The 72089-nt window shown below is 39.3% G+C and overlaps 2 protein-coding genes and 2 pseudogenes across 7 annotated transcripts in view; 3 read left to right on the forward strand and 1 right to left on the reverse strand.

Moving 5' to 3' along the window:
- The first annotated feature begins 3058 nt into the window (after positions 1-3058).
- Positions 3059-26631, forward strand: PPP1R2 (protein phosphatase 1 regulatory inhibitor subunit 2). Of its 3 annotated transcripts, none has more exons than XM_027108287.1 (6): positions 3059-3486; positions 13671-13778; positions 15504-15581; positions 16124-16221; positions 21832-21999; positions 24162-26631. In XM_027108287.1, the coding sequence occupies exons 1-6, from the start codon at positions 3365-3367 to the stop codon at positions 24206-24208; spliced, it is 621 nt and encodes a 206-aa protein (XP_026964088.1). In that variant the 5' UTR covers positions 3059-3364; the 3' UTR covers positions 24209-26631. The 3 variants fall into 3 exon arrangements, with proteins under 3 accessions (XP_026964088.1, XP_026964083.1, XP_026964094.1); XM_027108282.1 differs by having other exon boundaries at positions 3119-3486; positions 16124-16224; XM_027108293.1 differs by having other exon boundaries at positions 3119-3486; positions 16124-16224; positions 26445-26631.
- Positions 16711-16827, forward strand: LOC113623997 (uncharacterized; annotated as a pseudogene).
- Positions 26632-51806: 25175 nt separating the features above from the next.
- ACAP2 (ArfGAP with coiled-coil, ankyrin repeat and PH domains 2) overlaps positions 51807-72089 on the forward strand; it is a 162717-nt gene continuing 142434 nt past the window's right edge. For 2 of the 4 annotated variants that reach the window (XM_027108310.1, XM_027108324.1), the window contains exon 1: positions 51807-52143. In XM_027108310.1, coding sequence (XP_026964111.1) covers positions 52091-52143 — 53 coding nt within the window. In that variant the 5' untranslated portion in view covers positions 51807-52090. The remainder of the gene's footprint in view (positions 52144-72089) is intronic. The other 2 variants (XM_027108302.1, XM_027108315.1) reach the window with 2 other exon arrangements.
- Positions 55028-55584, reverse strand: LOC113621495 (60S ribosomal protein L21 pseudogene; annotated as a pseudogene).

Here is a 72089-nt window from a genome sequence, read left to right on the forward strand (position 1 = left end):
ACTGAGAACCCTCTCTCTTCCCCGGGGCTGGTCAGGGCCTTCAGGGTGTGACGTCAGATCCACTGGGCAGTGGAAGACCTGTGGCTAGGAACAGAGGTGGGGCCAGGACAGGGAGGTGCCAAGGGGGGCTGTGGATGCCTCTGCCTGGGGAGATCCCTGGGGAACACATGCAGCTCTGACAAGTTTGTTGCCCTCCTGCCCTTCCTGCTCACTGTCCCCTGCATTGTCTCCATTCAGCAATCATTCCCTTGCTGAGGCCCTGTTCCATGCCAGGAACTCAGCTATAGGCTGGGGACCAGGCAATAAAAGCAGAATAGTTTCCAGGAACCCTACAGTCGTTCCTGAGGAGCAGAGTTCTAAGGCAATAAACCGATCGTTGTTCTTCAAGGTACAGAGCCTGTATTAAGGGAGATGAGAGGACTTTGCTGGTGGTGCAGTGGTTAAGAATCTGCCTGGGGCCTTCCCTGGTGGTGCAGTGGTTAAGAATCTGCCTGCTGGGCTTCCCTGGTGGCGCAGTGGTTGAGAGTCCGCCTGCCGATGCAGGGGACGCAGGTTCGTGCCCCGGTCCAGGAAGATCCCACATGCCACGGAGTGGCTAGGCCCGTGAGCCATGGCCACTGAGCCTGCGCGTCCGGAGCCTGTGCTCCGCAACGGGAGAGGCCACAGCAGTGAGAGGCCCGCGTACCACAAAAAAAAAAAAAAGAATCCGCCTGCTGATGCAGGGGACACAGGTTCAAGCCCTGGTCCGGGAAGATCCCACATGCTGCGGAGCAACTATGCCGGTGCACCACAACTACTGAGCCTGCACTCTAGAGCCCGCGAGACACAGCTACTGAAGCCCGAGCGCCTAGAGCCCAAGGTCCGCAACCAGAGAAGCCACCGCAATGAGAAGCCTGCGCGCGGCAACGAAGACTAGCCCCCGCTAGCCGCAACTAGAGAAAGCCCGCATGTAGCAATGAAGACCCAACGCAGGCAAAAATAAATAAATAAATAATTTAAAAATAATTTTTTTAAAGGGAGATGAGATTTGGGGCCCAGGACTAGGAGACTTGAATGAGATCACTGCCATTGGGGTATGATAAAGTACCTCCACCTTCGCTCCTCTCATCCCTTACACAGGTGGCCAGATGTTGCTGGGAACTGGGAGTCAGATCAATTTAAGGAAGAACTTTCTAACTCAGAGCTGTCCAAAGATAAAATGAGTGGTGTTGAGGGGTGGCGAGCGCCCAGCCACTGGGATTGTTGGAGAAGAGGCTGGATAGCTACCTGGTGGGATTAACAAGGTCCCTTCCAGACCTAGTAGTCCATGAATCCACAGGGGTCTGGTCCGCTGGCAGTGGCAATTCTGGATGAACTAGTCTGCTCTGCTCTGACCTGTCATGAAGATAATGAGGAGGCCTGATCAAGGAAAGGGTGATGGGAAAGAGCCTGGTGATGAGGGAGTTGGGGACTAAGGGGAGGAGCGGGAGGGGAGGGGTATATACAGCTGCCATAACAAAGTACCACAAACTGGGTGGTTTTAAACAACAGAAATTTAATCTCACAGTCTGGAGACTAAAAGTCCAAAATCAAAATGTCAGCAGGGTTGGTTCCTTCTGAGATGTCGAAAGGAGAGTCTTCTCCAAGCTTCTGCCAGCTTTGGGTAGCCCCAGGTGGTCCTTAGCTTGTAGATGCATCACTCCAGTCCCCTGTCTTCACATGGCCTTCTGCTTATAAGGACACCAGTTATATTGGGTTAGAGGCCTACCCTACTCCAGTACAACCTCATATTAATTTGACAAATTAGATCTGCAATGACTCTATTTCCAAATAAGTTTACATTCTAAGGTATTGGAAGTTAGGACTTCAATATAACTTAGGGGGACATAATTCAACCCGTAACAGGAGGCAACTTGCTTAATTCCTGAGCCCTCCACTTTTCCCACCAGTACAACGCCAGTGGTGGCACTGCATGGAGAGAGGCTGGGTGTCTGGAGTGGACACCACCCCCTCTGTTGACCTGAGCTTGACTTTAGATACAGCCTAGCCCCCAGAGTGTTCCCAGGACTTCAAACTCCTGCCCTTCCCTAGAACCCACTTCTCCTCACAACAGTCACAGCACCCACCACTGGGAAACACGTGTATCCTGGCACCTTAGAGCCTCAAGGTCTCTTCTCTCTCATCAAGGTTCTCCCGGCTATCTTTCATTCGCACCCAGGCAGAGATAACATGCGGAGAGTGTGTGCTGGAGGGTTTTGTTTTTTTTCTCTTTTGGGACTCATCTTACAAAGACCTAGACAGTCCCCTAGGCTTTTGGCCTGTTTCACCCAGTGTTGGACAGCTGGTTACACTAAGTGTGTCCCCAAGATCTGGGGGGAGAAAGATTATAAGCTACAATTCTAGGAACTTCTGCCAGTGATACCTTCCATGAGATTACCAACACAGAGGCAGAATGTGGTAAAATGGGGAAACATCAGACTAGAAGCAGAAGTCTGAACTTCTATGACCACACACTACGGATGGGCCGTGTGACAGTGGTGGTCCCGTCACTTCTCCTCTCCTTCAGCTTTTCCAATGGTAAAAATAAGTTAGACTATTTTAATGCTGATGTTCTATGATTTCATAAAAGTCAGTATTCTATGATCTCACAATAGGTCTCTAAGGACCATTCCAATGCTGATATTTCATGATTTTATAATGGATAGTTAAGCTTTTTATGCTGGTTAAATGGAAGGAAAGAGGAGACATACTTCATTTCTCTGAAAGTCAGTTAATATCTTTGGCGAATGATGTCACCTTTGAGCTTCAATTTTCAGATCTATAAAATACAGAAATAACAATATGAACCTCATGAAATGGTGGGAGCGAGGGTGCTTGGAGAGATGTACAGCTCGGTACAGACTCCAGCCGGAAACCTCTCGGAACGTTTCCTCACCCAGAGGCCCAGCCAAGGCAGGAGAGAGCTCACCGAGAGGGACGGGAAGGGGCGGGGCGAAGAGGTGGACATGGTTCCCGCCCCGCCCCCGCCCCTCCCCAGATATCGCGAGAGGGCGGGCCCGCTTGGGTTAGGCGTCGGCGTCGCTCCGGCGTTAGGCCGGCTTCTCTCCGCGAGCCGCGGATGAAGTGTGGGTAGCCTAGGGTGCTGTAAGGGCCGCCCGGCGCGCTAAGGACCGCTAGCCACGCGGCGTCGGCTGGACGCCAGAGCGTCCGAGTCGTTGTGTCGTGACAACGACTCTGGTGGCTGTCTCAGCGACAGCAGGTGCGGCCGCTTCAGCCCCAGGCGGGCTTGGCGGCTGACTGGCGAGTCTCTGCTCACGCCCAGCCCTTTCCTTCCTGTACCCGGCGCCAAGCAGCGACGCTGAGCCGACCGCCGGAGCGACGGGCAATGGCGGCCTCGACGGCCTCGCACCGGCCCATCAAGGGGATCCTGAAGAACAAGAGCGCTGCGACTTCGTCTGTGGTGGCATCGGCCGAACAGCCCGGCAGGAGTGTCGACGAAGAGCTGAGGTAAGAGCCGCGAGGGACGGCCATCGTCGCCCGGGTCGGCCTGGCCAACCCCTTCTTCCCCGCCTGGGCGGCCTCGCCCTCCCCACCCCCCGGCACTGTTGCCGACCCCCAGCCCGACCCCGGACACCGAGCGCGGCGGGCGGGCGGGCGGGGCGGCTGCGTAGATGCGGCCCTTGTGCCGCTCGGGTCTCCCTCCGCCGGCCAGGCTGAGGGGTGGAGTGATTATAAAGAAGACAGGAGCTATGACGTTTGTTATGTGGGTTTTAAGTATATACGCATATATAATAATTTGAAAACATACACCATGATCTTTGAGCTTCTGGAAATTGGGAATATTAAAGAATCAAATTGAAGTTAAAGCTTCACCTGTTAAGCATTTATTATTTCTTCACTTCGTATCGGAGTGTCTTAAATTCAATGAGTAAAGTGTATTTTCTTGGCTTGGGAGCCCTTTAAGATCTACTCGCAAGCTAATAAGAGACTCCTCCGAAAAAGAGAGAATTTCTCCATTTTTCTAATTGCCCTTCTGCCATAGTCGTTCCTTTTTAGGTGAACATTACCACAAGAATCATGCCACATTCACTCTCTTGGGTCCTGGTTTGTCATTATCTCTGCATTAAAAGAAACCGAAAATTTCCCAGTCTGATCTATATTTAATGGAAAGCTACTTATTGCTAATTATTTTTGCATCTGCAACGAGAGTTTGAGCGCTTTCTAGTCTTTGTTCCTCTTGAAAGACATATGTAAGCTCAGAACAGTTCAGAAAGTACCAACTTAAAATGATCCCGTGATAATTTAGTTGCTTTTGCATACTCACAAATACATATGTGAAAAGATGTTGACCCATAGCATTGTGTGTGATAGTAAATAATTGGGAACAACCCAAGGTCCCTTAAGAAGGACTGGTGAAATATTAATTATGGTACATTAGTATAATGGGAAAACAGACCAGCCTTTAAAAAGAATGAAATAGATGTTAATGTGCAGAGAAAGATATCCAAGGTGCAGTCCTCAATGGGGAAAAAAAAAGCTGCAAAACCGTATATATAGTGTAAAATACAACACTGGGTTAGAAGTCCTCGGGGGCTTGGGTGTTCTAAGATACTAAACACATAAGGACTCTACATTCTGGAAGTAAGGCCTAAGAAAAGTTGTTGAAATCTGTGAAGTCATAAAGCTAAAATGAGGATGTTCCCGAAAACTTTGAATATTGGAACTAGGGCACACCTGTTCAAAAGGATCATTTTAGGGCTATAAAAGGAACTACAGTTTGGTGATGGTAAATTTATGGGGATTTGTGTTACCTAGAGGAAAACATTAAGTAGGATCACAGCTCAGAATCATGGCCTTTGGGGGTTGGAAAGGACCTTAATTTGTCTAGCACCTCTCCTACTCCCACTCTCTTTTGGATGCTTGACTCTCTTACGTTCTCCAACATGCAATTTTCAAACCTCTATTTGGGGTAAGCCGCTTCATATGGGAAGGGGGGGGTGTTGTAATGGGATTAAGAAAATAATCTTACCAGAGCATAGCTATAACAGAAAGACCAAGATAGTCTTAATAACAAAACAAACTATGGAAGGCTTTTATATGATTTCAGGGTGTTCAGCAGCAAGAATGTGGTTCTCACTAGCATTTAAGTTATTTACCTATTCTCCAGTGTGAGCTTCTTTTTGTTTGGCTACCAAGTAGCTTATTACTTTCTTCTGTCTTTTGCTGCTGCTTCTGTTTATTCTCAACTTTGGTCTGCTGTAATTTCTGGTGGCCCCACTCTGTGTGTTGGCCTCTTTATGTAATTGACGGGGGTTTACCTCCAGGTCCTTCTGCCTGGAAAGCCACTATACTAGACTGTCTCACCTACATAGGGCTGCTCCTTCTCTAGGAGCTGCTAACAGGGCAGATTGACTTAAAGGGGGCCTTTTGCAAGGCAGTTGACTTTGACTTATGTAAATTAGGAGGTTATAGTCCTGTCTTCAAAGGCAGTTACCAAGCCCTAATTCATTGAGGTTTATGATGTTTAGCTCTAAGTAGTAAAAGGGGATGGGTTTTTTCATGGTAAGTGTTATTTGACTGGAAGGGAAATAAACTAATTCTATTCGTAATACAGTACACATTATTATTTATGGCACAGCTCATGCAAACAATATTAGTGACTTTATGAGAGCCTCTTTGAACAGAAACAATGAAAGTATAGGTGAACACATTTGAAACAAACTTTTTATAATGTTTAAGTACAACCAGTATTTTCCCTTTCATGTATAAAGGACCGAAATAGCTCTTTCAAGTACAATGCACTTAAAATTCAGAAACTAAAAAGTACGGTGTAATGGTCTAACTTCAAATGTTGGAGCCAGAGTATTAGTAAAATAATCTCATATTAATGTGAAAATGACCGGGGATTTAAGTCAGTTCTCACTGTTCTCAGTAGTGACACTCTATAAAGTCACCACAAACACTGAGTTAGTTAATACTGAACTGTTACTCCTAGGGGGAATACAGACTTAGGTTCCTGTAAGCCTCTGGTCACAACATTTTCATCAACCAATCAGTCCATAACCTTTTAAAATTTCTGTTTCTGTTTAAAGACACCTAATTTTATACATATTGTTGATTCATCAACATTGAACACATGGCCAATAGCACTATATATAACTCATGCCTGAATGAAGTTTATCTAACACATACTTTCTCCATAAGACACATAACAATCATCTTGGGCTTAGGAGCACTGGACAGCACTTAAGCACAATCTTTGGGAGCCATTTTGAATGGCTAATTCACCAGAAAAGCAAAAAACATGGTACTAAATAGATAAAAAGGACACATTTACAGTAAGAGAGCTGAAGCAAGGTTTAGTCTCAGCTGGGAACATGTGCATCAGACAACTCAAATTTTTCCCTGCTTTATGCATGTCAGAGAGACAGAAATCTCAGGTATTGATTTTGGAGTTACAGATAAATTTTGGCAAGTAGTCAGATTTGCAAATACAGAATCCACGAATAACTTTCATTGGTGCCATTATCATGTGAAGTACAGTGGTAGTTTCCCTTTTCTGCACAAACCACTCCCTACCCCAACGCCATCAGGTTGTGAGAGGGTATAATTTAACAGAACATTTTATTTAACATAAAGAGATGTTACTAAGGGATTTTTTTTTAAGTCATGAGTTGTGCTATTCCACTGGTCTCTAAACTTTTTGATTGTGCATCATTTTAGTAGGAAAAACTTGAAATATGTTTCAAATATGTTTGTTTATGATTTATATACATATACTACTACCATTAGATAATATCTCAAGATTCAATATATACTTAAAGTGAGGTTTATATACTGCCGTATTTCAAGTAGTCTTTAGGATTTTTTTATATACAGTTCTTGTCCAACCTTTTTGTTTTTTTAATGTCCCAGTGGTGTTATCTTCTTATTCTCTGTACTTTGCATTGGTACTGTTATCTTCAGTGGTTTCTTCAGGTACCATTTGTCAGGTACCACTTTTTGAGGGTTAGTTCAATTAAAACTGGATATAGTCTGTAAATCCACATAATTAGGCATAGATAATATCAGTATATTGCAGCACCCTGCTCAACTAATTAGAACACCACTGTCATCACTGTGATTGTGGAATTCCCATTCTTTCTGGATGCTTTGAATATAGTGAACAACCTGTGAAGGTCAGACATAACAGATCTAGTGAGTAAGTACGTGTGTTTCATCAAAAACAAGACACCATTGATTCTAAGATGTACCATGATTTTAGGTAGCACCAAGAAAGAAAAAAATACTGCCAATTTTAAGATGCCATCCATTTTAAGACATATTCTGTTTTCAGAAATATTGAAGTGAGAAAAATGTTCACTTGGAATTGTTGAAAATATTGTGTTACTAAAGCCTATCTTATTAGAAGTGTTAAAGGTTAGTGATTAATATGGGGCCAGATTGCCTGGGTTCAGATCCTCTTTGCTACTTATTAGCTCTGTGACTTACAGTGCGTTATTCATTATATCCCTGCCTAGTTTAATTATTAAATGAGTTACTAAATGTAAAGTGTTTAACCCCGTACCTCACGCTCAAATGTTGGTCTTATTCTATTAGAAATACAGAAATCTAATTTTCCCCACTTTTGGGGTTGTTGTACACAGTATGCTTTGGATTCACTGTGTTCAATTCAAATTCTGTAGTAGTCTTAGGTAATGTAGGCAAATTCTGCTTGGAAAAATTGTGCTTAAATTAATTTCCTTTAATATAATTTTATATAAGCATGCTTCAGCTTTGTCTTTTTCTGCCTATAAAGGGATATGGAATACGGTCAAAGGCCCACTGAGTAAAGTTTTCCAAAAGTGACCTTTTATTTACTAATTGCTTTTATTTTTAAGTCTTAGTTTAATTGTTCAAGCTTCAAAGGCTTGTACTTTGTCAACCTACAGAAGTTGAATCTTCATTTAAGAAAGAACCATTTCTTGAAATGTGGGGTTAAAGTTTAACACATTGAAGCAAAATCCTGCTTCCCACTCCAAACTCAGCTAAAACTGTAAAAACGAGAAGGTCACAAGCAACAAGAAGTATGAGTAGGTCTTTGAGATGGCATCATATGAGCTAGCAAAGTGAAAGTGAGAATTGGTGACTTTTTCTGGTGCAGATTTAGGCTGCCGGAAAACCAATCACCCAAGAGGGAGGAGGGAGCTGAAACTAGCAGGTGCTTTCACCCTCACAGCAGATCTTCAGTGTAAGTGGTACTGTGCCTATTTTTTGTAAGTGGAGATGATGGCCCAAAGAAGGTCACACGAACAGTTTGTGGTAGTATTGGGAATAAACCAAGTCCACTCCTTGGGTTTTGTTACTCAACTGATGTTAATTCTACCAGAATTTAAGAGATGCTAATTTCCATATCCAGTGTCCTCTGCAGACAGTTTCTTCGACTTCATTACTTTCCTCCTAAGAATTTCCAGCATTCTTTGGAGTCTGTTGTTTTATGCCCTTACTGAAAGTTCATGGTTTTGCAAGATAATATCTCCTCTGGATCTTGACAGTTGTAAGGTTCTTTTCCTCTTAGTATTGTGGTGAAGATGTGGAGTGAAGCTTTGGATATATAAAACTTTAATTCTGTTTATAGTAGATAGTAAACTAAATGGCAAGCGAATGGGAAAAATTTAGGTTATATGTAATGTGGTTCTATATAATATAGCTTAAATCTTATATATATCTTGGAGTTATATATAATGTGGTTTAAACCTTCTCATAAATTTGAATGAGTTCTTTACATTTATGTAGATACAAAGAACTCACTCAATGAGAATGTTTCCAGTAAATAGGCAAAGGATGTAAACAATTCACACAAGGAAAGTAAAATAAGCATTTTTTCATATGATTTATTAGGTAATGAGCAGAGAAACATAAAACAGCATTTAAATATCAATTTATACCTCTCAGGTGGCAAAAACACACACAGATACCCAATCCTGGCAAAGTTTTGGCAGTTATTTGGGGACATTACAAATAGTCCTCTTTTTAAAAAAAAAAAAAGCTATATGGCAACATGGAGTGAACTACAAAGCTCTTGATAAATTTAACCCAGATATGCTTGTCCTAGCAAATTATCCTGAAAAGTCATTGAATACAATATGCACAAATGTTCATTTCTGCTTTACTTTAAGTAGGAAGACACTGGATTCAATCTAAATATCTAATATTAGGTAAATAGTTTGTTATTGAATATTATGCATGTAATATTAAAAAGGTAAAGACTAGAAAATACAAGCAGCTTATGATAAAATACATATACTGATATAGAAGCTATTTTTATATATACTATATGTATACTGTTTTGTCTATATTTTTATATATACTAATAGCTTGGGTATTTTTTCGTATATGTTAGAGTGGAAAGAATATACAGAAATCAAAATTGTTAGTGGGTTAAGGTACTAGGATTGTGATTTTTAAATTTTATCCTTAATTTCAAGAAAACATCATTTCTTCTTATATCCTACAATTCAGTTCTTTTTCTTCTATCATTGTCTCACAGAACAGATTTGCAGGGTGTTTGGGGGTACCTCTGTAACTTCAGAGGGCCATCTTCATTCTTCTAATGATGATAAATTGTCATTTTAATTCAATATTGTTAGCATCACTTAGGAAGTAGCTTGTTTTACTTTGAGATTAGGACACACCTAACAAAGTCATTTTGTATGTGTTTATTTATTTATTTTTTTTTTTTTGTGCGGTGAGCGGGCCTCTCACTGTTGTGGCCTCTCCCGCTGTGGAGCACAGGCTCCGGATGCGCAGGCCCAGCGGCCATGGCTCACGGGCCTAGCCGCTCCGCGGCATGTGGGATCTTCCCGGACCGGGGCACGAACCCGTGTCCCCTGCATCGGCAGGCAGACTCTCAACCACTGCGCCACCAGGGAAGCCCCTGTATGTGTTTATTTTTTAAATATTTTATTGTAATTTAATACACATACAGAAAAGTGTATTAGATGTAATTTTAAAGCTTAAGGAATAATTATAAAGCAAACACCCCTGTCAAGAAGAAGAATGTTTCCATCACCTCAGAAATGTCTCCTGTCTGGGACTTCCCTGGTGGCCCAGTGGGTGGGACTCCACGCTCCCAATGCAGGGGGCCCGGGTTCGATCCCTGGTTGGGAACTAGATCCCTCATGCATGACGCAACTAAGATCCGGTGCAGCCAAAATAAATAATAAATAAATAAATATTTTAAAAAAAAACAAAGAAAAGAAATGTCTCCTGTCCTTTCCAATCACAGTCTCCTCCCCTGTAATATAATCACTATCCTGACTTTTACGGTAATTCCCTAAGTATACATCCCTATACATTTTAGTTTTTGCGTGCTCTTGAACTTTATATAAATAGATATGTGCTAGTTATCTTTTACAATATCTTTAATAGGGAATCTTAATTGGACTGTATTAATACAGGTTTTATGAAACGTTTACCTGTGCTTTTGTGTTTCTGACTCGGACTTAACTCTGGCTTATCATTTCAGAGGCCTTGTCTATCAGGAGGGAACATTGAGTTACCATATAATGGGTCTCCCTTTGTCTATTAATTGAATTGCTTTCTTTACAAAATTAATCTAATTCTCTTAAAATTTGTATATGTCTTTAATTATCCTTCTGATCAGAAGCTTCTTGCTCATTTCTGCTGTCTAAAATCTTTAAAGTGTATCTCTCTTCACTGTGAGTTTCCTTATGTAGAATATGACCATGAGAAGACCTAAATCATTTGCTTTCTAAATTTACAGAAATTTGTAGATAATAGAGCTATTTAGCAAAATACAAATCTGAAACTGTAGATTTAGTCAAATAGAAAACTGACTGCTTTTTAGAAAAACTCATTCTGTAGCAGATCATAAATATTTCAAAATCATTTAAATTTTGCCTCATGTGGGACAGTGGGAGAAGGCATTCATACATAAGCAATTTAAACATTTTTTTCAGAATGCCTTATCGCAAGCCATTCTCACAGTGCTAAGTGAGATATGGTTTCCAGACTTGTAACAAAACTTTAGATTTAAAAATTCCATTTTTTATAATTTCCATGTAGAGTAAATACAGCCCAAGAGAGAATGTTTGTTGGACTTGCCTATAGTAACAGGACTAATGAAGGGTAGGTGGAACTTGAACCTTAAACATCTATCTCACAGTTGTATGTTACTGTTGTTGTTTTTTGCCACAAGACCAACTATTACTCTGATGGTCAGAAACTAGGCATCTAAAGAAATCAATACTATTTTAAAGCAACATCTATATACACAGTCTAGTTCAATCAAGTGTTATATACATACACACACTAGCAACATTTAAGTTTGATTAGTTGAAAATTCAGGTGAGTACCTTGCTGAATGAATAAAAAAGCAGTTTTTTGAAGAAGAAATGTTACTTCTGTGCTTTAAAAATAAATGACCCATTAATTTTTAGCTTCTTATAAACTTAAGATTTTGATTTTTTCATAGTGAAGAAACTTCTGTTTGGTGGGGGGCGGGAATGGGAGTTGTAGTGGCAGTCACCTGTGGAGTATATCTAGGCCAACATTTGCCTCTTGATAAAACTAAGCATAAGTAGGCTTAAAAGGAAGTTGTAGTTAATAGCATTTAGTCTGCAATTGAATATTATTCAGCCTTAAAAAGGAAGAAAATTTTGACACATGCCACAACATGGATGGAACCATACAGACATTAAGTGAGATAAGCCATCCACAAAGGACAAATACAGTATCAGTCCACTTATAAGAGGTACCTCGAGTGGTCTTAGAGACAGAAAATGGAATGGTTGTTGTGGCGGGGGTGAGGGGTAGTGTTCAGTGGGTACAGAGTTTCAGCTGGGGAAGATGAAAAAGTTCTAGAGATGGATGATGGTGATGGTTACACAATAATGTGAATGTACTTAATGTCACAGAACTATTCACTTAAAAATGGTTAAAATGGGGCTTCCCTGGTGGCGCAGTGGTTGAGAGTCCGCCTGCCGATGCAGGGGACACGGGTTCGTGCCCCAGTCCGGGAAGATCCCACATGCCGCGGAACAGCCGGACCCGTGAGCCATGGCTGCTGAGCCTGCGCGTCCGGAGCCTGTGCTCCGCAACGGGAGAGGCAACAACAGTGAGAGGCCCGCGAATAGCAAAAAAAAAAAAAAATGGTTAAAATGGTGAATTTTATGTTATGTATATTCTACCACAATAAAAATATGAAGGAAAAAAGTGATTAGCCTTAAATGAGGACACTGTGGGCCCTTTATGGTAGAAAGCAGAAGAGCATAAAGTCAGGCTCAACTGCCACGAGTGGGCACATGTAATTTTTAAGGTGACTCAAAACATGGAGAAGAGAATATAATATTAAAATTTTAAAACTGTCTTTCTTCAAGAGCAGTTCAAGATCCAGGTATTGGTAGATTTAGGAAAATTGAAAATATCTGCAGTAAAACCTCACCAATGTTGAGCAAATATGGAAAGGATGATTTGAATCTGTGTAAAATCTACATTGATTTTTTTTAAGGTAGTTTTATTTTTAAGTATATAACCAAGTCACAAATTGTATATGTAACAGATTGTTGGCTGGCACAGAGGTTGTTGATGTCCTTTTTAATGAGTAGATAAGGATTTGTAATTAAGGCATTTAATTATTGAGCACCTTAGTAGTTGTACAAATATTTTGTTGAATGTACACTAATGGATGTTCATAAAGCATTTACAAAGCATTTCTAGTTTTCTTAAGTAGATTTATTCCAGGTGATCTGAAACCATTTATCAGCAAATCGTTATATTTCTAAATTTTAAAAAAAACAACTGAGGTATAATTTTATGTGCAATCTAAATCTTTATTAATGGTATCTGAATTTAATGAGGTTTTCTCTGTAGTTTTATGTTATGATTATTTTGATTGTTATAGATACTGCTAAAAAAAATTAGGCCAAGGAAAATATTCTTGTTGTGTTTTTTATCAAACTATTAAAAATATATCGTAGATCCAAAATCCTTAACTACTGAGATCAGGCAATGTGTAAATTCCAGCTTTTGCTGTTACTCTATAGGCCAGATGAAGATTAAACATGTCATAATGTAATCGTTTTTTGAATGTCTGGTGAAGAATCTGTTTACCCCTCCATATCCACAGGTTCTGCATCCTCAAATTCAACCAATCATGGATCAAACATATTCTGGAAAAAAAATTTCCAGAAAGTTTCAGAAACCAAACTTGAATTTGCCATGTGCCAGCAACTATTTGCATTGTATTATATTGTATTTACAACTATTTGCATAGCATTTACATTGTATTAGGCATTATAAGTAATCTAGTAATGGTCTAAAGTATACAGGAGGATGTGCAGAGATTATATACAAATATTACGCCATGTTATAGAAGAGATTTGAGCATCCTTGGATTTTGGTATCTGTGTCAGTCCTGGAACCAATCCCCTGAGGATACCAAGGGACAACTGTAATGTGTTTTTAATATGTGGGCACTAAGTATTCTGTAAAATATTTACTGACACTTTATTGTAGTTACTTATGGCTTTTACCCAAGTCAGTTTCTGTTCCAAGAAAGTAGATGTAAAAATAGAAGTTAGCAGTCAAATAGAAATTGCAATGTGGGATTTGGATGTTCGTGAATTTTAGATGTGTACATTTTGTATCTTTCACTACATTGAGGAAAATTTTTTTTCTTATTATTGTAGTAAAAAGTCCCAGAAGTGGGATGAAATGAACATCCTGGCGACATATCATCCAGCAGACAAAGACTATGGTTTAATGAAAATAGATGAACCTAGCACTCCTTACCATAGGTAATGTTTTGTACACAGCATTCCTTTTTTGACTTGTTTCCATTTTGCATTTGACATGAGCTTCTGGATAACAGATGATTTGAATCTTTGTCTGTTTTTTTATATTTGTTACTGGAACACTAATTAATAACTCAACTGCATATTTTTGTGTAATAGTAAAAGTAATATGGAACTTTATGGAATCCATTTTTTACATTATAATTATAGTAGTAAATGTTTATTCATTGCACCTCAGTGGTCCCTAGCTGCTAATGATATATACAAAGTGACTTTTGCCTTCCTTAAAGTCATCTATTTGTAAAGGAAGATGAGAGCTGGGCTTGTTTGCTTCCTAAGTAGGTGTCAGGGGCTTATTCATTCTCTTTGCAGAAAGGGATAACTTCACAGATGGTAACTCTTCTTTAATCCATGCAAAGACAAGTGGACATTACTACTGTTTCATGTCCTTATTTTTGAACTTACATGATATTGTAGTTCATATAATTGCATTGTAATTGTTAGTTTTGAGTCTTCCAGACTCAAATGACTCATTATCATTTTTTTAATGAGTTGTAAAATGATAGTGTATGGCTGTAGTTAGTATGAAGACAAAAATAAGGCACCAATAAACATAATGAAATTCTAAATAAGTTAGAAATACCTAATTCAGATCATGCCTAGATTGTATTGAAGAAAATAAAGATTTTCAGGACTGAAATATTTTGTATTTGTCACTGAAGTAAAACAATATAAATCCAGAAGTTACTATTAAAATAGAGTTAAAGAAATTCTGTTTTAAATCAATGGATGAAACTTTGGAAGATAAGTTGAGATAACTTGATAATAGCAAAAACAGTAAAAACAAGAATTAACATGATTGTGACAAGGGGAGAAAAATAATGAAATAGGAGGTACAGATACTGAAACTCAGTACTAATAAAGCTTGAGGGAAGAAGTAGACATATCATTTATGAAAGTGATCCTTATTTTTCTCCTAATTACAGGTATATACTTTAAAACGTAAACTAAAACTTCTGTTGTACCAGAAGCCAAAGTCAATGCTTTCTTCCTTTTCAATAAAGGTAGTAGACATCCCTTATCTGTGTTGGTTGGAGATAACTATCCTAAAAAAATTAAGATCAAACATTCAAAAATAAATAGCTGTAGCCATTATTTTAAAACTGTTTATATTTAAATAATAAAGATAACCATTTTTCGCAATTATGTGGGGAGCAAATATTTCATTAGAGAGTAGATTGCGTAAGCTAAATAGCTTTTAAACGTCCTGAATTAGGTCTTAGGATCTAATTTTGTTATTTTACCTAACCTGTGTTTGCATAGATCATTTGTGTCTTATCTTCAGGTTGATGTACAAATACATATTCTAAAGCTGGATAGGGTTCTTTTGCATTATTTTTTCCCTGCCACTGGATGGACTAACTGAAGTTTTTTTTTTTTCCCCCTCCAGATGATTCGCGTTTTCAGTATTTATTTTTATAGTTGCAGTGGGGTTTTTTTTGCATGTTTTTTCTTTTTTTTAAATTATTTGAAGGCTTTTCTTGATTGGTGCTATACTTTTAAATATTTGCATCAAATAGAAACAGTGTAAAATTAAACTTCAAAGATGACAACAGAGCCATAAATACACTGATACTTTTAGTCAATAGAATTATGTTTCTCTACCTTGTTTTCCTGCTTGAAAAATTATAGTTCAGGTATTAATTTATAATGTGCTTATCATCCTAGTATGGTAGGTGATGATGAAGATGCACTGAGTGATTCAGAAACCACTGAAGTCCTGACCCCAGATATCTTAGCTAGGAAGTAAGTATTGATGACTATAAAGCATTTTTCTCATGCTGTTTTTAATTCTGCAGAGTTAAAGGCATTTTACTTTACTTGTACAAGTGTAAATAAAAAGCATGTGCTAAATAAATAAGTTTATCTGGTTTTTTCATAGCAACTTACATAGTCTTATTTCTAGGTTAAAATCAAGGTATGTAGATTGAGAACCAGAAGCTGGTACACAGATTCCCTGTGTCAGTTCCCTGAATGGAGGTTTTTCTGTTTTTGCTTTTTAATATCCTGTCACCTGGGTTTTAAAGATAGAAGTGAGAAAGGCAAAATAAGTTGAATTCCTGAAAAAAAGCTCTATTTGCTGTTCATGGGTTTGTCAACTTCCACTCTTCTTGTTTATTGGTTTCTATATACAGTCCCACTCTCTTGCTTTTTATGTTCCTCATCAGGTTATAGCTAGCATATTAATGATCTTTAGATGTTTTTATGAGACTAAAAAGTAGAGTGAGACACTCAACTAATATAAGACTATCACAGTATTGATTTCTTTTTAAATGATTGTTGTATAGATTAACTGCTGCTGCTGAAAGCTCAGAGCCAAAGTGTCGAGTTCGTGAACAAGAAAGCAGTGAAGATGAGGATAGTGACCTCTCACCTGAAGAACGAGGTAGTTTCTTTCTTTTACTGCTTTTAGCATTGCTAATAATTTTTGCTAAGATAAATACATTATATAGAAGACTGTCAAATGGTTTTCCTTTTTAGGAAGTGGATGGTGGGAGATTAAGGAGCAACATTTTTATAATTCAGATTCTACTTGTGTGGGTTTACTGTATGACAGCTCCACACCCCCCCCATTTCAAGAAAATATTACTGTCTGTAAAGGGATTAACATGTGTTCCTTTCTTTGTACTTTTTGTTCCTTTCTTTGTACCAAGCATCTATACCAGGTAGATGCTCAGTAAATATTTATTAAATTAATACATTTAGGGTCATTGAGTGTTTGGATGATCTTAAAGTGGATAGCAGTAAGAGCTAATTTCTCAATTGCTTGTGCTTTTTCTGTATTAAGGCAGTGGTGAAGCTTACCAAATGAATCAAGATGGTCAGACTTGGAATAAAGATTTTTGTTAGGTCCCATTGAACAGAAAGAACAGAAGTGTCACAGGAAAGGAGATAAAGATAGCCCTCTCAACAAGGATGAAAGAGGCTCTTTTAGCCCACACAGTACATACACAGTTAAGGCATTGCTACCTATTCATTGTTCCTGTTTTTACAAGTAATAGTTCTTATCTGTGGAGGTAAGGAAAGATGGAAAATATTTCACTTTGTTGCTTTTTGTAATTTTGAAGGATGTGAATGTATAATCACAGGAACTGAAAATTGCTTATATAGTTTATTTTCAATTATTTTTTAATAATTTATTTATTTTTAATTTAATTTATTTATCTGACTGCGTTGGGTCTTCATTGCTGCACGTGGGCTTTCTCTAGTTGCGGCGAGTGGGGGCTACTCTTCGTTGCGATGCGCGGGCTTCTCATTATAGTGGCTTCTCATTGCGGAGCACGGGCTCTAGGCACGCGGGCTTCAGCAGTTGTGGCTCACGGGCTCAGTAGTTGTGGCTCACGGGCTCGAGAGCGCAGGCTCAGTAGTTGTGGTGCACGGGCTTAGTTGCTTCGCGGCATGTGGGATCTTCCCAGACCAGAGATTGAACCCGTGTCCCCTGCATTGGCAGGCGGATTCTTAACCACTGCACTACCAGGGAAGTCCCTTCAATTATTTTTAAAAGGGAAGACCAAGCCTATGTATGTAGGAAAAAAGATGCAAGAAAAACACACACCCTCACAAAAAAGAAAAAAGAAATCGAGTAGTTTGTTTACTTGAAGGCTTGAAATGCAGAAACTACCTGTACTGTAAAGAAGTTTAGAAACTTTAGAACTACGATTCTGAATATTTGCTAGTTAACTGTCAGGATCTTTGTCGTGTGTAGCTGTAAAGGTACAATTTGCTATTCCCTCCTATCATCTTTAGAATGTAGTGTATTGAACAAAACTATGATAGTTTGAGTACTATACAAGAAAGAAATATAACATATAGCATAATCTCAAATTGTATTATATTATCTATCCTCAGTGACTTCCTGATTTATTTTCCCAAAATATACCCCAAAGGCCTTTGAAACGGTTTCAGATAGAAATTGTTCCTAGAGTTTGTTGATTCCTTATTCTCTGAAAACGTGATCTATTGAGAACAGGGAATTTTTTATTAACCTCTATGGTCAGTTTCATTAAGGGATTTTCCCTCAAATTGTAGTTCCAGGAGTTAGCCAGCAGGGGGAACCATTTCACTAGTTACAGTTTCACAAGTTCAAGTTCCCAGTAGTAAGAGTTACTGATACAGGTGTTTATTGCTTTTAAATAAATTACATGTCTGAACATCCTTGTTTATTAAAGAAATTCTTAGAAAATTTTATTTTGGGGACTTCCCTGGTGGCGCAGTGGTTGAGAGTCCGCCTGCCGGTGCAGGGGACACGGGTTTGTGCCCTGGTCCGGGAAGATCCCACATGCCGCGGAGCGGCTAGGCCCGTGAGCCATGGTTGCTGAGCCTGCGAGTCCGGAGCCTGTGCTCCGCAACAGGAGATGCCGCAACAGGAGAGGCCACAACAGTGAGAGGCCCGCATACCGCAAAAAAAAAAAAAAAGGGGAAAAGAAAAAGAAAATTTTATCGTGTAACTAGTAACATAACAATTAAAATATTGGCTGTGGTGTCAGATAGATCTAAGTTTGTACTCTAGGTATGTCACTTACCTAATTTGCCTAATTTCTCTGACCCTCAGTTTCCTCATTTCTAAATGGGGGGGCTATAAAAATATTTGGAGTCATTTTTGAGTATTAAATGAGATAAAGAATTTAAGACACTTAGCACTGATTCTGGCATATTGTAAGTACTCAGTAAATATTAACTTTTAATAACTTAAAATAATCGGTATATTCTCCATTATATTATTTTTTAAAATAGCCAAAGAAAGTATAAAAAGGATAATTTACTTGTCAAGTTCACATGGATAGTTGATTATTATTAGAGCTGGGCCTGAAACCTGAAAATTTTTGTACTCTTTGGCATTATGTTGCTCTGCCATACAAAGATTATAAGTAAAATTAATATTCAAAGAAGGTTGAGACCACTTATGTTAGCTTTCTACAAAATAAATACATAAATTATATAATAAATTTTGAGTATTGCAAAACTAAAATATATAACAAGCAAAACTGAGTTTAATATCTCTTAGAATTAAAAAGAAATCATCTTCTTAGACTATTAGTATAATTGACAAAAGAAAAATACCATAAGATCAACTCTTAGGAATAAGAAACTACAAATTAAAACAGCGTCATGGTGCCTTTCTTTCCTTTCAGATCAACAAAAATTAAAAAGAATGACAATATCCCTTTTGGTGTGAATGTGGAGAAATAAGTTATTCATATACAATTGGTGGGTGTGAAAAATGGTTTGGCTTTTCTGGACGGTGATATGGCAACATATGAGCCAAAAGCTTTAAAAGAAAATGACACCCTTTGCTCTAGCAATTCAGTTTCCCAGGCTTTATTTCAATGTTTCTCAAACATTTTTTACCAAGTGCCACTCAGTATACATGTAAACATAAAATTATAAAAATTAAAATTTCACAAAACATTACTTAACCTTTACTATATGTGATATGTTCTATCCAGTTTATTCTGTTTTGTTTCATTTTTTTAAAATGCTGGTTATAACTTACTAAAGGATTATAAGGCACAGTTTAAAAAAACACTAACTAGGGCTTCCCTGGTGGCGCAGTGGTTGAGAGTCTGCCTGCCAATGCAGGGAACACGGGTTCGTGCCTGGGTCTGGGAAGATCCCACATGCCGCGGAGCGGCTGGCCCCGTGAACCATGGCCGCTGAGCCTGCGCGTCCGGAGCCTGTGCTCCGCAACAGGAGAGGCCACAACAGTGAGAGGCCCACGTACCGCAAAAAAAACACAAAAAAAACGAAAAAAAAACACTAACTAATGTTGAGAAAATAATAGAACAGATGCACAAGTATGTAAGTTGAACCTTGAACAACATGGGTTTGAACTGTGCAGGTCCACTTATACTAAATACCTACTACACTACTACACAGTCTGCGGTTGGTTGAATCCACAGATGCGGAACTGTGAACATGAAGGGCGAACTGTAAAGTTATATGTGGATTTCAACTGTGAGGAGAGTAGGCACTCCTAATCCCCACGTTGTTCAAGGGTCAACTGTATATTACATCATAAAAAACAATGAAAATACAAAGGGGGAAATCAGAAACCTTTGACCAAGTTAGGGGATTAAATTATAACTCACTACTTTATAACCTTTTAAAAATTATGTAGATCTGCTATGTACGTGGCAGAATTTTACTCTATCTTCATATACTTTATTGTCTAAACTCTGGATTATTTTAAGAGTGAAAGGGTCACTAATACAGCTCCATCAGACAATAGGCATAAACTGAGACTTCCTGGGACGTTGTCATTCTAACTATACAGTAAGTGAGAAAACAGCATATACATACAACAAGGTATGATTCATTTTTATAAAAAATACATTTTTAGAAAAAAGTCGAGTTATAAAATATGATAATTTCTGAGTGTGGAGACTGAGTGATTTTTAAGTTTCTAGCTTTTTTTTAAACTTTGTAAGTTCTTTTAAGTTGCATGAAAAAGAACATGTGTTACTTTGTACTGAGAAAAAGTCTTACCTTTTTAGTAAATGTATCTGGTATTGGAGGCAATTAGAATCATTTTTTGTTGTTTTTTAATCTTGGCCTTTACATCATATGAAACTCATCACTAAAAATTTAGTCATGAGGATTTGGTCTTTTATTGATTTTTTAAAAAATTTTTACTTTCTTCTACAATATGGTACTCAAAGAGTAAAACAAATCACAAAAGTAACTTAGAGAAGGAGAAAGATGGCTGGCAAGATCTTGGTAGTTTGCAACAAATGTTTATGGGATGATGATATGGATGTTGATCTCGGAACTTTCCTTCTCCCAACCCAAATAGAGGCTGAAAAGTGACTGATCAGTAGTGACAACTGTAAATGCCAGTGTTTAGAACATAAATAAGTATAGATAATAAAAACTTAAAGGGAGGGACTTCCCTGGCGGTCCAGTGGTTAAGACTCCGCGCTTCCACTGCAGGGGATGTGGGTTCGATAGAGGGAATTAGGGGACATAGAGAAAGTACTTTGAATAGCCTTATTCTGAGAGATTTCTCTTATGCCTTTTTGGCATTAAAATATTTTTATGAATACCATAATAAACCTATGGTGAATGAGTTTTAATGCTCTTGACAAAATAAACAGTTGGCAATTTTATGTCGACTCCTTTTTTGTTTTTCAATTTACTGGTCTAAGAAATTCTAAAATCTTATAATATTTCTTAAAGTTGATCTTTAAAGTGCTATATATTGATAAAATATGGTCAGTTGTGTTGATTTACAGCTATTTTTGTTTCTGTGGTGAAGACTATAAATAAAGAATAGTCTAGAATCACTTTACTGTTCCTAATAACACATTTTTCTTAAAATTACTCTGGGAATGAGGTTATGTTTTTAGGCCAGCAATGTTTGGTTTTTTTTCCTCTCCCCGTCCCTTCTTCCCTCCCTCCCTCCCTCTTTAGAGCCAGCAATGTTTTAAATCATGGCAATTTCTTAATGGATAATAAGAATTTTTTAAAGGAATTTTTTCTGGATTATAAAAATAGAAAACTTGAAAACATTAAAATTACCCCATAGTTCCTTGACCCAGAATTAACGGTTGTTAATTGCCGAGTCTTTATTTTGTGTGTGTGTGCACATGTGCATGCACGCAGGCTTTGTACATAGTATGTATATGGTATTATAGTTTTCCTTTTTTCCCATTCATCTCTATCTGGAGAATTTTCCTATATCTTTAAATTTCCTTCACAAATATAACTACTAATGGCTCTTACTCTTAGTCTCCCATTAAGATGTACTTGAAGCATCTAAGGCAAAGGTTGGTAAACTTTTTCTATAAACGGCCAGACAGTAAATATTTTAGGTTTTGAGGGCCATATGGTCTCTATTGCAACTACTCAACTCTGCCATTGAGTACAAAAGCAGTTTTAAGCATTACAAAAGCAAATGAGTGTGACTGTGTTCCATAACACTTTACTTACCAAATAGACACAGGCTGTAGTTTGCCAGTCTTTGAGCTAAAGACGCCTACTTTTTTGTATCTTGTAGAAAAAAAGCGACAGTTTGAAATGAAAAGGAAGCTTCACTACAATGAAGGACTGAATATTAAATTAGCTAGACAATTAATTTCAAAAGACCTACGTGATGAGGAGGAGGATGAAGAAATGTCAGAGACTGCAGCTGGAGAAAGCATGAATACAGAAGAATCAAATCAAGGTTAGGTGTTTTGAAAATATCACTGAGACACTTGTGGTCCTTTGTACCTAAATAATATACTTTATTTTGCTCGCAACTTTGAAGAACGTCAGAAAATTTTTCTAAAATTCACTTTTTATGCCAAAAGTTTAGAAAATTTCAACCCCTGTTGGTCAGTTTCAAAATAATGTTTTTATGCTCAGAGTTGATTTAAGCCCATATGTTATGTTATATGTCTTATGTTGTTTGGTCTACTTGGCTTTAAGCAATGATGTTTGTCTTCATATTAAGCTATACTTTGTTTTTAATGGTTCAGATCATATTTTGTCTGTCGTAACAATGTCAATTAAGGTTTAAACTTTTTAAAGAAACATGTTTTTAACATGGAAGATTTGTTTTAACATCCCTTCAGGCATAAAGTATGTCATGTCTTTCCAGTGTTGATTCTTTTGACTGTTGGGTCAACAAATTATTTGGCTGATTTTTGTTTGTTTTAAGTCTCAGACAGGCAGCCACTGCAGCCTACCAACTCTCGATCAGTCATAGAAAATTGATTTTATTTATTTATTTTTCATAAACTGTTATTCTGGCATTCAACAAAGGTGAATCTTCTATACCATTAATGCAGATTTTGTGCCCATCTACCTACTCTTTGTGCTGCAAACTGGTGCTTTTGAGTGGAGATGTAACTTACTTTTTTTTTTTTTTTAACATCTTTATTGGGGTATAATTGCTTTACAATGGTGTGTTAGTTTCTGCTTTATAACAAAGTGAATCAGTTATACATATACATATGTTCCCATATCTCTTCCCTCTTGCATCTCCCTCCCTCCCACCCTCCCTAGTAACTTACTTTTATATGTTGTGCCTTGGATGATTAAGTCTTAGGAAAGTAAATAATTATTATATTATTGTTTTGGTGAGCATATATGAAATATAAGTGATTCTATGGTAGAACCTGATGACTGTGCTCATTATAATAGCAGGATGACAATATTTTTTTGTTATTCCATGTTATGCTTTTGCGTTTCAGTTTGTTTCATACAGCATTTTCTTTCCATTTTATTCACCATAGTCTGTTTAACTTGAACAAACTTTATCTTGAGTAATTATTGTTGTATGTCTCTCTCTTCTCTCTCTTTAAATTTATTATCCATTTTTAGGTGACCTATCTCCTAGTTGGTCTTTGTTTCCCTGTTACCTATATCTTGGTGATTTCTTTTTATGTATTCAATGCAGATGTTTCTGGGTTATAACTTTTCATCAGTTTCTTCTCAGACTTTCAGTATCTATTTGTAGCGACTCTAACAAAGCATTGGGAATACCCTTCATTTGCCAATGGAAATTTGTACCAGCACCACTATGCCAAATATTAAAGGGATTTGTTTTTTAAGCCACAGCTTTTGAAAAATAAATCTGACCTTTTGTCTGTCTCTGCTTCTAAAACATTGGATTTCACAGATTTAACACATAAATACATTTTTTTAATTTAAGTGTAATAGATGATTAAAATTTGTATTAACGCCGATTTTTCTTCAGTGGAGATGAAGTACTCCTTACCTAGGAGTATATACTGTTTCGCTTCAATAACGTCCACAAAGATAGAAAAGACTACATAATAAGGCATAGAGAAGAAAGTTCATTATTTATTTTCTGTTCTTGGGCCCTTAAAAAAGTTTTACCAGCTTTTAAAATCTCCAAGGATCTATGGCACCCATTACTTTTTTATCATTTTCCTTCTTTTCCCCCTCTTCTACACTCCTGCCCATTCCCAGCTGTTTTATTACTGTTTTTATAAAAAGAAATGTGGCATGTTTAGACTCTCAGGAAATTTTTTTATCATTTTTATATCATAAACACAAATCTTTTATAGTTCTGGATATTTGAGTTGTAATAAACTCTTAGCTATCCACCTGTGATTTAGTCACAAAAGTGTTCAACCTGAAACCTATTTGTCCTGTCACTTAAATAGATACACCTGTTCTGCTCTTTATATTATTTACGGGGTATACAGATTCTTTCATATCATACTGATCAGTCTGCATGAAATACATCTTGTTTTTTAGATCTTTCTATTTGTTTATCATACGTAGCAGTGGAAGGAAACTTTAGCTCAGGTAGTTCCAAGTTTGGCAATACTCAACAAACAAATTATGTTGCTGTTTTTTCTTTTATCATTGCAGGATCTACTACATGTGACCAACTGCAAAACAAATCACAGAGCTCATAGAAGGGATTCGTTCAGCACAGTAATTGTCAGATACAAACCGTTACTATAACATACTGCTTCTTGTTCTCTACAATTCATGACTTAAGTACCAAAATGTGTACCAGTTATTCTATATTGCCAAGAATTAAATAACTTTAGAGACTAAATAGACTGAAAATGCCTAATTGATACATATATTCTTGTGCCTAGTACTTCACCACAAATACAGCATAATGTCATCAGTCCAAAACTACATTACTTTTGTAAGAACACTGGTTAATTTGTATAAGATATATAGCTTTTTATGCTTTAGAAGTTAATATCTTTTGGGGAGGGAGAAGGGATCTAATTTATTTTCTTCACTTCTAGATGTGATAGCTCTTATAAAAATTAGGTTTTTTTAAAATCAAAATCCAATTGGAACAACAGATCATACAGGCTGATAAATATTCAGTCTGAAAAGTATTTTAACATGCATCTTCAACTTGTCTGTTTAATTGAAAAGAATTATAAGAGTTACTGTTGCATTTTCTGGTATACTACCTTTAAAATTCCTGTTGAGTTTCTTTTATGTTTACAAGGAAAGGATTAAACTTTTTCTCATCAAAATTAGCTTTTTCCACAAATAAATTATCAGGTTAAACTTGCACTAACGTCTGCTCTGACTTTTTTTTTGTACTCTCGATGGGCAGACTTCAGATCAGTTTTTTAAATAAATATAATTCTAATATAGTCTCAGCATTCCCTTTATCTACTTGTCTTAACTTCCTACCTTTGTTTCTTACTCCTTTCCACGCATATGCACAGAATCCTTTACCTTTATAAAGGATCATAAAGATTGTCGTGACATTAGGAACTTTTCCTTTTCTCACATATTCTGTCATTTGCTGCAACAATGAAAATCTTATTTTGACTATCAATGCCTATTAGTTCTTCTAATACATGGAGAAAATAGATTGAATAGCAGCAGTACTATAGACAGGAAATACAATTCAACTGCAGAATTTCTACACCTCTGTGATTTACAGCTTGCTAATTAAAGTGCTATTATTAGTTTATTGTTTGACTTAATTAGACCTTAGAAAACAACTAACTGAGGCTTTGGGGGGTTTTTTTTGCATGATGAGAGAATTGTGTGTAACCAGTGATATGATGATAGTTCCTGAATGTATAGACAGAAGTAAATCTGAACACTTTTTAAATTTAAAAACCTTAAATAGTTCCTGCTTTAAGGGAATATCATAATGTATACTATGACAAATGTACTTTATTCTTCTAACACAGTAAGATTTGGACTTCTTCCCTGAAATGAAGTGCAGTTCCTGTGTATCTTAGTTTAGTGATGGTTTCATTTCTAGTCAATTATTTGTATCTTAATTTTTTGTTAGTACCAAAGGAATCCATTATATGAACAGACTTTTAAAATAATTTCTGTATACTGTATGTATGTATGAATTGGCTTTTATTGAACAGCTTTTCTTCCACTTGCAAGTTTATAGAAATATCAATATGTCAAAATAAATAAGAAGTGGGAGAATTCTTTGCTGTTAGAAGAATGTTTTTATTAATTTGAATGTCTTTTTTTTTAATGGAATCCAATCAGTACTTTTGAACTGCAGGTATAGTGTTCTAACTAAAACATATTAGCTAGTAATACTACTGATTTATAAACAATGTTTATCTCTACTTTCTGAATTTAGAATGTTGAGGTATTCTTACCTGTTTAAACCTGTTTGGGGGTATTTAAGCTTATACATATGTGTGTACATATGTTCATGCGCACAGACCTCTGTTTTTGGTTTTCTCATTTCGAGTCCTTAGAAAGTATCCATATGCTCTTTATTTGTAGAAATAGCTGCTATACAGTGAAGAAAAGGTAAGACCTTTAACAACTGATCCTTTTGGTGTTTTCTACAAACTATTTCTTGAAACTTAAATCACAGGCAAACTTGCATTTCTGGTTTCAGGAAGTAGATAGTTATGTAAGAGGAATAAGACATGGCAAATAGCATGCCCAGTAGGATTTTAGGTAGTCAAATGTGACTGAGTAAAACTGTTCATCGTCATGAATTCCTAATTGACACAGTATTGAACTATACAAAAAATGGACCTTCATGACTCAAGTTAGATTTTCCTTTGGAGAAAGTTATCTGTCAGTGTTCAGTTCTAGCCAAAGTAGATTTTACTTTCAATTTTTTAATCAATATCTCTTCTCTGCTTAACTCCTCTGATGTCATCTTTTCTGTTTATTTTTCAGTCTGAAATTCAGCAATGATGCTCTTTAAAATCTGAGACATATAATGGTATAAATGGATTGTTAAAAATAACTTTAAATTGAAGATTAAAGCAAAGTGCCATTTTTCCCTAGACTTCCGTTTTGTTTACATTTTTTCCTCTTAAATTAGTACACCGAACATATTGTAATAAAATACAGTATATGACGATTGTGTGTGGATTTTATTTTCTTGTTACCCAGCTATTGTGTTCCATTGGCTAAATGTTCTGGATACCAGGAGAGGGTCTTGAACTACACTGTGACAGAATAGTTTGTTTAGTTGCCCAGCATTGTGCTAGGTGTCCAATATATAATCCTCAAAACAACCACGCAGAACAGGTATCTTCTCAGCACTTTATAAGTGAGGAAAATGCTCTTGGCCAAATTCTTCAGTCTCAATGTCTCATACATGCCAGTTGACAGGATTCAAATCCAGATGTAACTAAATTTCATACTCTTTATCCATGCCATTTTAGATGTAGAAATTCCCTCATTTTTGCAGTTGTACCTTACAAGTAAACTTTATTTGGATTATTGATACACATCGTGTGCTTTAGGAGTAACATTTTTCAGGTGTTTAGTTTGAGTTTTTGTTTTTTACTTTAATCTGAAGAAATTTGGAAATTTTGTTTGAGGTTTATATACCATTGAGGAAAAATCTCAAAAGTACAATTATACAGTGGCTGGAGATGTCTAAATTCATGTGATTTGGTTTGCATTCCACAAGTTTGTCTCTGAACAGAATGTTTCAAACTCAAAAAATGATTTTTTTTCATAGACTCCGTGTTACAAAGTAAGTACCAAGCTAGCCTGTCAAATTAACATATACCTAAGCCAGCATTTCCCAGTGTGTTCCGTGAAACCCTCAATCCCACATGTTCCATGAAAAGGATTCCATGAGCAAATGTGCTTTGCACATGCTATATGCTTTATTCCCCTACCTCCCAGAGATTTATAATAATGCACATCATCATATTAAAGAGTCTGAGACATCCTACTTAAGGAACTGTTCAAAACTTGGTTTAACCTAGTATTTATCAAATGTTTCACAACCACTCCCAACCCCCTTTTCCCTCAAGTAGAATTCCAAATAGGAGTAGGGAAATAGTCTGGGATTTCTAATATATGAAAGTTGAACTTCCTCCTAAAAGAAAAGAACAGTTTACCATTGAAAGAGGGAAGACACGGTAGCAATAACTGCACATTGCAGATTGTATATAATTTGCCAGATATAAGACTTTAATTTTTGGTAACTTATGCAAGAAACTGTAAAATACACATCTGGGACAGATGAGGGTGTGGTTGATGTGTTTGGTTATAAGCTGCTGTGGTTTAGTATTGATACAACTATTGCTCAAAGACTTGCTGCTCTAAGCAAATTTCCAAAATGCCTTGTCCTCCCCATCAGCTCACATAACTGGTTGACAAGAGCACATCTGCTACTCATTGGGAAAATAGAAGAGCAGATAGCAAGTGTCTCTGGTCTGTGGCTTACACCCCCAAGCCTTGGTTAGCTGCCCCAGTGTTTGGGGGGGGATGTTGGGGGTGGGGGTTGGCTCCTACACTTTAAATTTGGGGTTGACTCATCTAGTCTTTTATTTGAGGAATTATTGGTGGGAGGTAATGCTGAGAGGAGGTAAGTGAGGGTGGATTTGGCAAGTGTTCAGTCATGATTTTATCTCAACTGCCCGACCTGAAATTTTTTTCGGTAAGTCTGCCAAGTGAGTGTTAAGCATTTCAGTTCTGTTACCAATGGGAATTATTGTAATTGGAAGAAAATACACATTTTTGTTCTCCATTTAATTATTTTGGATTGTTGACTGTGTTGACTAGAAGCAGAAGAGGATTGTGCAGGCTGATCTTTGGCATCTTAATATCATTTGACCTCACTTTTTAGGCAAAGGGATTATAAGCAGCTTTGCAGTGTGCCTTGATCTAATAAATGTTACAGCCTGAAAAAGTGTTAACCAGCAATAGACCTAACATGCATAGGAAGAAGAAAGTTTAATTATATTCTTGTTTAGTTATACTCCCTGGTATCTGCAGTATCACATAAGCAGTTACTTAAAAGATAATATATATATTTTCATCTTCATTTGTAAAAGAGATTCCCATGTGAAAAATAAGCACTTTATTGTAGGGCATCATGCCAAGCTAATTGGGAAATATGGACGTGAGACTCTTGCCCCGCCTTTAAATATTTTAGAAGTTACATGTACATACAGAGCAGAGAGCACACTTTGGGGGGGAACAAGGAAGGAGTAAACTACACACTTACCTTCTCTAGTCATTCTGAGGAGGCCTTTCTGGTAGGGAAGCCCGGGCTAATTATTATTAGCAAGACTTTGTTATTTAGCAGATTACTTACGCCGTTTTCCTGAAGGTAAGATTTCTTAGTGATCTAAGACAAAATTGTTACTAAGCAAGCTAGAAAGTTCCCACAGAAATCAAAAATGTTAAATGACCATTTTTTTTTAACAAAACAATCTGAAATGTTGGATTTTAAAAGTTAAAGCAAATTTGTGGATTGTTGCGAGTTAACCTTCTGCTGCCATTTTTAGTTATCCCTAAGTCAGGTTATTGGGGGAAAAGGGGTGGGTTGAGAGGGTCTGGGGCAAGACCACAATTATGGGAGTCCCACTGTAGTTTGAAGCTATCAGGAAATGTGCTCTGGTTCAGTGCTAACTTTGAAAAGTGGTCCCCACTTGTCCAAGTAGGAGTATCTTGAGTTTTTTTATGGCAAATGACAAAGTATAGAATTCAATCCAGGAATTTTAAAACCAGCCCGGGGGTGGGGGAATGGGGTGGGTAGTGGGAAATTGGTCAGACTGCAAAGTGGATTTGACCCAGAATAGTATTCTCTATTCTAAGCTTCAAGCACTGTTCGGAAGACGTGGACTAGAATCATCTGAAATTTTACAGTCTGGATGAAGACACACTGATAAATGTAGAGTTTAGGGGAAAAGATGTTTATTTTTGAGAAGATTATTAAATATGTATTAAGCACCAACTGTGACCCCAGAAATTTGCTGGGTATTGTACATAAAAAGGTAAATAGATGGTTCTTAGAAAAAAGGTATGCAATTACTGTGACCAGAATCAAAAGATACAAGAACAGAGGGTTCAGATATCTATTGCTTACATAAGATGTCTCACATATATCAAACACCACATCTAAAACTGAGCTCTTTATTTTTCCTCTATTCTTTTTTTTTTTTTTTTTTTTTGCGGTACGCGGGCCTCTCACTGTTGTGGTCTGTCCCGTGTCGGAGCACAGCCTCCGGACGCGCAGGCTCAGCGGCCATGGCTCACAGGCCCAGCCACTCCACGGCATGTGGGATCTTCCCGGACCGGGGCACAAACCCATGTCCCCTACATCGGCAGGTGGACTCTCAACCACTGAGCCACCAGGGAAGCCCTCCTCTAATTATTCTTAATTGCTGTATTCCCCACCCAAAACATTCTCCCAAAATCAATAACTTAGCACCATATTATTTCTCAACTTTGATTCCCTTCGTTCTCTCAAATATGTGAAAACAATCCACTAGAAAGCCCTTTTGATTCTACCTCCATGATGTATCTTAAATCTCTCCCCTACTCCAATCCCTACTACAGTATCATAGTCAAACCACCATCATACTTTGCCTATACTCCTACCACAGCCTCCTAAGTACTTGATTTCCCCACTTCCATTCTGTCCCTTTCCAATCCATCTTTTATAACAGCAAGTGTTGCTGCCCTACTTAAAGCCCTTCAGTGATTTCTCTACCATCCTTAAGAATGAGTCCAGATTTCTTAGAATGGCTTAACAAGACTGTGTGCACTGACCCCCAAATACCTCTGCAAATCTTCTCGTGCCACTCTTCTGCATAATTATTATAGTCATACTTTTTTTTTCATTTTCTCAAGTTTACTGAGTTTTCCCCCCTTTTTAGGCCTAGGCATTAAAGGTTACACTTCCTGAAATGCTCTTCACTAATTCTTCATATGGCTTTTGTTTTCATTATTTAGGTTCAGACATGACCTCTCCAGAGGTGCCATTCCCTGACCATCTTATCTAAAAAGATGTCTTTCCTATTATTCTCAGACTCTTGTTTTCTTATCTGGTTGGTTTGCTTTGTTGTTGCCTGACTCCCTCTCTAAACAGAAAGCTCAAGGCAGGACCTCTTTTACTTACTACAGTATTCTCAGAGCTTGGTATAGGTCATCTCAATAGAAGCCTCAATAAATGTTTATTGAATGAATAAAAGGAAGATAATTGTTTATAATGTGATTTAACTTTTCCTTCCCGTTACTCTTTAGCATCTTCATATACTTAATGCTTGAATATTAGAACTGGAAAGGATTTTTAGAAATCAACTAGTCTAATGTCCTTGTTTTTCAGAGAAGTCAACCAAAGCAAAGAGAAGTCAAGATTACCCATCTGGTTTTTGGCAGAGAGTCTAGAATCTAGTTTCTCTGACTCTATTTTCACAATAAATCTCTCCTTGGATTGAACAACTGTGGCCCTGTCTAGACTTGGTGGTTATATTTTTTCATAGTGGAGGGAGTTAAGAATTATTAACTCATTATTCAGGATTATCTGAAAATGAGTTCTTCCCCCCAAGTAAAATTTCTCAAAACTGAGTTACCCAAACTCTGCCTTTTTTGTTGTTATAATGATACACTCAATGATACACATCATATGTGTATAATTAATATACGATATTGTATTAGTTTCAGGTGTGCAGCATAGTGATTCAGTATTTTTATGCATTATAAAGTGATCACAGCAGTAAGACCAGTTCCCATACATCACCATACAAAGTTGTTGTAATATTATTGACTCTATTCCCGATATATGCATTACATCCCTGTGACTTATTTATTTTGTAGCTGGAAGTTTGTACCTGTAAGCATTTTGGAAGTAAATCTTGCTAAAGAATGGTGCATTGTCCAAGATTCACATACCAAGGATCCCAAACATAATCTTTACTTACTGACTGGTTTGTTTTTATCAACATTGATTATTGTACTGTCTGAAATACAGCCTTGCCCTCAAGAGCACATTGAAGGGATTTTTCTCAAGCCTTAACATGCTGGTCTTTTTTAAAAAGTAAGACATCTGAGGGTAGTTACCAGTTTCTGGATGAGGCCTTTGTGACTGTTTTCCTTGATGCCAAGAGGCTTGTTTCATTTCCAGCTTCCTGTCTTTGTTTCTGGCTGTAACTGCCAAAAAGCTCACACCAGGGTGAATGGGTTGTTACTGTAATGTAATAGTCCTTGAACTTATCCCAGCCCTACCTATCTTAGGAAGGTCTTTAACACTTTTGAAAAGATATCAGTTGTCGGGTCCTGTGGTCCAGCCAGAACATGAATCAAAAAAGTTACAAATTTTGAGAACCAGACTGAATACTTAGCTTCTCTTCTGCCCAAATTCCAGAAAATTATATTACATGTGTTGATGAGATTTTCCTGAAGAATTAAAATGGAAATTTAGCTATTTAGCTATTTAACTTCTTTTAGCTATTTTTCTTGTTTAGTTATATAAATACAAGTGAGTGAAAATGTGATGACTTTTCAATTATTTTGAATGATGGAAAAATCATTTGCTGGATTTACATATAGTCAGAGGTACCAAGAAAAGACAGAAGTTTGGAACATATCTTGAATATTTCAGATACTCTACTAAGTATATTAGATAAATTAACTCATTTCTTCATTTGATTTAGGGTCACCTAGATCAGGATGATCTTGGTGAGAATTGACTTCATTGGCCTTGTGAAGGTGGAAGCCACATTGCAGGGGGCTGAGGAATGAGTACAAGGCATGGAAATGGATATTGCATGTGTGGGCAGCTTGTTCAAGAACTTTAGTTGTGAATGCGAATATGGGGATAGAACGATAGGCAAAGTGGAGCAGAGATTTGTATGTTTGTAATTATATTTTAGAAGATGTTTAGACTTAGGAGATAGAGAAGGTTCATCTTTGTATATAGGTTAAAAATGCACATATGACTAGATAAAGTTTAAAAATTAATCATCAGCAGTAACATTTGAAAAGAGACCTATGAACGTACCTAATAAATAACCCTGCCTTACTGTTCTTTGAAGTACCTACCTCCTTATGTGTACAAATTATAACATACACATAATGTTCATTCATCGTGGCATCATCTCAGCCTGTTTGTTTAATGCAATGCCTAAAGCATATCATTGTTTTCTGTGTGTAGGTTTATGACCTATATTAATATATTCCACGATTTTGATGTCATTTGCCTCCAAAAGATCATCTATTTTTAAACCATTAATTAGTCTCTAAACAGGTGGCACAACAACTAAGAAATCTTTTTTAGAGTCAGAGGCTTTGGTATGTATTAAGTTAGAACCCCAGATGTTATGCTTCTTTGTTCACACATTTTATTAACAAAAGTTATTGCATCCAAAATTTAGTTATAATAAAAATTAAAATACCTACTGACAGCAAAAAAAAAAAAAAGGCTACTGAGAAAAACATTTAAATTACCATCACCTATCTTTTGTTAAATGAAATTTTGGACAGTAAAAGTGGCAGATCTTAGAGAAAGGGGATATTCCAACGCCCCAAAACAAAACACTTGAGCACAGAGCTAGACAGCTCGGAGCTAATTTTGGAACTCAGAAGTCAAAGCAAAATTTTTCTAAAGGATATCTGAGAAAAAGCAGACTTTACGTTCACATTCTTTTGTTTAAGCTCAATGTGTACAAAATTAAACTCATAAAATTTCCGTACCAAACCATGCCATAATTGTGGAGCAGTGTCTTCCTGTCACCCATGCTATGCAAAGCCATCTTTGATGCCCTCCCTGCCCTTACCCTAACATCTTATAAATTACTAAGCTCTGTCAATATTACCTTTAAAATATCTCTTGAATGTGTCCTTTTCTAACTTCTCTGTAACTCTTCTCACTCTGATCCTTTATTATCTACCCTCCAACTAGTCTCATTCCTTCAGTCCTTCCTCTGTCACCCTTGCTAATCTACATCCATCCTATTCCTGGATGTTAATTGTCTTTTAAGACAAACCTAATCATGCATTAAGATATTCCTGGTTTGGAGGGCCCTGGCTCCCTACAGCCTACTGGATAAAATCAAAACTCAGTTCGTCCTTAGGTCCTTTCTTTCTACTCTCTATATATTCCCTTGGTTTGTGTGAAGCTGGGCTGCTCTTTTTTCACTAACATAGCTCGGGCTTTCTCACCTTCTTTTTCTTTTCTCTATCAGCCTCTGTCATTCTGATCTTTCCTGTCTTTTAGGTCAAGATTCACTTCTTTCATTAAGCTTTTTCATATGTGGTGGTTTTTTTCCTTTGAATCCCTGTTACATTATACTTATTTCTCCCTTAGCACATTCTGCTCTGTGTTATAATTATGTACCTGTCTTCTATTCCCTTGGACTAAATACATCTTTCTTGTATTTCTAACACATAGGAAAGTGCATGACAAATGTTTAATCATTCTTGAGTCTTGAGGTATATTGACTAGTGAAACGTTAGATTGTGATTCCAATCTGTAATGATGGAGCCCTAGGGTCAATTAAAAGGAGATGTGGGTAGAGGGAACAGAGGAAATTTTGCATAGATTCCAGTGCCTTGGACCTGTTCCTGTATTGGATGTAAGGAAACATTACAGTTGCACTGCTCTTCCTTCCTCTCTAGATCTGGGCATCAAGCAAACTTGCTGGATTGCCAAGGTATTATCTATATGCAGATCCCAACACATGGGATTTGGGGTACCACAGACACATATATTTGGTTTAGTTTGAGGTGAGTTTATTCACCCTTTGTAAGGCCTTACAATATTCAAAGGAGATATGGATTAGTGATAACAAGGTCCCTCTCTCAGAGGACTGGAGTAGATTTGGCTTGAATAGCTGTCTGCTTCCAAATGCTGGTTAGCAGAAAAGCGCAATGATATTTTATATTTCTCAGGGACACGTGGGTCCATGGAGATAAAAATGTTAATTTCAGCAGATGTGTCAATTTTACTCAGGGAGAAGGTGTCAGAACACTGTACCAGCACCAAAAATAGCTTCTTGAAGGCATTGTGTGCCTGACTTTAGAAAGGTTAAAAATAAAAATACAAAACATTTTTACATACTTTTCAAATGGTGGTAAAATATGTTATGTGTTACACAAGGACTTTTTAGTGTGCTTATTTATTATTAGGGTAGTTTCTTGCATAACCTAAGTGACAAACATGTCTGCCGAGTTTTCATAAATTCCCAGGGATTTTTCATCTGCCTCTTTCCTCTCAAGTTATTTACTAATATGGAAAGGCTTGTTTAAGAGCATTTTGTTATCCACATGCATCTTAATCCAGTTTTGAAGAGAATTTGGTTTTGGCTGCTACTCAATTCCAAGAGAACATATTAAGTAGGGTGGGTGACTGAGTAGCTGGTCGGCAGCTGGGTTTTAGAATATCTTGGCTCTTAATCTGGTTTGTTTCAATTGCACATTACTCCAATTTCCTTCTTACAAACAAAAACAAGATTTTGCTAAACACTGTGAAAGTAAGGGAAAAGTTACTAAAATATGAAATAGGGTGAATTTGTGGATATGGAATCCCTTTAGACTGTTGAAACAGACGATGCCTTTTTATTATTACACAGAGATGGCAAAAATAGCACCACTGTGATACTACTACGTGTATTAGGTTTTACTGAGACTGAAATCACTTTCCCTGAAAAGTAACAAATACAATGAAAACTTAACATGATATAGTTCATTCCTAAGGTGACTCCAATAACTAGCATGAGGTCCACTGTAGATCTGAAAACGTGGGTTACCAGAAATATTGACGAAGTTTGTGCCTGCCTTGGGTTATCAGCTAACCTGACAACTGATTTCTAACTTTCATCTTTACACATTGTATAACATCCATAATGATTTTTTTTTTTTTTTTGGTCAGTTTCTTGAAGCATCTTATAAAGAATGTTATATAGATGCAGACTATTACAGATATCTTAGAAAATCAAAGAGCATCTTTCAGAGAAGGTATGTATATCAAGTCTTTTGGTGCAAGGAAACCAAATCCTTAAACAAAATAGGAATTTATGTTTCACATAACTGTAAAGTCCAGAGGTACATAGAGCTGACTTTAGTTGTGGCTGAATTCTCAGCAGGGCTATCTCTATCTTTTGACTCTGTTTCTCTCTGTGATGGCCTCATTCTCTCCACCTGGTGGTAGAGTTGGCTGCTACTTCCTGGTCTATGTCATCCTTAGAGGCTTGAGATGCCAGAAAGAGAGAGCATTCTCTGAAAAACTCCCAAGGAGGACTCCGATTTGGCCCAGTCTGAGTCTTGTGCTGCTCCTTCTTTGAACAATCACTGTGTGTGTACGTTGGAGAAAGGAGGCAGGAATGGAGAAGACAGAGTGCGGATGGAGGACTCCGGGCAAAGCTGGATCTCATCTTCACTCCTCACCAGGACTACACAGACCAAGAAGAATCACTGCGGAAGAGGGAGGGCTGGTCCCCCAAAGGAAGGAACAACAAGCAGATAAAGACCTTCAGTGTGCTTATTCAAACCTTTTATAAATAAGCACATTCAGAACCTTCAGGGAGGCTAATTTCATTTATTGTCTGAATTCTTTATATAGAAGAAATATGCATTTAGTTTTCCTGTTTAAAAATGTTTTTTCTTTTTCTTTTTTTAAAAATTTATTTATTTTATTTATTTATTTTTGGCTGTGTTGGGTCTCCGTTGCTGTGTTCAGGCCCCCTCTAGCTGTGGCGAGCAGGAGCCACTTCCCTGCTGCAGTGTGCGGGCCTCTCACTGCAGTGGCCTCTCCCGTTGCAGAGTACAGGCTGCAGGCCCACAGGCCTCAGCAGTTGTGGCTCGTGGGCTCCAGAGCACAGGCTCAGCAGTTGTGGCACAAGGGCCCAGCTGCTCTGCGGCATGCAGGATCCTCCTGGATCAGGGCTCGAACTCACGTCCCCCGCATTGGCAGGCGGACTCCCAACCACTGCGCCACCGGGGAAGCCCTAAAAATGTTTTTTCTTTATACGTGAATTTTCTGTTTAAAAAATAACTTGCAGATTCTGAATTAGTGAAGTCTACCCTAATGAACTCAATTAGTTGTACAACTTGGTAACTGATAGTAATAATGGCTAACATTTATTGAGCACTTAATTCTAGAAAGTATTCTGGGTGTTATATGTGTAATATCTCATTTAATCTTCAAAACAACCCTAATATGGTAAGTACTATTACTACTGCTATTTTACAAGTGAGGAAATTGAGGCACTAAGAAGTTAAGTATCCTATCCAAGGCCACACACGGTAAGTGGTGCACCCAAGATTCCAAGCAGGCAGCTCTCGAGCCCATGCTCTTCTTAACAGATGTGCCATATTGCTGCCAAAGTCCATGTTACACCTCTGTTGTCTACTATTTGTGTTGCTCTTTGCGTATTTTTGCTTTCATTATCTTCATACCACATGCACAATAAAACCCCAGCTCTCTGCCATGGCCTGCAAAGCTATGCATGACCTGGCCCCTGCCTATCTCTGTAGCATCATCTACCACTATCCCCCTGTGCTCACTCCTGGCTATTCCTCACATGTGAACCCCCGGTTCATTCTGACCTCAGGAACTTAAATTCTGTTTGCCCTGCCTGGACTGCCCTTTCCCCAGATCACTGTCTAGCTTTCTTTCTTTATATTCAAGTCTCTGTCTGATGTTACCTCTTCCCTGATCACTCTATAACCCCTGTCCTCTTTTATTTTTCTTCAGGGTGCATATTACTCTTGAAAATATCTACTTATTTGTTCTTATTTTTGTCAATCCTCCTTTCCACTAGAATGCAAACCCCATGAGGGCAAGGATTTTGTCTGTCTTGTTCATGACATGTTCCTGGTGTCTAGAGCAATGCCAGGCACACGTAGTAGGTGCTCTGTATCTACTGAATGAATAAATTTAGTTTCTCCCAAGAGTCTATGGGGTAGTAAAGCAGAAAATACTATATCGTTTTTATAGTTGAGATGGTCTCAGAAAGATGAAATAAATGCCTTAAGAGTATTGGCTAATAAGTGGATGGGACTAAAGTAAGACTAAAATTCCTCCCTCTTCACTCTCATGTCTGGACGTTTTTTACTGTGCCCCCATGGTCTGCCTGATGTCATCTGTTTTTCTCTTCTCTGCCTCCGGATTGGTTATAAAACATTTTTGAAGTTACTGTCTGTATAAGTCATCACAGTAACCAAACCACAGCTAAGATGGACTATAGTTTGAGAACCCTTAAGTTAGTGACACTAACATTTGTTATTTTTTGACATGATTTTTCTACGGCTAAAACTTTGAAATATTTGTAAATCTATGTCCTTTTCTCCCTCTCCCATTTCATATGTGGTTAGAATATTTAGCTAAACCCAAATGTTTGCTTATCTTGAAAGAATTATTTTATTTCATTTATTCAATATGGGTTTGTTTTATTTATTTTTAAGATTTTTTAATTTTTGGCTGCGTTGGGTCTTCATTGCTGCACATGGGCCTTCTCCAGTTGAGGAGAGCAGGGTCTACTCTTTCGTTGCAGTGCTCAGGCTTCTCATTGCCTCATTGCGGTGGCTTCTCTTATTGCGGAGCACGGGCTCTAGGCGCGAGGGCTTCAGTAGTTGTGGCTTGTGGGCTCTAGAGCACAGGCTCAGTAGTTGTGCACATGGACTTAGTAGCTCCGTGGCATGTGGTAATCTTCCCGGACCAGGGATCGAACCCACGTCTCCTGCATTGGCAGGCAGATTCTTAACCACTGCGCCACTAGGGAAGCCTCTCAATATGGATTTGAATTCCACCCTTGTATTCACTGGTGTATGTCATTTCATTTCTCTGGGCCTCAGTTTCCTCACTTAGTAAATGAGGATAATAATAGTACCTACCTCATAAGGCTGTTCTGATGATTAAATGAGATTATGTTAAGTGCCTGGCACGTAGCAACGGCTCAATAAATAGCAGTTATGAGCTGTATCGCTATGTTCTATGCACTCCTTGATGTGAGAATACAACAATGAACAAGGCAGATTTGAGCCCTTCTCCCTTAGAACTTTCAGTCTTACAGGGAAGATAGTTAAACAAATCAACACAACATATGTCAAGTACTCTAAGGGGGTGGGGGGGAGAGTGTCATCCTTGGAGTTATCCTTGACACCCTCCTCTCATACCCCACATCCAATCCATCAGCAAATCATGTCAGCTCTACCTGCACAAAAAAACCAGAATTAGGCTACATGTCACCACCTCTACTGCTGGCACTCAGGCCTTGATCAGCTCTCACCTGGATTATTCTAATAGCCTCCTACTTGGTCTCCCTGCTTCCACCCTTGTCCCCTACAGAGCACTCAGGGTTATCCTGGTAAAACCTTAAGTCAGATCAAGTCATTTGTTGTAGGCAGAATAATACCCTCCCCAAACATGTCCATTTTCTAATCCCTGGAACCTATGAATATACCACCTCATGTGACCAAGGAACTTTGCAGATGTGATTAAGGACCTTGAGATGCAGAGATTATTCTGGATTATTCAAGTGGTCCCCACCTAATCACATGACTGCTTAAAGGTAGATAACCTTTCTTGACTGTGGTCAGAGGGAAGTATGGACACAGAACTGTACATTACTGGCTCTGAAGACAGAAGAAGAGGGCTGATACAGAGGGATGACTATACTCTTATTTTCAGAAATTTTTACTATGTACCTAGTTTAAAATGAGCCAGATGGTTCAAAATGAAATAGCACAAGGAGTTTTTGCTTATGTGTATGGGCCTCTTCAAACTGCAAGTTGTGACTCATTAGTGGGTCATAGACCGATTTAGTAGGTCAAAAAAACTTTTTAAAATAATAACAGAGGGAGCTCCCTGATGGTCCAGCAGTTAGGACTCCTCACTCTCACTGCCAAGGGCCCGGATTTAATCCCTGGTTAGGGAACTAAGATCCTGTAAGCTGCACGGTGCGGCCAAAAAATAATGATAATAAAAACAACAGAAAAGAAAACAGAGCATAGCATTTGGAAAGGGTAATACTGTGTCATGCCATGTCTGTTTCAATCACATATATGTCTACATTTCACTCACTCATTGGTAACGAGGTTAAATGTATTTCTGACCATGGATCCTGGTTTCACAAGTTTGAGAAACAGTGCTTCAGGAGACCTGTTTGAATTCTTGTTCTGCAAGCTGGCTGTGTCACCCTGGGTGAGTCCTTTATAGAATCCTGAAGGTTCTTATGGCTCTGTAAGATCATGACTCCTGATATAGGAGGTCCTCCCTGTTTGGTTGTGTGGCCAAATGTCTTGCTGTGACCTATAGTGAGCTAAAAGGCAAAACCCAACCACTCCTTGAGAGACGGCCCCAAGGAAGCAGTTGGCAAAGCACAGTCCAGGGCAGAGCAGCTGCGGGAGGCTGATTTCAGATCCCAAAGTACCTTGTGTTTCCAAGTTAGGGAGTGGGGGGAAGGATGGGGAAGTGTGAACTGCTTATCTCCATAGTGCCACCCACCTCGGCCGCCTTCGAATCATGTCGACAAGCTGCCGACAGCTCTGTGGCAGTGCCCTTGCCCACCCAGGCCCCTTTCAGCGGCCAGTTATGGAATCAGCTGAGGAGAACAGTGAGGGCTGTTATGTCCGTCAGAAGGTTGGTGGTCTCTGCATGCCTGACGGTCGTCTCTGTGGAGCTTCTTTGCCAGAAGTTGCCTGGCAGGTCAGCTGTTCCATGGGTGGAGGGGAGGGTTGACTCTAGCTAGTTATATGTATGTAGCAATGTAACCAATGCCAGCGGTGATACACACCCCTTTTGTCAGTGGCGGCGCACCACTGGCACTAGCCCACCTATTAGTTTTGCTCTAACAGGTGTTCTAATTCTCTGAGAGAGGTAAGAAAGCTGGAGTCAGAACTGCAAGGAACTGGAGTCGTGGTGGCTGGGACGAGAGGAGTTGGACAATTTCTGTTCTTTGAATGTAGCTATGTTGTGACCAGTCATGTTGAAATCACAGTACATTGAACAGCATTACACTTCAGGCACTGAGGCCCCAGGTCAGGGTGGGGCCGTTAACCCCTTGTACTCCTGGACTCTGCCACATCTCTAATGGTTTATGCCTTGTACTTGATATTTTACTAACTTGAAACATCATCCTTCCCCTTGCATTCCCGGAGCACACACATCTGGTGTTTGAATGTGTAGCTTTGGATTTATAGGATTTGGGCGAGCATTTGTGTTGGTGCAAAAGGCTATGAGTAATGTCAACATTACATTTTAAACAAGAATACTTCCCTCATAATGTAGATCTATACCTTGATATAGCACAGTGTGTTCAAAGGAACTAATAAATAGGTAAAATTCGTCAGCTCCTCCCCCCTCTTTTTCTTTTTTTAAGCAACAACAACAAGCCACCCTGTCATTAGGAGAGATTAAGGAATGAGGTAGGCAGCTTCTTAGCTCTTCTAGTGAGGGACATATTTGGCTCTATTCCTACAGTCGATAAAAATTTTTTTAAAAAGTTTTAAATTTCAGCCATGAAAATCAATAGCTTGGTTTTACCTAACAATACCAACATTAGCACATGAAGGAAGACGAGGAGGAAGAAGACAAATTTATTTCTATTGCCTTCTACTTCCCTAGCACCTCTGCCAAGAGACAGTTAAAGGCAAAAGACAGATATTAGGAAGAAAAGCAGTAAATGTTCTGCTGAAGGTCATGGGTGGCCCTTGGTAGGTAAGGAAGGAAGCAGTGAAGCCTAAGACATGAGTGCTCCTAGCATCAACAGCAGCAGGAAGGAGACCTGCTCTTCAGTGCATACCCCTTTGTACATGTGCAAATGTTCAAAGTATTTAAATCATAAACAACAGCAACAAAACTGAAGTCCCCTAGTAAAGCTTCATTTTCATATTTGGAAATCCCAAACTTTCTTTAAAATAACAAAAGTAAAGAAAACAGGGTATGTGTTTTGAGGCCCACTAAAAGGAAGTACCAAAATGTCCTTGTGATAATACCACATCCTCATGTGTAAGCACTTTCAAAGCCATGAATTCAGCACTAAAGAGAGGGTTCAGTGGAAGTGCACATTAGTTGCCTAACAGGTGATAGGAACAGAAATTAAGCTTGTATAAATTTCTCTTGGAAAATGTTTGTCTTTCCTGTGTTAGTGGTATGAATTCTTTTCTCAGTTAATTGGAACAACATAACAGTGTATTTTATTTTTAACCTTGTCCCAAAAAAAAGAGCCTGGGTTCTTAGCATAACTTTTTATTCTCTTTCCCATAGTTTCCATGTTTTTAGAAAAACTTTCATTTTAACTGCCTTATTATTTAATATTTTCTTAATTTAAGAGACATACAGGATATAAGTGATTAAAATAGAGCAAATAGGTAAAATTTTAAACACTTTAGGGTCTACTTTTCTTGGAATAATAGGTCTGAAGACTTTTTTTCAATTATAAAAGTAATATATATGTTTACAAAGAAAGGAGGTAAACGATAAAGGATTAAACCAAAACTAATAATCATTGCTAATATTGGATTTATTTTCTTCTCATTACATAGTATTCTACTGTATGGATATATTATAGTTTACTTAACCCATCTATTAGTAAAAATTTAGAATATATCTTTTTTTCTCCAGAAATAACACTGCAGCAAACATGTATATGTACATATCTCCTATCCTTTTCTTAAGATAAATTCAAAGATAAACATATTTAGCACTTTGATACATATTGCCAAACGGTCCTTCAGAAAAGTTCTGTGCTTCTCCAGTGTATGAGAACCTCTATCTACACAGTCTCACCAGTGAGAAAAATTACTTAATTTTTCCTTCTTATACATGTTTCCTGTTTCCTTTTTGAAGGTACTTTATCTTCTCATGTACCAGAGCTTTCAGAACTGTGTGGTACAGCCAGTCATACTTCTTTTTTTTTTTTTTTTTTTTTTTTTTTTTTTTGCGGTACGCGGGCCTCTCACTGTTGTGGCCTCTCCCGTTGTGGAGCCAACAGGCTCCGGACACGCAGGCTCAGCGGCCATGGCTCACGGGCACAGCCACTCCGCGGCACGTGGGATCTTCCTGGACCGGGGCACGAACCCGCGTCCCCTGCATCGGCAGGCGGACTCTCAACCACTGCGCCCACCAGGGAAGCCCGCCAGTCATACTTCTTTAAAGAACAGGTATTTTCTTACGTGTTGTGTGTGGCAGAGGGAAGGCTGCAGGGCTTGGATTTGACTGCCTTCCTGTGCAATGAGGAAAGCCGATCTCACACAGGTGTGCTAGTCACTTACTGAATATTAAATATTAAATTGCCCCAACTATCTGCCAGGCTCTGTACCACATGACAGGGATATAGTGGCGAGCAAAACAGAAGTCTCTGCTCTCAGGAGGTTTACACTCTAATGGGTTGTTTTCTAGGGCATTCTCTTCCATCTTTACCATCTGAGAGGGGAGGAAAAGGTATATCTTTCTAATTTGCATGTATTTGATTTCTGAATTTTGTAATTTTTTGTCCATTTGTATTACTTCCATTTTTTAAGATATGAGCATTCTTGTCTTTTCCTTCTTTTTCTTCTTGATTTGTCAGGGTTAGTCACATTGATCCTTTGCCATTGTGGCAGACACCAGTGCCCCTCTGTCCTTGCTGACCAGGCCCTGACTGTGTTCAGGTGCTGGATGACCAGCACCAGTGGAGCTGGCCTTAGTTCCTGGGCTTTTAGGAGAAATAGGAAGCAGTGTGCTGAGCCTGGGCTCCGGCATGGAATCCCCGTGAGGTCTGATAAGTGCACAGATTACTCTTTGCTATGCCTCCATTTCTTCACCTATAAAGTTTACAAGGGACTGGACAAAACAATGTTTTTAGTTTCCTCTTCTGTCTATGACTTGAGACCAAGATTGGGGTGGCTGCTTCTCACTGGCCAAGCCTAGGTCACAATCCCTCCTCCTCTGTGTGAGGAGGGCTGGGAAAGAGAATGACAGCCGTTCCGGCTTTGACGGTGGCAGGCTGACTCTGCTGAGTAAAGTGGAGGATTCCCCGGACACCCAAGACTCTATTAGTTTGCTAGAGCTGCCATAACAAAATACCACAGGTTGGGTGGCTTAAACCACAGAAATTTATTTTCTCACAGCTCTGGAGGCTGGAAGTCCAAAATCAATGTGTTGGCAGGTATCTCCTGAGGCCTCTCTCCTTGCCTTGCAGGCAGCTGCCTTCTCTCTGTGTCCTCACTTGGCCTTTTCTCAGTGTGCCTGCATCCCTAGGATCCCTTCCTCTTCTTATAAGGATATCACTCATACTGTTAAATGAGGGCCCCACCATTATGACCTCACTTAACCTTAATACCTCCATAAAGACCCCATCTCCAAATATAATCGCATTCTGAGGTCTTGGGCACAGGGCTTCAACATATAAATTTGAGGGGAACACAGTTCAGCATATAACAAGCAAGGAGCCCAGTTAGGATGCTATTTAGAATAATTCTGGCAAGGGATATTGAAGGCCTTGAACCAAGGCAGTGGCAATGAGGATTGGAAGTTGGGCACAAATTCAAGAGCTATTACACAAGAAAAAGTTAACAGGATCTGAGGATCAATTAAATGTGGTGGTTATGAGAGAGGACTTCCAGGAAAGCGCTGAGAGAGAGACCATAGCCAGATCAAGAAGTTACATTCTTGATTCTTAATCTTAGAAACTTTGGTGTTTTGGATCTGTGGGGGTCGTAGTTGGGCAAAGAGTAAGTCTTCTTACTATGTAATAAAGGCAGGAAGGTGGGAAGGGGGCAGAAGGAAGTAAGAAGAGCAGCAGAGGGTACAGACTATACTGAAGTATAGACCCAACAGGACCTTTGCCAGTTACAAAATGAACATTAGGTAGCATGTACTGAGTTTCAATTATGAAGGCTGTGCATCAGAGTCATCTGTGGGACTTATGCCCTGGACCACCTCTGGAAAATCTGATTTAATAAGTAGGGCCCACAAGTCTACATTAAAACAAACAAACACAGAACAACTCTAAAGGGGATTCTGTTATACAGCCAGGATGAAAAACTCCCAATGAATCAGGCATTGTTAGGCACTTTTATGTATATCTTATTTAGTTCTCACCATCACCCTAACATATAAGTATTGTAATCTGAGCTCATAATCTGGTGGGGAAGTATATACTTACCCATAATCTGGTGGGGAAGTAACCATGGGGATGCGAATAAGAAAAAGATCATCTGGGGAGAGAAATACATCTATTTACTCAACATTTATCAGACACTTAGTAAGTGCCAGGCACTAGGCTAGGTTCCAGAGCTAAAAAGGTGAAAAGAACATAATGTCACCACCCAGCAGCTCCAGGTCTGAAGAGAACATGAGTATAAAAATCTCAAATTATAAAGCTGAACTGAACTCTGTTCTAATGGAGTTATGTGCTGACACAAAGGAGAAGTCACGTCATGTGGGAAGCACCTGAGGAGATTCCATTTAAGCCAACTTACAAATAATGGATTGGAGCTCACCAGGCACACAGAGGAAGGAGGCCCACTCAGGCAGAGGAATCATCAAGTACCACGGTGGGGCTGAGAAAAAAGCACACCAAAGCCACTGAAAGAATCCCTTCGTGGATGGCTGAACCTGTCTGGAGTAGAGAGATTGGCAGCAAAGAAGGTAGGAAAGGTTGGCAGGTTGACGGGCCCTGATTTTTGAAATTAAGGAATTTGGAGTTTATCCTACAGATCTGTGGTTTTCAAATTCTATTCAGTAGAGCTGTGAGGTCTCTTTGGAGTCCACTGGTGGGTCATCTGGGAATGCGGAGTGGGCCCAGCTGGGCAGGGGCCTGGGTCTCCCACCCCTAATTCAACCACACCAACTCTGCTTTTACCCGTTTAATAGTGGGTACTAGTGAAAGACTTTTTCTTTTAAACAAAGGGCCCCATGATTAAGGAAAGCTTAAAAACCATAGCTTTAGGTGATGATAAACTATTGAAGAATTTTAAGCATGAGAGTGCTATGAGTTTCCAACGTGAAAAGAGTTGCCAAGAGTGTCAAGCGCTGAAGAGATGTTAGAAAAAATAAGTACTGGAAAGTGTCCTTTGGCTTGGCAATCGGAAAGTGACCTTACTGAAAACAGCTGATGGGGGTGGGTAGGGAGTGGAGAACAGAATGCAGTGGATAGTGGAATGAACAGGAGGAGAAAATGTGTCGACTATGCTCTTAAGAATCTTAGGAAGCAATGGAGGGAGATTTGGCAACAGCCAAAGGGGGGGTTTACTCAACTCACCTGTCTGCCTTCTTTGCTAACTGATCCCCTATCCACATGGTCACAGAGGGAGGCTTCTGAAGCTATGTTTGTACGTGGCTGTCCCCTTGATGTGGTCAGTTGGCCCTTGATGGGGTACATCATCCAAGCTGGGCTGATACTTCCCCCAAGAAATTTAGAATTTGGGTCAAGAGAGAAAACCCTTTCTTGCCAGTTGGTTGGTTAATCTCGGGAGCTGGGCCCGGACAGTCAGGTGAAATGAGCTTCAGGTGTGCAGAAGAACAAAGCAGATGTTTGGAAAGGACAGAGGGGAGGGAGCATCCAGGCTTTACGGGGCCTGGTTCCAACTACTTCTCAAGGTCCATGGAAAGCCTGTCATCTCCATTCCAGGTGAAATCATCCTATTTTATCATGAACTCTTTATTTTTGCCTTACTCAAATAGTTTCTCTTACAACAAAAATGATCCTTACCGATACACAGGATATATGCTTCCATTTCTTTCTCTTTTCTTCAAAGAGAAAAGAAAGGTCAGTGGAGAGAAAGGGTGAGGATACCGAGAAAGAACCTTTCTCAGAGGAGAATGGAAGGGGTGAGGTCTGGAGCACAAGGAAAAGATACACTTTCCTCTGAGATAGGTGGGTAAGAAGTAGGGAAGATGGGAATGTAGATGAGTATGCGGGGCAGGGCTGGGAAGAGTATTCCTACCTAATGACTCCTGTCTTCTTTGTGAAGAGGCAAAATTATCTACAGATCATGGAGGCGTGGGCCACAGCTTGGCTAGCAAAGTTTGGGAATAGCCATTGTGTCAGTGTGCCAGGGATGTGGCAACATAAATAATACAAAGACAGTTGAAACGCCTAAGTATGTAGTGTCCAAGTCTTGAACTACTGAATGCAGTGATACAGTCTCAGCCGTGAAAGCCTTCCACTCTTGCCTACCCAGCCCCCTTTAACATACAAATTGGATCACATCACACTCCTCTGCTTAAACTCTTCCAATGGCTCCCATTGCTTTAAGATATAAATTGTCTCCAGTATTGCTCAACAACTAGCGGGGGAGGCATCATGAAGGAAATCTTTGGATTGATCCAGTGCTGGGTGTGTGAAATAGCCAGGGAATGACCTAGGGAGAGGTAGGGGGCATGATTTAAAAAAAAAAAAAAAAAAAAGCTGTTGAAGTAGTGGAGGAAGACCAGACAGGTGGATACCAACAGCCTTAAAGAGAGAGTCCTGGGGTCGGGACTTGGGGTGTGAAGTGAATGTGTGTGAGTGAGACAGCGGGGAACATTGAAGGTTGAGCTTGTGCACGGAATGTTCTGGGTGAGACAAAGTTTAACATGGGAACATTTAAGGACTTTCTGGAGTGACATATTCTGAGCCAAAGAGATAACCTTTCTTCTCTCTGTGTGAATGACACCACCTCCTACCAGTCACCACAACCTGTAACCTGGAGTCATCCTAGGGGTTCAGTCTTCATTGCCTCCCTTACATTCATTTGGCCAACAGAACCTTTTAACTGTATTTCCTAAACATCTTTTTTTTTTAAATATAAATTTATTTATTTATTTATTTTTGGTTGCGTTGGGTCTTCGTTGCTGCGCGCGGGTTTTCTCTAGTTGCGGCGAGCGGGGGCTACTCTTTGTTGCAGTGCGCGGGCTTCTCATTGTGGTGGCTTCTCTTGTTGCAGAGCACGGGCTCTAGGCGCGCGGGCTTCAGTAGTTGTGGCGCGCGGGCTCTAGAGCACAGGCTCAGTAGTTGTAGCACACGGGCTTGGTTGCTCCGGGGCATGTGGGATCTTCCCTGACCAGGGCTCGAACCCGCGTCCCCTGCATTGGCAGGTGGATTCTTAACCACTGCACTACCAGGGAAGCCCCCTAAACATCTCTTGATTGCAGTTGCCTTGATTGAAAACCTCGAAATTGCCCCCACCCCCTTGCCCCACTGTCCTTTAAAATTCAAACCAGATCTCACTCCCAGGCTTAAATTCTCCCAGTGGCTTCCCACTGCTTTAAGATACAAATTCCTTAGTGTGGCAGACAAGGTCCTTGGTATCTGGTCACCGTTTACCTCTGTGCTTTAGTCACATAGTTCTCTGTGATTAAAGGTCCTTGGAAAGACCTTCCACACCTTCTCTTGGATCTTTTTCAAGATCCCTCATATCTGTGGAGATATGAGAAACCTTATTTCCTTCACTGGGAGAAATGACCATCAGAGTATGAGTAGCCCCCTGTGCATGCCCCTGGCCCAGAACTAATCACATATTTCCCCCTCTGGTCTGATAGCTCTAGACGGGAGACACTGTTTATTTCACCTGTAAACCTCAGAGCCTACCACAGGGTTTGGCCGGAGTACATGCTCAATGGATATTATTGAATGAAGAAGGAATGAGTGAATGTTGAAATCTCCTTAGCTGAGGGTAGGAATTGGGGTTGGAAGACTGAAGGTGAGAGGCCAAAGTCTTGAATGAGAGTTTACTAGCTGTGTTTTATGGGACCTGGCTATCGACACCTTCTTTTAGGGAAATTGCCTTGTCTAGTAGTCAGCTGTCCTGAATCTTGCATCCTGACACCATTCCTGTACAAATGATTAAGTTGAGTGATTCTGCCCTTCTATCTGCTTGCCAGGGACCTGTGTGACCTGTCATGAAAAGATGAGCTGCGTTAATTGGATTTTCTCCTGGGATCTGGGAATTGGAAAACAGGTTAAAATGATAAGCTCTAGGAGCATAGGTTGAAAGGATACATCAAGAATTGTCAAGAAATATTTAGCAGAAGTTGCAGAGTGGCCTGGATACATTTTTATGACCTGTGCGATGTTTTATAATATTTTGAATGGGTTGCCAACGTTTGAGAATTGGAAGGTTTCACATTGAAATCTGGCTATTTGGTTTCTCTTGTAAAATTCAAAAGTCTGATATGGCAAAAACTGAAGCCAAGTAGAACACAGGGCACCTGCTTTCCCCTTCACCATGGCCTTCCCCACGCCATATGCTCACACCTGGCCAGCTTCATTCATTTACTTTATCTGCTTGGCCCCTATAGCCATCTGACAACCAACTTGTTGAAGGAACAAGTTAGCAGTGAGGGCTTATATGCAAGCCAGGTTCACAGGGGAACAGAATCCCTAAGAGAGCAAGGAGGAAACTGGTGGGAGTTGGGGAGTAGGTGAGAAAGAGAGAGGATACAGCTGCTAAGAGAGGGAAACCAGTGTCCAGAGATGCCTGAGTTTCTGGGCTTCTCAGTTCTAGTAACCGCTCATGGTTACCTTCATCATAATTCCCTTTTCTTGAGATAATTTGCAATGCAATTAGTCAGGCTAAGGGAGGGGGCTACTAGGAGATTGGTAGATAACAGCAATGAGGCAAGTAAGACAGTGGTTTATTTAGATATTAGCCTCAAAGAAGAAATTCTTACATGAAGGTGGAATATAAATTATAAGGTGCTGTCAAGAGTTAGACTCTTGTCGACTATGTATCCTGGTTCAGAAAGATCAGAGAAGGGGCACTGAACAACCTCTGCTCGAGAGGATGTATAGTCAAAAGTATTCTCAGAGAAAATCAGAAGCATTCTGGGAAGGGCTGTGGGTATGCAGGGTTCCAGAGGGTTTGGAGGAAGGAACTAGGAAGTCTGGGGAGAAGAAATTTGGAAGAGATTTAAGTTTTGATCATTTATATCATCTAAGAGTGTAGACTGGGCCTGGTAACTAACTTTCACTGTGTGTTGAAAAGAGAGGTCTGTATTTCAGCAAACAGAGAAGGCTTCCTGAAAGAGGTGGCATCTGAGCTGCGTTTTTTTTTTTTTTGTTTTTTTTTTTGCGGTACGTGGGCCTCTCACTGTTGTGGCCTCTCCCGTTGCGGAGCACAGGCTCCGGACTCGCAGGCTCAGCGGCCATGGCTCAGGGGCCCAGCCGCTCCACCGCATGTAGGATCCTCCCGGCCCGGGGCACGAACCCGAGTCCCCTGCATCGGCAGGTGGACTCTCAATCACTGCGCCACCAGGGAAGCCCTGAGCTGCGTTTTAAAGAGATGAAAAGGAAATGCTTCACAGGCAGACAGAGCCACAACTGTAAAGGCTGAATTCTAAAGGGAGAGTGGGCAGTTTGCAGTTAGAGTCTGGATCATGGGGCCTGAGTCACCTAGCAAGTTATTTTTGTATCTTGGGGCCTTGGTTTCCATTATTATAAGAATAATGATATTGTAATTCTATTCTAAGACTCAATGTTCCTACCCTATCTCACTTTTAATATTTCTCAATTTAAGACGTATCTTACAATTGACACCCCAAAATGCTTGCTTTATCACAGGGCAAAGAAAAATTGTGACAGTGTTATCACTAACTAGGTATATGTAAATTTACCCATCCACAGAAAGATGTTCATTTGATAATTAGCTTAGTTATTTGCATTGATGGTGCCATGCAGTTGAATTTTAATCTGAATCTCAAAGTGTCATGTTAGGGGTCTTCCAAAAGGTTACATTGTGTTGAGTCATTGAAACAATAAGATATCGTATACACAGATTAGTTGTCATGCATACGGAATACAATTAAATGTAGAAATGGCCAACTCTCTAAATTTGACACAGAAGTTACAAATCTAAGAAGAGGTTGTTTTGACTAACTGAAGTGTCTGAGGACACTGAATGTTTAACTGCCAAATAGTTTCTAGTTATTAAGAGAAGCTGTGTAGATTCTAGGGCTATGCAATTCAATTAAAAAAAGAAACCAAGTTTATAAACAAAGAAGAAACATATATAATGCTCGTATATTCTTTGAATGTCTCAAAAGTATGCTGTTACTTTCTAAAGATGATGAAGAGATCAAGATATAACCATACATTATGAAAAACAGCATGCCATCATGCTATACTTAACCAGATGGTCAAAAGGGTTATTATATAAGACTTTAGGCAGTGGAAGTGAGAAGACTTAAACCTAACTTCTGCTTATGGTACTGAAGAAGAAAGTGGTACAATTATGATAATAACCAACATTAACTGAATGATTACTATGTGGCACTGTTGACTTGAGTTCTTATCTGTTCAGCCTCAGGACACTCTGTCAGATCAGTGGTATTATCTTCATTTTGCAGTGAGAAAGCTAGCAGGCAAATCCAGGAAGTTTACCTCCAGAGCCACTATGCTGTTCTAACCCTCCCTGTGCATTTTTACAGGTATGGTTTTTAGGTTGAGTTTAGAAGTATATACGTAAATACAATGTATCCATGGTACTTTTTACTTACATGCCATGAGTCCGTGGCATCTAAGAATCAGAAGTAGGGGATTGTGGGATTATTGTGGGCATCAGAAGATGAGTATCTTACAGTGGCTCCTAGAAAAAGCGTGTATCAGAGGGCAGGTGTTGCAAGTTGAGTAAATGAGCCTGCATTTTCAGAATCCTATCATCTTAGAACTGGCAAAGGCTACTGAGAGAAAGGCGTCAGTAAGGAAGAATGTTTTCTGTGGTTTTGAGAACGGTTCCTCCACACAAAACGCCCTGCCTCCCCCATCTGTCTAAATCCTTCTGATCTTTCCATGCTCACCCCAAATGCCAGCTCCTTCTGAAAGTAGTCTCTGGTTATATGAAAATATATATCAATACATGGGAGATACTTCCAAATTATTACGTGATGAAGCCGGTAAGTGAAAGACGGATTTTATCATTAAAGTTACCCTCGCTCCTCTCCTGGCCTCGGTTTCTCTAAACTGAAAGGAAGTGGTGGCTTAGACCATCTCTTCCTTTTATAATCTCTACTCTTTTACCCTTTTCAGATTTCTGCCAAAGCTGCCTTGAAAAGCAACTCTCCTTCCTCAGACCTGCAGGCGGCGGCTCCTCCTTGTTGGCAGCTCAGCAGGGCGGGGCTGGAGAAGCAGGAGAAGAGGCGGGGGCTCCGGGGGAAGCGCGGCGCGCAGCCACGTGACTTCCTTCCCAAGGAGCCTCAGCTGCCGGCCTCCCAGCAACCGGTTCGTCCCGCCTAACGACGCTCGCGCATTCTGGTTGGCCCTCGGGACGTATTTGGCAAGGAGGCTCCCACGGTCGCGCCGCTCATTGGCTTCCGCTACCGTCGCTCAGGCGCGTTGCCCGAGCGCCCGCAGGCGGTGCTACCGGAAGCCCCTCCCATTGGCCGTCGTGTTCGTGGCTGGCTGGCTGGCGCTGTCACTCCGGGTCGTTTCCCTGAGGTCGGTCCTCTGCTGGGGGCGGGAGGAAGAGGGGCAGGACTGGGGCCTGACGAGCCGTCGCTGCCGCCGCTGTCTTCGCGGCTGCTATGACCAGCGGGCGAGGCGCCCTCCGCAGCTCTGCGCAGCGCTAGTCGCGGCCGTGCGCCAGCCGTAGCCGTCTGGGTCCCCAGCGCAGCCGCTCCCGCGGCTCCCTCGGCTCTTCCAGCGCCGCTTGCGAGACGAGGCGGAGGCAGGATGAAGATGACGGTGGATTTCGAAGAGTGTCTGAAGGACTCGCCCCGCTTCAGGTAGCCGACGCGGCCGCCTGGCGCCGGGCCGGCGTCACCCGGAGGTGCCTCCCCCGGCGGTGGGGGCGTGAAAGGCAGACCGCGGAACGCGCGGGAGGCCCCGTAGTCCGCGCCCTCCGACGGGGCAGGCTGCGGATGCCGTCGCTCCCGACCCGGAGAGGGCACGACAGCCCCGACTAGCCCTTCGTGAGGGGCGAGGCTGAGCCAGAGGAGGATGTTGCCTCCTTATCCCCCTTCCTTGCTCTCTGCCCGGGGCGGAGCGCCCGAGAGGCGGGGCGCACCAGCTCCGGGGAACTGGGATGCAGCCGCGTCCCCGAAGACTCGTGCCCTTTGCGGTGCGCGCTCTCGTCCCCTTCCTCTTGCCGCTCGTCCTTTCCCCTTCCTTCCGCTGCTTCTTCGTTTCCACCCCCACCCCAGCCCCTCTTTGAGGGAGCTTGCAGGGCACCCTCCTGCAGTTCACTTAGTTCCTTTTACCCCGAGGGTGAAGGAGTGGGGGGCGAACTGGGATGTTGATTTATGCTGCTGGCGTGTCTCCTGCCTGGGGGGGTCTCCTCGGAAGGCGCTGGCGGTTGATTTTGCAAGGGAGCCGGGGATGGGAGTCCTTTGACCAACAGCATTCTGTCCACCTTGGTCCGAGACTGTAGGCTTTTCTTTACACCTAAGCTCTTTGGAGGGGCACCAATGTCGAGAGGTACCGGGCTGAGGGGTGAGGACTAGGAGAAACAGTGCATTTCTGTTTTGAGAACGGAAGTAGGAGGGCCCTGAAGATGGCATTTCTGTTCCTCTTCTAGCAGCGTCGGCCCGGGAGTGCCCCCATCACCGTCGGATGCTCCCAGTGGATCTGTCACATAAACTGACGTGGTGGCGCTCCGATTCACATGGGCTGGCCACCTTGCCTTGAGAGAGGCGGCAGTCCTGAGGGTGTCCAGAGCACAGACTCTTTCGGTTTCGGGCATCGTAGGAAACTCTTGAATTGTTTTGGAGAATGGAGTTTTGCTAGGTTGTGTTTTACAGTGCATTTATAGGGCTGTCCTTAGGCCTTAAAAATAAGGCCTTTAGAACTTCCGTTAGATAGTGACATGTCTTGAAAGCGTCCCCTGAGCATTGATGTGTGTGTGCCGGCTGATCTCTAGGCCAAGCCTGGGTTGTAAATTCCTGCATCCTCTCTGCCTGGGAACTAACTGTTCTCATCGTTATCACTGTTAATTTCATTGCCATTTTCTTTTCAGTGAAAAGCAAAGAAACTATTGTAAAACTAAGGAGCTCCTACTTCTAAGAGAATGTCCTTTGATTTTTTTTTGTTTTGTTTTTTGGTGTTAATTTTATTTGGGCTATTGCTTGTAAAAACGTACACCTGATTTGATTGTTGTTGTTGGTATTAGTTTTTAAGACTTACATTGTGCGTGATTTGATGGACTCAGAGGAGATACAAATGGATTGTTTAGGACAGCTTTGCAAGTTAGATTCCAGGACTGTGTGGCAAAGGAAGTAATTTTTAAAGTGTACCTTAAAAAGTTCTACTTTTTTGGTGAAATTGTTGTTAATATTACTGGGTAACGAGGTAATCACGACACTTTTTACCTAGAGAATGTGGCTTTGTGCTCAGTTTGTTTCACAGTTTAAATTTCATTAAAAAAAAAAAAGTTGAGAGAAGTGATTTGGAAATGCTTCTAATCCCTGGTGTTGGTCACAAACCATGTGCTGTCTTTGTTTTTAAAATAAAAGAATCATTGAATATAAAATAAGAGGAAAAGATACTGATTAAGTCGTATGGAATATTATAGTGAACGTTTGTTAGACTTGAATGTAATTTATATTCTATATTAATTAGGATGTTAGGGATTTTCTAGAGTTGTTTCCGGTATTCCAGTTGCTGTTGGCTGCAAATTGGGAAGACAAACCAAGATTCAGAGAACTCTAATATCTTGTATACATTTGTGAGACTAGATTAAATTTGCAATAGAGGCAAGAATGCCAGGAAATAAAAGTCTCATCATTCACACTTCTAATTTTTACAGTTTTCCTATAATCCCATTACTGTGTAGGCTTCTATAGCATTTGAAAATAATGTTTCAGAAGTCTTTTTATTCACATGCCTTATGTATAAGTGAAACTTTTAAAAGCATTGTGCACTTTATGAGTGATATATTGAAGTGTTTGTATCAAAAGAGAAGATTTGTGGTGGCTGGGCTTGTTTTTTTGAGAGCAAGGCAGCTGTACTATTTATTCCTTGTAGTGTCCTGATCTATTGTGCTGCTTTAAATCTAATTCCTATTTTTATTATCCTTCACAAATGAATCTTGTGGCGTTTAAGTCTGGTATGTGGACATAACTGCCTTGAATGTTGTAGAATTAATGTAAATGGCAGCTCTTGCTGAAGAAAAATTTCATCAGTGTTCAAGCTTCAGACATTAATTTTCCTATTAAATTGGTAAGGAAACAGGAAGACTGGTTGAAATAGGGAGAGAAGGATGTTGCAGTTGCAACATTGTTTTTAGTAATTTGAATAGTCCGTGGTTACTTTTACATTCCTGTGAACATTTTGTTTTGTTTTTAGATTGGAAGGCACATTTCATTGTGTAATTTTGGGTTCCCTTCTTAGTTTTTAAAAAACCAGTCTAAAGGTGAAAATCTTGTTCATTTAAAATCTGTAGGAAAGTGAATGCATCTAAGTGTACATTTCTAAAGTGGGAATTATCCATTTTGACCAACATTTGTTGAAGAAGTTTGAACTTGTTTGGGCCCTAAACTGTAAATTTATAAAATTTTAATAAAAATTGTGCTTTTTCCTTTATATAAACATACGGTTCACTCAGGAAGTGAAATTTTGTTTGAAACAAAAAGTTGAATTAGTGCTTTTTTTTTTTTTTTTTTTTTTTTACAGTCCAGGTCTTTTATTTTCTTTACACCCATCGTGCCATGAATTCATAGGGAATGGGCTCCAACAGTTCAGGCTTCTTTCCGTTGGTTCTCACGAAGTGTGCTTCTCTGGGTGGAGCAGTCTGGCGCTTCAGTTGAACCCAATTACCTTTCTCTTTGGCGTCCTTCTTTTTCTGATTATTTTCCTTCACCCGTTTCAGGAAGCTATCTCGGCTCTTAGAATGCTTAATATGCTCGACACGCACATTAATTCTCTTGGCGAGAATCTTGCCCTTAACTTGTTTACAATGATGCCAACAGCATGCTGGGTAACATTGTAGACTCTCCCAGTTTTGCCATGGTAATATTTGTGGGGCATTCCTTTTTGAACAGTGCCCATTCCCTTGATATCTACAATATCACCTTTCTTGTAGATTCGCATGTATGTGGCCAAAGGAACAACTCCATGTTTTCTAAAAGGCCTAGAGAACATGTAGTGGGTGCCCCTCCTCTTTCCCTTTGTGTTGGTCATTTTGGCGAATTACTGGAAGATGGCGGTTCCGCTAGTGCTTTTTTATTTTTATTTTTTTTGCGGTACGCGGGCCTCTCACTGTTGTGGCCTCTCCCGTTGCGGAGCACAGGCTCCGGACGCGCAGGCTCAGTGGCCATGGCTCACGGGCCCAGCCGCTCCGCGGCATGTGGGATCTTCCCGGACTGGGACACGAACGCGTGTCCCCTGCATCGGCAGGCGGACTCTCAACCACTGCGCCACCAGGGAAGCCCCTGCTAGTGCTTTTTTTTTTTTTTTTTTTTTTAAATTATTTATATTTTGGCTGCTTTGGGTCTTAGTTGTGGCACGCGGGACCTTTTGTTGTGGCGTGCAGGCTCTTCCTTGCGGTGCACCAACTTCTCTCTAGTTGTGGCGTGCGGGTTTTCTCTCTCTAGCTGTGGCACGTGGGCTCCAGGGCTCGTGTGCTCTGTAGCTGTGGGGCGTGGGTTCCCGAGTGCGTGGGCTCTGTAGTTTGCAGCACGCGGGCTCTCTCGTCGAGGCACGCGAGCTCAGCAGTTGGCGGGCTTAGTTGTCCCGGGGCGTGTGGGATGGAACCGGAGTTCCCTGCCTTGGAAGGCAGATTCTGTACCACTGGACCACCAGGGAGGTCCCAAGTGCTTTTTGACTTGTGGAAGATTTTTGCTCTAATTCATTCCTCAGATATAAAAATATTGAGTCTTTATCTGGTACATTTATTTTTTATCCTTAACAATGTTTATTTTGCACTGATCTGAAGGTTTTTTGTTTGATTCTATTTCAGATATCCTTGTTCAGCAACTTAGGATAAAAATCTTAAAAAGATGTTTTAGGGTGAAAGATTTTAATGGTTGAAAGATATTGGAATAAATAAATAAATGCACACATAAGTGTGTGCACGTGCACACACATACATATAATGTTTTGCTCTTAAGCTGGTGCCAATCCTGGCTGGTTTGCCTCTTTACCTTCCATATTTAGAACCGGTATACACTCTTAACAATTGGTACTTTATATACATGGAAATACAGTGGGCAAGAGATGAAGCAAAATGTGTTTTTATTTCAGAAGTGGTAGAATGGCATTATAAAGTATCAATAGTTTTATCATGAACCAAAATACAGGAACCCAGCTACTCCTCATTGCAGCTTCTAATTCCTCATTTAATGTAGTACCAGCATAAGTTGAAATAAGGAAGAACAAGCTTTTATAACATACCAGACCTTATACTAGATGCTTTTATAGCTACCATCTCTTTTAATACTAAAATATATTACGATGTAGGAATTACTATCTTTGTTTTTAAAATGTTTAAAAATTACCAAACTGGATATTTTGAGAAGTTAAACTGACTTTTTTTTTTAAAATTTTATTTATTTTATTTTTGGCTGCGTTGGATCTTTGTTGCTGTGTACGGGCTTTCTACGGTTGCGGAGAGCGGGGGCTACTCTTCGTTGCAGTGTGCGGGCTTCTCATTGTGATGGCTTCTCTTGTTGCGGAGCACGGGCTCTAGGCATGCAGGGTCAGTAGTTGTGGCACGTGGGCTTAGTTGCTCTGCGGCATGTGGGATCTTGCCAGACCAGGGCTTGAACCCGTGTCCCCTGCATTGGCAGGCGGATTCTTAACCACTGCGCCACCAGGGAAGCCCAAACTGACTTCTTAATGGTGGACTTTCAAGTGGTGGACTTGGAAGTGAATTCACTCTTTTACTCCATCTCTTGAGCCACAGGCTTTATTGCATTAATTAAATTTGCATTAAGTGTGTGTATGGTGTCTTTTATAATACAGAAGTTTAAAAATTGGCATTTGTGTATTCCCTAGAAAAGTGTTCCCATTCCCATTATTATAGGATATTTTCTATTTTTAGCAATTTTTAGTTTCATGTAATGCAGCTGGATTTAGTTTTGAGTGTGGGAGATAATCCTATTTTATTTTCTTCCTAATGGAAGCCCTTGTCCTAATACCTTTTATTGAATAATCCATCCTTTCCCCATTGATTTAAAATTATACACATACGTGCATATACATATATGTATACGAACATGGGTCTTTTTCTGGATTCTGCTCTTTTCTACCAATGTAATTTTTTGTTCTCTTGCAAATATTGTTAATATATTAGTTGTAAAATTTTATAGTCTGTTATGATATCCAGTGGGACAAGTTTTCCTTTGTTACTGTTTTTTCCAAAAATTTAATGGCTGTTCTTGAATATTTTGTCTATATAATAGCTTCTTCAATTCCAGAAGAGGTTACGTCTTTCTATGTATTTTGGCCTTATTTATTTAAAACTTTTTATTATGTAAAATTTCAATGATGATCCAACTACATGCTGTTTATTAGAGAAATACTTTAGATTCAAAGATACAAATAGATTGAAAGTAAAAGGATAGAAAAAGATAAACAGTGCAAGCAGTACCCAAAAGAGAGCTGGAATGGCTATACTAATATCAGATAAAATAGACTTTATGACAAAAATTACTAAAGATAAAGGACGTTTTTTAATGATAAAAGAGTCAATCCATCAGGAAGACATATACTTATAAACATATGCACTTAGTATAGCCTCAAAATACATGAGGCAAAAATTGACAGAATTGAAGGGAGAAATAGAAAATCCAACAATAATAGAGACGTAAATACTTTCAATAATGGGTAGAACAACTAGCCAGATGGTCAACAAGGAAATAGAAGATGTGAATAACACTATAATCCAAAAAAAGATTTAATAGATATCTATAGAACACTTCATGCAGCAGTAGCAGAATTCATATTTTTCTCCAGTTCACATGAATACATTTTCTAGCACGGACTGTATATTAAGGCATTAAACAAGCTTCAGTAAATTCAGAAGGATTGAAATCATGAAAAATATGTTCTTTGGCCACAATGGAATGAAATTAGAAGTCAGTAACAGAAGGAAATCTGAAAAATTTATAAATAGTTGAAAATTAAGCAACACATTCCTAAATAACTAGTGGATCAAAGAGGAAATCACAAGGAAATAAGGAAATACTTTCAGACAAATGGAAACAAAAATACAACATACTAAACTTATGGGATGCAGCTAAAGCAGTGCTTAGAGTGAAATTTATACCTACAAACACCTATATTAAAAAGAAGAAAGATCTCAAATCAGTGATCTAACCTTCCATCTTAAGAAACTACAAAAAGAATAGCAAACTAATGTCAAAGCAGGGAAAGGGAGGAAATAAAAAAGACTAGAGCAGAAATAAATGAAAATGGAGACTAGTACAACAACTAGAGAAAATCAGTGAAACCAGAAGTTGGTTATTCATAAGGATCAACAAAGCTGACAAGCCTTTAGCTAGACAAAGGAAAAAAAAGGAGAAGACTCAAATTTCTAGATTCAGGACAGAAAGAGGGGACATCATTGCTGTCTTACAAAAATAAGAGGGATTATGAGAGAATACTATGAAGAATACTCAGACAATAAATTAGTTAAGCTAGATGAAATGGATATATTCCTAGAAAGACACAAATTACTGAAAATGGCTCAAGAAGAAATAGAAAATTTGAATAGACATGAGATTGAATTAGCAATCAAAAAGCTTCCTGAAAAGAAAAGCCCAGGGACTTCTCTGGTGGCGGAGTGGTTAAGAATCCGCCTGCCAGTGCAGGGGACACGGTTTCGATCCCTAGTCTGGGAAGATCCCACATGCCGCGGAGCAACTAAGCCCATGTGCTACAACTACTGAGCCTGTGTTCTAGAGCGCACGTGCTGCAAATACTGAAGCCTGCATGTCTAGAGCCTGTGCTCCGCAACAAGAGAAGCCACCGCAGTGAGAAGCCCATGCACTGCAACCAGGAGTAGCCCCTGCTTGCCACAACTAGAAAAAGCCCACGCACAGCAAGAAGACCCAATGCCGCCCAAAAGAAAAAATAAAAGAAAACCCCAGGCCAAAATGGCTTCACTGATGAATTCTATCAAATATTTAAAGATGAATTAACAACAGTCCTTCATAAACTCTTCGAAGAAACAGTAGGAACGAAGTGTCGCTTCCCAACTGATTTATGGGGCCAGTATCACCCTGCTACCAAAGCCAAAGATATCACAAGAAAATTACATACCAATATCTGTTATGAATACAGGTATTAAAATCCTCAACAAAATATTAGCAAACCAAATATAGCAATATATAGAAAGGATTGTACACCATGACCAAGTGGGATTTATCCCAGGAGTACAAAAATCAATCAATGTAGTAAACTGTATTAATAGAACAAATGATGCAAACCACATAATCATCTTGATACAGAGAGAGCATTTGACTAAATCCAGCTCACTTTCATGATGAAAATACTCAGTAGTGATGAACTGGGTGATTGGGATTGACATGTATACACTGATGTGTATAAAATTGATGACTAATAAGAACCTGCTGTATAAAAAAATAAATAAAATTCAAAGATTAGAAAAAAGAAAATACTCAATAAACTAGGAATAGAAAAATTCCTCAACCTGATAAAGGACATGTATAAAACACTCTCAGCTAACATCATACTTAATGGTGAAAGACAAAGTTTTTCTCTAAGATCAAGAGAAAGTCTGTTCTTCCCACTTCTGTTTAGCAGTGTAGTGGAGGTTGTAGCCAGAGCAATTAGGCAAGAAAGAAAAATAAAGGCATACATATAAGAAAAGAAGTAGTAAATCCATCTCTACTTTTAGATTATATACAGTTGTCTCTTGGTATCCATGGGGATTGGTTCCAGGACCCCCGTGGACATCAAAATATGTGAATACTTGGGCTTCCCTGGTGGTGCAGTGGTTGAGAGTCCGCCTGCTGATGCAGGGGACGTGGATTCGTGCCCCAGTCCGGGAGGATCCAACATGCCGCGGAGCGGCTGGGCCCGTGAGCCATGGCCACTGGGCCTGTGCGTCCGGGGCCTGTGCTCCGCAACTGGAGAGGCTACAACAGTGAGAGGCCCGCGTACTGCAAAAAAAAAAAAGAAGAAAAAAGTGAATACTCAAGTTCCTTGCATAAAATGGTGTAGTATAGTCAACCCTCTTTATCTGCAGGTTCTGCATCCAAGGATATGGAGGGCTGACTGTATCTAGTACATAGAAAATCTTAAGGAATGCACAAAAGTCAGAACTAATAAGTTCAACAAGGCCGTAGGATACAAGATCATTGTCAGAATATACCACAGTTTATTTATGCATTCACCTACCAGAGGACATCTTGGTTGCTTCCAGGTTTTGGCAGTTATGAATAAAGCTGCTATATACATTTGTATGCAAATTTTTGTGTGGACATAAGTTTTCCACTCATTTGGGTAAGTACCAAGGAGCACAATTGCTGGGTTGTATGGTAAGTGTTGCCAGAGTATATTTAGTTTTATAAGAAACCCCCAAACTGTCTTCCAAAGTGGCTGTGCCAGTTGCATTCTCAAGAGCAATGAATGAGAGTTCCTGTTGCTCCACCTTCTCACCAGCATTTGGTGTTGTCAGTATTCTCGAATTTAGCCATTCTTGTAGGTGTGTAGTGGTATCTCGTTGTTTTAATTTGCATTTCTCTGATCACGTATGATGTGAGCTTATTTGCCATCATGTGCTTATTTGCCATCTGTATATCTTCTTTGTTAAGGTGTCTTTTAAGGTCTTTGGCCCATTTTTTAATTGGGTTGTTTGTTTTCTTATTGGTTTTTAAGAGTTCTTTGTATATTTTGAAGAACAGTCCTATATTAGATATGTGTTTTGGAATTTTTTTTCCCCAGTCTGTGGTTTGTCTTCATTTTCTTGATTCTCTTTATTTTTGATATGGAAATTCCCTCTGTCCTTCATATATTGGGTTTACTGTTCTTGATTTTCATGTTGTTGCTTTTTCTATTTACTTATTTTTGCAGTGCGCAGTTGCCACTACCCTCCCTTGAAAAGGTGCATTTTTTTTTTCCTTTTAGACTTTAGCTGTTTGGAAATGTTTGTATGTTTGTAGATTGAAACGATTTTCTCTCAGAATTTGCAGGCATTGTTCTATTTTCTTCAGGTTTTCAGTGTTGTTGTTGACATGTGATGCTGTTTTTACTTCCTGATTCATTTTTTGTCCCTGAAGTTTTTTTAGATTTTTTCTTTACTGCTGGTATTCTGAAATTTCACGATGATGTGCCTTTGGGTGGGTCTTTTTAATTTATTGTCTTGGACATGTACTTTCAATCTGAAAACTCATGTGTTTTAGTTCTGAGGAATCTTATTATTTCTTTGGTAGTTTCTTTTCCTCTTTTTTAACCTGTTATTTTTATATTCATATTTTGAATGAATCCTCTAATTTTCTTTTTTCTCCCTTTTTCTATTTCTTTGTCTTTTTGTTCTACTTTCTGGATGATATATCCAAATTGTTTACTAATCCTAGTTTTCAAGAATTCTTTCTTACTGTGAATATTCCTTTTTAATGTCAACCCATTCTTCAAGAGCTTTCCTTGTATGTCTGAAGAAATTAGTCATAGTCAACAATTTTTTTTCCTCTCTGAATTACCTTTCCTCTAAGGTTTTTGTTTGTTTGTTTGTTGTTTGTTTTGGTCTCCTTTTAGAAGTTTTCCTTAATGTGTTTCTGTTGACCCTTGGCTCTCTGTTTACATCAAAGAATGAGGCACTTAAAAAGTTATTGGAAGTATGGTATATTTTGTTACAGCTTGTTGACTGGTGAGTTTCTCTACAGGGCAGTATTTTCATTGGGACCACTCCCAAATGTCAGTATCTTTAGGTCTTTTCTTATTTATCTGACATGTCCTTAAAGAGCCATCTTCTGCCTGGTAGGTAGAGCATAAGTGCTGAATTTCAGAGAACTGAGCTAGGGAAGGGATTGGGGAAGGGCTGTGGGGTAGAGACTTCTTACTGGAGTTTCTCTCTCATAGGGAATTTTTAACTGAGTTTTAATCAATACTTTTGATTTAATTATGTAAACCTTTACAGAAAATAAAGCTCCCATCTTTTGTCAGGGTCAGGGAGGGGTAGTCATATCAGGTTGGAGGAGTGGAATGAGGATCTGAAGAGTTTGGTTGCTCCTTATGAGTATAAGATTTCAACTAATCCTGTTTTCACCCTCCCACCTCCTCCCACCTCCATCCCGGTATTTTGAGACATATGACATCTTCATGCCTCTAACCATTAGGGGATTCTGTATTGTGGATCTTCTTGCTTGACATTGGCTTCACAAGTGTACTTTGAAGACTTAGGTTTTGGCATTTTCTGGTCTGAGTTACTGTTGTTTTATTTGCCTTTCAGATTCCAGAATTGTGTTGCTACTGTTATTGCTTCTGTTCTTTGTCCTGTGTATTAACCCACCTTACTTTTCTGTCATTTTAATTGGATTTTTTTTTTTTTTTTTTTTTTTTTTGCGGGCCTCTCATTGTTGTGGCCTCTCCCGTTGCGGAGCGCAGGCTCAGTGGCCATGGCTCATGGGCCCAGCCGCTCCGCGGCTTGTGGGATCTTCCCGGACCAGGGCACGAACCTGTGTCCCCTGCATCGGCAGGTGGACTCTCAATCACTGCACCACCAGAGAAGCCCTTAATTGGATTTTTTGAGAAAATGGAGATAAATGGATGTATTTGATCTGCTGTTGGTATGCAAAGCATAATTTCTACTGGAGAACACTCTCTTAGGGTAGTGAATGTGGACCAAGTATGTGAGCTCTGGAGGTTGATTACCTGTTTGACTGCTTTTTCACTTACTCGTTGTGAGATCTTGGGTAGGTTTCTTACTTTTACCTAGGCTCAGTGAGAACAGTACAGCATTACTGAGAATTCAAAATGCTTTTCACCGAAGTAGGTGGGGAGTACCCACTTAATAATGCTAATTTCTCTTCCTCTTTCTCTTGTATCCTTGAAGAGAAGCTTGGATGATTTAGTTAAGGATGCAGGCATTCCCACGTGGAAATAATAAGCTATCGGTTGGAAGCATCTAGAATGCATGAAGGATTAGGCATGTTACTTGTAAATATGAAAATCATCTGTGTTGTGGATGATGAAACAATAAAAGTAGATGGACAGACTTCACTTTGTAGGAGAGCAGTAAAGGTCTTTAAAAAGGGCCATATGTAGATTTTATGTGTAGAGTATTTAAGAAGGAAGAGTGAGCAAGAGAAGAATAGGAGGAGAAAAAACAACTGAGGACACAGTGCCTTAAGGATTTAAATCCTGAATGATGACAGAGCAAAGGATAAGTGAACTGAGAGGTTGTAGAAGAAAACTACTATGAAGAAATGTACGTGTTTACTCGAGAGTACATGAAATCTGTTTCCATTGAATTGTATCTAGGATTTGGAGGTTAGACAGATGAGAAGCAATGCAAGTTAAACCTCTATAAAGATCCGGGTAAATGAGTACATGAAGAAATTCTCATAGAAGGAATTAACTTGATTGTAATCTTGTAGTACTTTGTACCTGAAATACGTCAGGATTCTTTATTGAAATATAATCAGTTTTTCTGTTTAAAATTTTTATATTTTCTGTGATGCCACAGACATACTCAAATTTAAATATAAATTTTTCACTGCTTAAAAAGTTATAGTTCAGTGCTGAAGTGTAAAAAAAATGGTAAAATAGTTTAACCAAAGGCAGGCAATGGAGAATGGGCATTACTGTTGCAGGAAGGGGGACCCCTTCCAGGGCACGAGAGTGGGCTCTTGTCTAACACTCGGAAATGAATTGTCCGAGGAGACACATATGCTGACATAAAGCAAGAGACTTTATTGGGAAGGGGCATCCGGGTGGAGAGCAGGAGGGTAAGGGAACCCAGGAGGACTGCTCTGCCACGTGGCTTGCAGTCTCTGGTTTTACGGTGATGGGATTAGTTTCTGGGTTGTCTCTGGCCAATCATTCTGACTCAGGGTCCTTCCTGGTGGTGCATGCATCGCTCAGCCAAGATGGATTACAGCGAGGAGGATTCTGGGAGGCTGGCAGGGCATATGGACTGGCATCACCTTTTGACCTTTACTGAATTCTTCTGGTTGGTGGTGGCTTGTTAGTTCCATGTTCCTTACCAGGACCTCCTGTCGCAAGATAGCTCATTGGTGCCTGGCCAGGGTGGGCAGTTTTAGTCAGTGGTTCCCCTAACACTAGGACAATTAATATCAAGGATTTAACTTTGTATGTATTCTAGAGTCACTTTTAGACAAAGATGTGAGCAAGTGTGTATACTTTTAAAGTTGACTCATATAAAATTAAAGTTGATGGGACTAATTTTAGTTTTTTAGTTCTAGCCAGAAGTGTGTGTGTTTTTTTTTTTTTGGCTGCACCTTGGGGCTTGTGGGATCTTAGTTCCCCGACCAGGGATTGAACCCAGACCCTTGGCAGTGAAAGAGCGGAGTCCTAACCACGGTACCGCCAGGGAATTCCCCATGTTCATTTTTAAATAAACAAAACTTTTCCTTTTTTAAAAAATAGTTTTTAACTTGGAGATAATGTTTTACTTTGATTTTCAATTTTCTGTTCAAAGGGAGGCTTTATAGTAAGTTAAAAATCCATTTCTATGAATTTTCAAATGAAAGTATTTAAACTAATATAATAATAAAGAGACTAGATTTTATTGGTTATGGTCAGGTAATAGTTTTATATGAATAAAGTGAATTAAGATACTTCCTAGCACACTTATCATTTAATTTGAAGACCTCTTTTGGCATTTCTTTCAGGTTTTATGGGCTGGCTAAGAGCCACCTCTGTTTGTCTGAAAAAGCCTTTGTTTTTCTTTGATGTTAGAAGGCTATTTTCCCAAAGCATAGAATAGTAGGTTGGCTTTTTTCTTAAAGCACAATGTCATTTCATTGTCTTTTGTTTATGTTTTTTATGTTTTTATCATTTATGTTACAAGTTTGTCTTATTGTTGCTCTTTGGAGCATAATGTGTCTGTTTTCCTCTGGCTGCTTTTAAGAGTTTTTTCTTTGACTGGTTTTCAAGCAGTTTTACCATGATGTGTAGGTGTGGTTTCTTTCATATTCATCCTGCTTGGGGCTTGTAGGGTTTCTTCAATACATGGGGTTTGTAGAGAATCTTTCATCCATTTGTAAAATTCCTGGCTATTATCTCTCCAAATGTTGCCTCTGCTTCACTTCTTCTCTTCTTCTGGGACTCAATTCCACATATGTTAGAATTTTTTTGCTGTGTCTTACATGTCTCTTGTTCTTTTTTGAAATATTCTTCATAGAGAAATAGGATATTTTTATTCATCTGTATTCCCTCATCTTCTGCTGTGTATGAACTGCTGTTAAACCTGTCTGTGGAGTTTTCAGTTGTATCTTTTCACTTTTGGAAACTTCATTTGATTTTCTCTTTTATAGATTCTTATTCTTTGGTGAAAATCACTAACTTTTCATCTGTTTCTTGCAGGTTTTTCTCTAGGTTCATGAATATATTAATTATTGGCACTTTTAAGTCACTAATAAAACCAATATCTAGGTCATCTGTCGGTCTATTTCTATTTGTTTTGTGTTTTCTTTTTGTTGTTATTTAGTTCTTTCTTTTGGTGGGCCCAGTTTTTAACTTCATGCTATACATCGTATTTGAAAAACAGTAGATGCTCTGGATGATATTATCTTCCCCCAGAGAGGGTGAATTCTTTCCTTTGTTAGGTAGACAGTGTGACCGATGATCATCCTAGTCCAGTCACTGAATAAGCTTTGTCAGTTTCCTATTGCTGCTTTAACAAATTATCCCAAATTTAGTGGCTTAAAACAACACAAATTTATTATTTTACAGTTCTGAGGGTCAGAGTTTCGATACAGGTCTCATTTAGCTAAAATCAAGGTGTTGGCAGGACTGCATTTCTTTCTAGAAGGTCTAGGGAATAATCTTTATTTTATTTATTTATTTTTAAAAATTTATTTATTTATTTATTTTTGGCTGTGTTGGGTCTTTGTTGCTGCACACGGGCTTTCTCTAGTTGCAGTGAGCGGGGGCCATTCTTCGTTGCAGTGTGCCGGCTTCTCATTGTGGTGGCTTCTCTTGTTGCGGAGCATGGGCTCTAGGTGTGCGGGCTTCAGTAGTTGTGGCACGTGGGCTCAGTAGTTGTGGCTTGCGGCTCTAGAGCACAGGCTTAGTAGTTGTGGCTTCTGCGCTTAGTTGCTCCACGGCATGTGGGATGTTCCCGGATTAGGGCTTGAACCCGTGTCCCCTGCATTGGCAGGCAGATTCTTAACCACTGTGCCACCAGGGAAGTCCCAGAATCTTTATTTTTTGACTTTTCTAGTTTCAAAGGGCTGCCCATATTTCTTGATTCATGGCCCCCTTCTATCTTCAAAGCCAGTAATGACTGTGACACTCTCTGTCTCCCTCTTTCCCTTATAATGACTCTGTGGTAACATTGGACTTACCCAGATAATTCCAGGATAATTTCCTCATCTCAAGGTCAGATGATTATCAACCTTAATTCTTTCTGCTGCTTTAATTCACCCAAACAGTGTAACCTAACATCTTCACAGGTTCTGGGGATTAGGATGTTGGCATCATTGGGAGGCCATTATTCTGTCTACCACATTCCACCCTCTGACTCCTAAAGTCTCACCTCTGTCTCACATGCAGAGTTTATTAACCTCATTGCAACTTAAGTCTCATCTCATCTGGGTTGAAATTTTGCCAAAAGTCTCATTTGTGTTTGTTAGTTTACACGTTACCATCTTAAAATCACAGTGCAAAGTTTTGGTAGCTGTGCTATTTTTTTTTTTTTTTTTTTTTTTTGGTTGGGGGGCCCTCTTCCTTTTTTCCCCTCTCCCGTTGCGGAACCCAGACTCTGGACGCGCAGGCTCAGTGGCCATGGCTCATGGGCCCAGCCGCTCCGCGGCATGTGGGATCTTCCCAGACCGGGGCATGAACCCGCATCCCCTGCATCAGCAGGCGGGCTCTCAACCACTGCGCCACCAGGGAAGCCTCAGCTGTGCTATTTTTTATTTAGTAGTATGTTATAAATTTTCACTGTTGCTAGGAAGGTTTTATGATTTAAAGAAAATGGTTGTATTATATGTTCTATCAAGATGTTATAGCATAACACTTACTGCTTATTCCTGTTTTCAAAGTGATGATTCCCCCACTTTTCTGGATTATAGATAATATGATAACTAATAATTTCATGTTACTTTTTTGAGGGTAGACAAATTATCTTGTACAATTTCCCACATTCTGAAATTGTCTGGTTGTTCCCTCTGGATAGACTCAGTTTAAACAATTTTGACAAGAATACTTGTGAGTGGTGATGTTTCATTTCCATCAGGAGGCCCATGATAGTTGGTCATCTTCCGGTTGATCTCTGGTACCATGGATTGGGAACTAGGGGGAAGAGAGGCTTCTGAATCAAAAGCCTTGAAATGGGAAGGAGCATGATCTTCAAGGAACTAAAAGAGACCAGTGTGGACTGGAGCAAGTGAGCAAGAGGAACGGTGGTAGGAGATGAGAGAGAGAAACAGGGATCATAATCATGTTAGGCCTTGTAAGTCATCCATTGTAAGAAGTTTGGATTTTATGATTAGTGCAATAGGAAGCCATTAGAAAGCAGTGGTGAGAGATGATAAGGATTATATTTTTAAAATATTTTGAGTACTGTTCGGAAAATGGGTAGTAGAGGGGCAAGGGTGAATTTGGGGAGAACAGTTAACTAGTTTCCTGCAATGGCTTCCTTATCAGGCTAGGCCAGGCAAGAGATGACTCGGGGAGATAGTAGAGATAATTTTTGTGGTAGAATCAAACAGAATTGCTGTTGAATTGCTCGTCAGGAACAAGAATAAAAAATGACATTTTTACCTTTAGCAACTGGGCGGATATAGGTATTGTTTGCTGCTAAGGGGAAGGCAAGGGAAGAACAGGTTTTGGGTAAAAAATAAAGAGTTCTATTTTTGTACCTGTTAAGTTTGAGATATCTAGTAGACACCCAGGTGGTGCTGTTAAGTAGAATCGGCACAGAAGTGTAGCCTTTTGTAATTTTACTTTACAAACTGATATGATCTCATCTCATACTCCCTTTTAGATTATAAACTCTTTGGTACAGAGACCACCACTGTCTTCATTTCCTTTCACTCTCAGCATAATACTTTGTGCACAAGTTAGGCTACAGACTTTTATTGCCAAAAATTATGTTCATAAGATAGTCATACATTCTCCATTTTCACATAACATACTATTTTTAGTTTAGAAATCTTTCTGTTATTGTACTATTGATGAATTTGAAAAACTATAAGTAATACGTGATAGCTGCTAGGGCTTGTGTAACTTTTCCTTCACTACATAGTAATTAAATCAAACCAAAATCTTTAGATCCTCTTGGGTAGTTGTTATAATTCTAGAGAGCCTAGTCTTTTCTAGGCTACCAGAATATTTATACTTGGGGTTTATAAGGAAATAGTTAATTTCACAAACTGAACTATTCAGAGAATTAATGCTTATTGTAGTTGTATAGAAAAAATTTTACATATCATATTCTTTTTTATTTTTTTCAGTTTTTTAAAAAATTTTCCGCTTCCACCTTGAGAGACTTTGGGCTCTCGGCAGTGAAAGCGCGGAGTCCTAACTACTGGACCACCAGGGAGTTCCCTAAAATAACATTATTTTGTCTCCTTGATAAACCCTTAATTTTTCAGCTGACTATCTAGTTAGAATATCTATAACAGTCTTTTGGAAACTGTTGTTCCTTGACAACCTGATTCAGAATGAGATAAATATTAAGGCTCCTTAAGCAATTATAAAATAGTTGTTCTTAAGGTGCTCTTAGTAATCATGAAATCATTGGAGTAAGTATGTTTCTTTAAGATAACCTTTGAAGTGCATGTTGACTTGGGGATATATGATCTTAAAATTTTTATCAGACAGCAAAGGAAACCATAAACAAGACGAAAAGACAACCCTCAGAATGGGAGAAAATATTTGCAAACGAATCAACGGACAAAGGATTAATCTACAAAATATATAAACAGCTCATGCAGCTCAATATTAAAAAAGCAAACAACCCAGTCCAAAAATGGGCAGAAGACCTAAGTAGACATTTCTCCAAGGAAGACATACAGATGGCCAAGAGGCACATGAAAAGCTGCTCAACATCACTAATTATTAGAGAAATGCAGATCAAAACTACAATGAGGTATCACCTCACACCAGTTAGAATGGGCATCATCAGAAAATCTACAAACAACAAATGCTGGAGAGGGTGCGGAGAAAAGGGAACCCTCTTGCTCTGTTGGTGGGAATGTAAATTGATACAGCCACTATGGAGAACAGTATGGAGGTTCCTTAAAAAACTAAAAATAGAATTACCATATGATCCAGCAATCCCACTACTGGGCATATACCCAGAGAAAACCATAATTCAGAAAGACACGTGCACCCCAGTTTTCATTGCAGCACTATTTACAATAGCCAGGTCATGGAAGCAACCTAAAAGTCCATTGACAGACGAATGGATAAAGAAGATATGGTACATACATAACAATGGACTATTACTCAGCTGTAAAAAGGAATGAAATTGGATCATTTGTAGAGACGTGGATGGATCTGGAGACTGTCATACAGAGTGAAGTAAGTCAGAAAGAGAAAAACAAATATCGTATATTAACGCATGTATGTGGAACCTAGAAAAATAGATAGTACAGATGAACCAGTTTGCAGGGCAGAAAATGAGACACAGATGTAGAGAACAAACATATGAACAGCAAGTGGGGAAAGCGGTGGGGGGTGGTGGTGGTGGTGTGATGAATTGGGCGATTGGGATTGACATGTATACACTGATGTGTATAAAATTGATGACTAATAAGAACCTGCTGTATAAAAAAATAAAACAAAATTCAAAAATTAAAAAAATTTTTTTTATCAGTTTTTACTTTAAATCATGTTCTGGTTATCTACTGCTCTGTAACAAACCAACTTAAAATTTAGTGACTTAAAACAACCATTTTATTTTGCTCATGATTTGTGGGTCAGGAGTTTGAAAAGGTCTTGGCTGGAAGGTTCATCTCTGATCCATGTTATGAAAACTGGGTGGCTGAGGCTGGACCATCCACTTCCAACGTGGCTTCTTTATTCACATGCCTGACGCCCCTGTGCTTCATGGTCCTTCTGCCGTCTCTTCACATGTCATCTCATTCTTGAGGCCATTTAAGCTACCAGGCCGATTAAGGGCTAAGCCTGGAACAGGTTCAGCATCATTTCCACTGTATTCTGTTAGGGCGGTCACAGGAGTCACCCAGATTCAAGGGAGTGGAGAAATAGACTCTGCATCTTGATGGGGGAATGGCCAGGTCATGTTGCAAATGATCATGTGTGGCCATCTTTGGAAAATATAATCTGCTGCACATTGTATCCAAAAGTGCCCTTGGCAATAATGATGAGGAAAATTATAAAGATGCAATAAGATTGCATATTTAAAGCTAAAGCGAGCTATTTTTGTCTGTCAAATTGACAGTTTTAAGAGTTCTCATTGCTAGGAAAGGTATAGGGAAACAGTCCTCATACTGTTGGAAAGCGTGTGGTTTGGTAGAGCTTTTGTGAAGGACAAAGTAGTAAAATATCTCAGAATTTTAAAATGCATATGCTTTGATTTACCATTTTTCCATCTAGGAATTTCTCCTAAGGAATAATAGGAAAAGTGTGCAAAGTTATATGAACAAGGGTATTTTTCAGGTAAATTTATCACATTATTTATAAGAAAAATTGTGCAAGTAGAATATTGGTTAAGTAGAATACTGTTTAGCTATTAAAATACAAAGATAACTAACACTTAAAAAGTGCTTTATATTTACTAGGACCATTCTATGTGCTTTATATAACTTGTGCAGTCATGTAGGGCCTCACTCTTAGAAGGGCCCTGTGCTTGGTTTAATGCTCTGTCACTATTTTGAAATTCGTAATTGTTAAACAAGAGGCCTCATTTATTTTTTTCCATTGGTCCCTGCAGATTATGTTGTCTTTTCTACTTGTGAACTATGTTTTTATATCTTTAAAAGTTGAAAAAAACCCAGAAGATAATTTTATGACACAATGAAAATTATACAAAATTTAAATTTGTGTTCATAAATAAAGTTTTATTGGAACACATCCATGCTTATTTATTTACATATTATCAATGACTTTTTTGCTACAGCAGCAGAATTGAGTAGTTGGAACAGGGACTGTATGGCTCTCAAAGCTTAATATTTACTATGTGGCTCTATATGGAAAATTTGCCAGTGCTTGCTCTATCGATCTAAACCACTGTTCTATTCTGCCTTTCATAAAAGAATGAGAAATAGATCTCAATTTATGGGGATAATGTCCATGATACATTATGTGAAAAGAAAAAGTGGAATATAGAATATAATTTAGAATGTGTAACATGACACTGTGTATGTCAAAAGGGCTATTAAAAAGTCTGGAAAAGTCTGGAAAACTATTAAAGTATTTTATCTCTGGGAAATAGGAGTATGCTTTCTGGCCATTATTTTTGAAGTTTTGTTTACAAAAATAAGTGCTATTAGTAAAAAAAAAAAAAAAAAAAGATACTATGGGGAAACGGAGGCAGTACATTCTTTCCCTTCCCCCTCTGCCCCCCACAACTTTTTATTTTAAAAATGTTCAAGCTTACTGAAATGTTGAAAGG

This window comes from Aethalodelphis obliquidens, unplaced genomic scaffold (genome assembly GCF_003676395.1).
Source record: "Aethalodelphis obliquidens isolate GAN/ISIS:26980383/991018 unplaced genomic scaffold, ASM367639v1 scaffold1, whole genome shotgun sequence".
Taxonomy (NCBI): domain Eukaryota; kingdom Metazoa; phylum Chordata; class Mammalia; order Artiodactyla; family Delphinidae; genus Aethalodelphis; species Aethalodelphis obliquidens.

What these genes read in the sequence shown, in the direction of transcription:
- PPP1R2 (XM_027108282.1), top strand. Translation starts at nt 3,365, where the DNA reads ATGGCGGCCTCGACGGCCTCGCACCGGCCCATCAAGGGGATCCTGAAG. An exon ending in AGTGTCGACGAAGAGCTGAG is followed by an intron (nt 3,487 to 13,670) that starts GTAAGAGCCGCG and finishes TTATTATTGTAG; the next exon opens with TAAAAAGTCCCAGAAGTGGG. An exon ending in CTCACCTGAAGAACGAGGTA is followed by an intron (nt 16,225 to 21,831) that starts GTTTCTTTCTTT and finishes TGTATCTTGTAG; the next exon opens with AAAAAAAGCGACAGTTTGAA.